Below are 72,089 nucleotides of genomic sequence, written 5' to 3' on the forward strand. Positions count from 1 at the left end.
TACTCTGATTTCTTACACCTTTCCTGACCTGCAAAATGGATGTATCAACAAAGACAACCTTCTCAAAGGCACTGTATACACTCCTCTGAACAATGACATCCGAGAAATCAACAACATATGCTTGGCTGACTTACCTACAGAATAGAGAGTCTACCTTTCAGCCGACTCAATTCAGGAGGACGACCACAAGGATTACGTGACTGTGGAATTACTCAATTCACTGACACCCTCTGGAATCCCTGATCATAACCTCAAATTGAAAGTAGGCGCACCAGTCATGCTGCTTAGAAACCTGCAATCAGGTCCTGACCGGACCGCACTCTCAAGAATGGCACCAGAATGGTGGTAATGCAAATGATGGACAGAGTCATTGAGTGTGAGATTGCAGTAGGCACAAACAGGGGTGAAACAATCTTCCTACCAAGAATACCTCACTATGACAGAGGTGAGCTTCCCTTCACCTTCATTAGACGACAGTTCCCTATCCGCTTAGCATTCTCTGTTACAATCAATAAGGGTCAGGGCCAAGAGAATGAACAAGTTGGCATCTACTTGCCTAAACCTGTGTTCGCTCATGGCCAACTCTACACAGCCTTCTCTAGAGGAAAGAGAGCCAGCGCTGTAAAAGTTTTCATTGTGGATAATGACAAGGGCATTACTGACAACATTGTTTATAGCGAACTCCTTTAGGATAATGGGCATAAATGGACACAGACAGACACAGAGATCTCCATATACGGGCATAAAAGGGACACACCCAGACACATACAGAGATGTCCATATATCACAGACACAGATAGCTCCATATATGGGCATAAATGCACACACAGATGGGCATAAATGGACACAGGCAAACAGATGGCCAAAACGGGTCCTATGACAACAGGTATAATGGGGTTTGATTTAAAGGGTGGAGCATTCATTCCCTATTTACATCGTTCCTGTGTAGGCCGGTCCCCGACTAGACCCTCGGCCACCCGAAGGGCTAGACCCTCGCGGCCGAGCTTCTAGTTATAGTAATACAAACAGTCTGCAGTGGGTGTATAATATAGACAACACCTCCAAGTTGTGTTTGTTATTCTGGGGAAACAAACATTACGATGTCACAAAGATATCTGGCTAATATGGAGACTCATTATGTCACCGGACATCAAACTGTAAACTGGACAACTGTTATAATGTCACCATTGGCACAATGGTAAATCATTATGGTATCATAGAGACACATCTGGCTATTGTTGCTGGCCAATTCTAGAGGCAACATTTCGTAATGAAACTGTGTTCAGTTTATAGAATAATGTGCTGTCATGCAAGGTTTTAAATCGTAGCCCATGTGTAAGCCTGACATATTTTTGATTGGCCCCAGGTGTTTGTGAATAAGTCTATGATGAGGACTTTGTATAGGCTAGGTTTCAAATTGGTAATGGCAAAAAGCTATTAACTGCCTTTCAAAATGTCAAAAATGTAATTTTACAAAAGCTTCAATAATTCCTACCCTTTATGTGAACAAAACACTTCCCAACATGTCACGGTTCTTACAGTATATACTGAGAGTGGCAGGCTATAATTATCACAGCATTTGAACTCCTGTTGGTAGCATCTGCCAGATGCAGTCTGACAAAGCAATAGGGCAGAGACAGAGCTGAGTTGTAGAGGAAAGTTATTCTCCACAGTAAAACTAATGATGATGCTTTCTCTTTTTGCCTTATAAAGGAGAAAAAAGGGAAGAGATATTGATTGCGTGACTCATTTCTAAAGGTCCTAAGTGAGGTCCCTCTACCCTTGACGACGAACCTAATGTTCTTCTGCATCTTCAGTGATTATTTCAAGCTACTTTCATGCCATTCATTATTCCATCCTAACTGAAAGGATTATAGAGCAGCGGCCTTCAAACATGAATTGAGCTGGTTTTATATTGATCTGACAGAAGACAGTAATCTATAGTCTCTCTTGGCCTCTCTGCCCAAAACCAAGGCCATGCTCCAACTCTCTGTACTTAGAGCAGCATTGGTTTTCAGTTTGTTACATTCTGTGACTCCAAGACCTGCAACATACCTTAAAAGGGGACAATTCTGTGACTGTGTTCAAAGTTGCCTACTATCAGTTGCCTACGAAATTATTCCACATTCTTCCAAATGTTTTTCAGACGAAACCATCAAACAGTCTTCTCTCTGTGAGCTCCTTTTGATATTTGACAGTTTTTAAGTAAGTATTGACTGTCATAGCTGCATATCACAGGGTTTCTCAGCACTCACTTTGTGCATGTAATGCTTGTTGGCTTCTTTCTGATGTCTGGCTGTTGCTTGCCGTACAGCTATTTGTTAATGTCGTTATTCTGTCCGATCCATGGTGTACACATTGTGTTAAAGGTTTGTTTGACAAGACGTCATGCCCCCTGTATTATGGAGTTCCTTTTAAATGTTGACTTAAGTCAGCCACCCTTACAGCCACACATCAAGCCATTTGCCTGATGTGTGGATATAGCCTACAGTATGTCTGTCATAATGTAGACTGAAAGAACGAGCCCAATCGATGGTCTTGAAGGGCGGAGCCAAACCCAGGCGCTGGATTCCAGCGCCTGGGTTTGGAGCACTCTGATTGGTTAGGAGATAACAAGGTCCTAAGACCAGCGTTCCTGCAAGGTTCTCCCAGGCTTTTTTTCTTTTGAAAAAAAAAAAAAGGCATGGGTTTCCGAGGCTAGTCATAATGCAACAAGAAAAGCCTGAGTTTGACTTGGTTGCACACAGATTTTTTTTTTTTAAATCTACAAGCTCACAATGCATCACGCACAGTCCACGGACACGCACACATACGTACAAATACCCAGTTTTCAGTAAATCCATCAGATGGCTAAACAGCATCTACACAGTGAAACAGGGTGCTAATTAAAATAGTCTACTGAGATGTGTAGGCCTACTGGGAATGCATGTATTATGTAATGACAAACAAAGTCACTGACTTTGACCAAAATAAAAGTTTTGTTGTCTGTGTTTGCGGTCTGTCTGACTCGCTGACAGCATGGGGAAGGGGGGGGGGGATTGTTTGCAGAGGCAGTTTTATTTTAAGATCAGCATCACTGGCTTCACTGACAGCTGGGTTGCAAGAGGTCAGCTTGTATTATCCGGATTCTCTCATGGTCCGATTAGACTGCCTGCTGACAGACATCTACCAATCCGCAGCCAAGAGCAATCCAGGCCGAACAAATTAACCCACTTAGACCCTATATTCTTTGTTGATGGAGTCCCCAGGGGCCTATACTGCCCTATAAAGCCAAAGTGCAGTAATATACGCAAAGAAACAAAACAGAAAAAAAGGCTTTCAGTTTCAGTTGGCCAGCCAAATGGGTTATTGATATATACTTTATACAGTGATTATAAAGTGATTTTGGCACCATATCTGTTCATGAGGTAATTGTTTATACCACATAATCATGAAGGCTGACATGACATTTGAGACAAATGAATAAGTCGATGTCTAAAAAAATACAGATACTGCACCTTGGTTTTGTCAGACAGTATAGGCCTATACTAGGCTCCCAATTATTTCCCTCTACAGCAAATCTCTTAAAATATTCGATCTCCAATCTCGGATGCTTTCGCCGAATGTTTGACCCTGAATAGGAATGCTAAGGTTCATGTGGTTAAAAGTAAAACCCACCGTGGCATACATACGTATATACTGAGCGTACAATTCATAGGTAGCATACATGGAATTAACATGACATTAATCCCTCGTGTCTTTAGACTACCGGAGAGAGAGACAGAGATCCATAAAGGGGGAGATATACACAGAGGATTAGCTAGAAAGGAGGGATGGAGGGATCTAATTCCTGCACGTGTCAGCCCATGACACTGCTTGAATGCAACACTGTCCTCAATGGTCCATTCAGTTTTAAAACCCACGTGACAGCCTTGTAACTGGCTCAACTTAGCATGTGTACATGTTATTCTATATGACTTGTGTGTCCAATGCACGGTGTGTGGCTGCTCTGGCTGATGTGGAACAGTAGCACAGATGTTCCAGGGATTACAACTATTTCTACACTACAGCATGGGGCGCTGCTGCGGACCATTCAGAAAAAAACAAAAAGGCACAAAAATAAAGACAGAACTCATATTTCACACTCAATTCTCTCATTGGTCTGTCTCTTATTTTAATCTTCTCTTAGGGGTGGGTCCATTTTTGCACTCTCAAGGGTATACTCTTTTTTAAACTTTTGATGCTGTTATTGTAGCGGTCCCGGCTGGCCATTAAAAGGGTGAAGTCTGACTGATGATTTTGTGGTGGTTCTTTATTAAATCAACGTAGAAACTGGCAAAGAAAACACAAAATACATAACATAAGTCATCAAATCTCAAATGGCACAATACATTTTCCCATAAAATCCATGGGCCTATATCACAAAATTAACTTACAGAATGCATAAACCATCTTATAGATAAATACATGAAAAGGTAAATACATGAAAAGGGTACAAACTATAGCAATAACCCTCAGACAATAAAAGCCAACAATAAGATCACTCAGATAACAATAAGACCATGTAAACAGTGCAACAAATCCAACAAACAGAGACATATACCTTGTTCCCCTTCCAGCTAGGTGCTAATTGTGGTAGACAGTGGCATGGTGTGTGGCTTCCATTCATTCCAAGTTTGTCATTTTAACCTTCCGTCCGTCACCCATCCTTCCAGGGTCCATTGGCGTCCGTCCTTAACCCATCCTTCCAGGGTCTATTAGTTTACAAACATTTTTTCAAAAGGCCCCCTGACCACAGCCCCACCCTGGCATCAGCACCAGGTGAACTTGATTACTCTAATTGCAGCTGATTTGCTCAGCAGGAAACTCTTCAAGTAAAAGCCTCACAGACCTGATGTTTTGGCAGGAAGTCCTTCAAAATAAAAGTATCAGGGACGCCACATTTATACTCCTGGAAACCCCCCTTCGGGTCCGTTACAGTTATGACTATAGACATGGTTGACACCAGGAAACCCCTTGAGATTAAAACATTTTCAAGGGAGACCTGCAGGTGGCACACCATTACAAGGTTATACAAATTATTACATGTAAAAATGTGTAATGTGTAAATTTAATCCCTTTATCCATATTTTATACTTTGGCTATTCAAATCCATAACAGTGCCGGCTCAAAGTGGCGCTGTGAGCTTGTACATTTTTTTTTATTATTTTGAAAGATATCGAAAATGTTTGAATTCTTTTAACACAAATCTTCTTTTCTGGGGTTCCCTGGCACAAAACCTTTTCAGATGGGGGTCCACGATCAAAAACTAAATAAAACAAGGAAGGAAAATAGAGGACGTTATAAATAGACAAGGGACAACAGATACACTAAATACAGTTTAGAAATAGCAATTGCACCAATCAGTTACACAGCTTTGAACTATCCCAGGGTGACAATCCTTAAACACACGAAAATAGCCGTTCTACAAGCTTGTAGATATGCTATTTTAGTTTTTTAATTGTGACGTTATTTTTTATTTAAATTGTTTTTATAATAATAAAGAAATTCGCCCATAAAGGTGTGCCCAAAATACTGACGCCTGTTTTAAATTGGTTTAGCTGTAGTGTTCTGGAGGTTATTCCATGATCAGGGTGCAAAACAGGACAACGGTGCTCTACCAAGTTCAGCAAATCCTGGGTAGGCTACCTGGTGGAGCAGAGCAGTCATCTAGTTAGTGGAGCAAGAATCATAACAGCTGTTGGTGAGTGATAAGAAATTAGTTTACATCTAATCAGGATTGGTGTCAAATGTCTATGTGGGACTAGACTTTGTACTTGCCTGTCGGGTACAATGAGTTACATTCTACTACTGACACTGTATCTGTTAGCTTTTGCATGAAATAATGAAGTGGGAAAAGCCATGGGTTTAGAAAAAGGAAAACAGTGACTTAATACTTCATTCACATTGTTTTATTGTCATAAACCTCTATCATATACATACAGTACAATATGCTCAAGACAGACCTTATGGCACATCCATTTTTGTTGTACATTTTGCAGTCATTGGTATTGCTGTGAGGCTACCTGTACAGTTGAGTAAAGTGACAGTTTCAGATCCATTGTTTAGATAGATATACTAGGTGGATAGTCCTCGATGGGCAAGATTTTAAGGTTGCTACAGCAAAAAACACATGCACTGTCAGTTATATATTCCACTGGGCTGGGGTGCATCAAACATCCATTTACACAGACCAATATTGGAGCAGGGAGCAGTGCGTATTTTTTCTTTTCTTTTTTTTACCCCCTCAGTTGTTCATATCTTGGAACACTCTACAACAGTGGCTACCATGATTCAGAGACGCTACAGAATGCACCTGGTTTGGTTCCAACTCAGCATCTCAGCATTAATATTCATGACAAATGATGGTCTTCAAGCTTGGCTTCAACCCTGCCTACAGAACTGCAACCACACCTAAAATAAGCTATACACACTACAATCCTCAGTGTTCATTTATACCTTTGTAACCAATGTAACCAGCGTAACCATGCAGTTAGACCTGCCTGGTCTAATTTAAGGACCTGGGTCTGCAATGATCACAACCCAATTGAAAACATATCAGACAACACCTGATGACTGAGATGGCCCCATTACTTAGTCCTAGAACATTGACCAATTCAATCTTCCCCATGTTGCTACAGAGAACAACCTCTGTAAGCAGGACTCAAGGACTTACGGCTTAGGGGAGAGGGGACCCCTAACCTCTAAAGGTTAGGTCCCATTGACAGTGTAACCACTAGGGGTACAAAACTACAACTACAACTATCAATTATTCTATCTAAACTTGTTTGATTAGTCGAATAATTGAGCAGCATTGTTTTTTTCTTTTCTTTTTTATATATCAACAAATTGATATATAAATGCTAAACTACATCAATTAGTCTGATTAACCACGTAAACTCTATTTTATACTTCCACTATTTGTAAGTGATGGAAGTCACACAGAAATAGTGAAAATAGCCGATGTACAACCTAACAAGGCATCGCAATGTGTTGTGAGCTTGTAGATCTGTTATATTATTTGTTATTGCATTTGATTACTTTTTATAATTGATTAAATCGGTTACTTCGTTAACTGTTCCACAACTAGTACTAACCATATTTGTACATTCCCAGAGTAAAATTAACACTGAGGATTTCACTGTGTACTGTAGGACTCTGTGGTTTCAGTGAACCACTCACTTAACCCAAACCCTGTACATCCGGCAGATCTCTAGAGAGGAACACTGGTCTCTAAAAGGATCTAATAGTCAACTTTCTACTGCAATACAACTCTACTGTCAATACTAAAAGGAGCACTGCTTAAAAGTCCTACGGTAATTCACATAATTATGTACAAACTCTGCCGTGTATAGTAGGCATGCAGAGACTTCATGAGTAAGTGTGCATTTCCCGTCTGAGACTGCAGAGCGTTGTCTGAGATATAAAAATAAAACAGTGATAAGACCACTAAACACTATGTGCCACCATTACAGTCACTCGCCGAAAATAGCAGATCTACAAGCTGACCACGCGTGGCGGCGCACAATGCAACGTGCTGTCAGCTTGTAGATCGGCTATTTTCAGCGCTCAACAACGGAGTATGATTAGGCTTAAAAGTGCCACTTTCCCTTTTATGTTTGTACCATATCATTATTACGCCATTCATTAAAAACCATAGTCAGAATTTCAGTCAGGCTTAAAAAAAGAAAACATGTTCGACCTGGCAATTAAAACAAATATATGAAAAACACAGTGAAAGCACAAACAAACACACAATGCCTGACGTGGTAATGTGATATTTAAACTCATCGGCTCGACCAGCTGAGCAGAGTGTAATGAGTGTGTGTGTGCGCAGGTGTCTTTGTGCGTGTACAAGTTATGTGTATGTGTAACGAAGGAAGTGAAGAACAAAAGATTGTCACTGTGCAACGTCAAGTAAAACTGCTGTATCCCCTGTGATATATACTGTAGGTCTTTCTGTTCAAGCTGTCCAAGCGTTATGTTTTTCCCCTTAATGTCCGATTTGACGACTGAGAATGCTGTGTGTCGTTAAGCCTAAATTATACTGTACTTGCCCGATGGTGTCGCTCTTCGGAAATTTTCAAGATTTTCAAGCTAACAACACAAAGCAAAACTTTGCTAGCTTGAAAAATCAAAGAAACAGCAACATAACAACCAAAATACTTCTCTGACCACAAGTCAGTGGTAAGAGAAGTAAACCCCAACAGCATACCTCTCCTCCCATACACAGAACAATCCTGAGTTTTTCGAGTGTAAAAAAACTCTCAGAGTTACAATTGTAACGTTGAGGATTTTACTGTGTAGGATGATCAAGGGTCGTCAGGTGGTGTGGAGCAGAGACGGGCCTGTGTTGTGACGTGTAGCAGACATGCAGCAGGTCATACGTCCGAAGGCCTTGATGACCTGACAACAGCTATGCGGGGTGGTCTTGATCCCTCGATCAGTGGTTCTCAAACCTTTTAATTTCAAGGACCACCAGTTTAGTAGGTATTAGACCCCCATAACTCGAAGAGTGCACAAATTTGTGCACAGATTTGTGCACTCTCAGAGTTACAGACCTGTAAGGGTCCATATGGTTCTTTACTATCAACAAGTTAGCTGGGGACCCCCTGGAACCCCCTCAAGGACACCTGGGGGTCCCCGGACCTCACTTTGAGAACCACTGCCCTAGATGACCTGACAGCAGCTGTGTGGGGTGGGCGTGCAGAGCAGGCCCTCCTTTGGGCTCCGGTGGATGTTGACGGACAAAGTCTTGTCGGACAGGGGAAGCTGCAGCACCCGGTTCTTCAGGTTCCTGTGGTTCTCCCTGGCCAGGTCCAGCTCTCCCAGCCTCAGCGTGCCCGAGCAGGGGCCTCCTTCAAGTAAGGGATCTCCCAAAAACGGGTCCCCACCCAGCGGAGGCTGTTGGCGATGGTGTTGTTGGTTCCCCCTGGGTGACGGGCCGCCCAGGAGCGAGACCTTGTCCAGGCTACCCGTGGAGCCGCCCATGCACATCCTCCACATGGGTCGGTCCTGGGGATCGTTGGGCCCCACGCTGCCTCCTCCTCCTCCTCCCCCACCTCCTCCTCCCCCCGTCAGGCTGTGGAACTGGGTGCTGAGACACAGGCTCATCAGCTTCAGGCTCTCCACCAGCCCGCTGGCCGCTTTGGCCGGGCCCTTCCCTTGGCCCGACCCCGGGCTGGTGCAGTTGGACGGGCTGCACTGCCCCGTCCCCCGCTTCTCTCCCTCCTTAGCCTGGCGTTTCACGTCACTCTCGCCCCTACCCCGGTGTGTCTGTCGTTGACAACGACCCTCTAGGTCGTCGTCGCTAGTCACTGGGGAGCCGGGTGTCACCGAGGTGACCGGCGACGGAGCGGTGGGCGAGGGCGAGGGCGAGGCTGGTGGCGGTGATGGTATCCTAGGGGTCAGGCTGAGGCTGAGGCTAGGTTTTGGCAGCCCGAGTCCACACAGCCCCTTAACCTCCTCCTCTTCCTCCTCGCGCTCCTCTTCATGGATCTGGTTGAGGACCGGGGCGCTCATGCGAGACGTCAGGCGATTGGAAGCGGACGACGCAGACGAGGAAGAGGAGGCCGGTTTGCAACGAAGCACCACCTGCATGGGCAGCGCAGACGGAGACAAACGCCCCTCTTCTTCCTCTCCCTCTTCCTCCTCGTCCTCCTCCACACTGAACAGACTGGGGCTGCGCGTCTTACAGGGCGCCGCGGGGGCCAGAGGGCCCAGCCTAAGAGGGTTGAGGTGGGGCTTGACCAGAGGCCTGACCCCCCTCTCCTGGTTCTGTCGGCCAGGCTTCTGGTTTTCCTGCAGCTGGTTGAGGTCCAGCAGGGCGGTTTTGGGGCGGAGGCCACTGTGGAGGCTCTCGGCGCTGCGCGCAGGAGACTGGGGGCCCCCTGGGTGGGAGATGCCGGGACCCCCCAGCCCGTCACTCACATCCTGGTGCACGTCGACTCTGGTGGGCCAGGATTGCCTGTGAAGGGGTAAAAAAACGACAACACAGGTTAGGGTAGGTTGGGGAAAATATTATATTAAGCACATAGATATAGTGGTGTTGCTTCTCTTCCACAAACCAATTTTGAGTTTATTTCTCTGCCAAATGAAAGTTTCTTTTCCCCTGCAGCTGCCTTTAAACCTGGCGGAGAAGACAGGTTTAAAGGCACTTATTTGTTTGCATCAGGAAAACGTTTTCATCAAGGAACCACAATAAAGCTCAGCTTTGCTAAATCAATACCTTTAACCTCTAGTCTTAGTGAAACTGACATGAGTTACAGCTGCATTTTCCGTCCACACGTTTTTTCCGTCCACGCCAAATTTATTTGCCGAAAATAGCCGATCTACAAGCTCAAAACGTTTTTTGCCGAATGTTTCCCCCACAAAAGGCATGCTGAGGTTCAAGTGGTTAATAACATGTTTTTATTGTTTGCTGATTTTCTTTTCTTTTTTTTCCTGTGTTGTAAATCACTTTGTGACATTGTTTTGAAATTATTTTTCACTGTAAACTAATGTGCTAATTTAATTTTGTGTTGTATGACAGTGTCACGCAAGAATAGCGAATATTTCCACTATTTTTGACAATTGTTTGAAATCTTTTGCCTTTCATCTGCACTGAGTTGGGCTCTGCCCAGCGCAAGTGATCTTCTTGGTGGATTTTGGCCACAGGACCACAGCGGGAGTTCGGAGGTAACCAGCCCACCACACACCAGCCTTCATCCATTAATGGTTACTCATTCATCAGTCACTTCACGTTCATATGATGACAGCCCCAGGCTATCTGTCTCTCATAAACGTGGTGTCACAAGGCCGGCCACGGACCACGGGAGGATGCGCTCCTTTATTTTGCAAAACAGCAGAGTGTGCGTGTCTCCACTCAGCTGCGCACTGCTTATTCTCGGGGGTTAAATTAAAACGAAAACGTATTCCATTCATGACGATGTGATTGGTGTCATTCATGTAGGCTGCTACCCACTTGACAAAGTTTGTACCGTTACGGAATACATGAAAGACTGCTGTTTCCACAGTAAGTAGTTGCATGTACGTGCGTGCGTGCGTGCGTGTAGTCGGACGCGGACATGACAGGCAGCGAGGCGGGGGAAACTCTTTCTTATTGGCTTTCTATACGTTGTTGGCGTTTCGAGAATATTTAAGGGCGTGGATTGCTTGATAAATCTCACATGGAAGTGGGCGTAAGCTGATTCCTGGGCTCAAATTTAAGCTGGTTTGTACGTCCAAAATTGATAAAGGTTTCCACCGACAGTGTTTTACACTGTATATACTGCACCTGAATTGGGCCTTGCTGGGGCTGGCTGATCTCATCTGGCTGTGTTGCTCTCTCTCCTGTCTCTCCCTCAGGATCCGTTCAGCCAACAGGAAGTAGGTGGCTGTGATGTGGTTGTACTTGTCTGACTCCAGGGCCCTGGACCGAGCAGAGGGAGAGGGGCGGAGAGAAAGAGAGAGTTAAGGCCAATACATGCTCCTTCTGACATCGGAAAAGAATTCCGGTTCGGACAGGCTTTCCAAACTATTTTGGAGAGTCGGGGGTGCAATCTGGGGGTGCACGGTTTCTGAGAAACCGTTCTGAGACCGTGCATCCGCGAAGCTCAGAATGACGTCAATTTGTAGTTATATCACCTTCCTTTGCGAAGAAAAGGAGCAGGTATTGCATTAAAGTGAAATTGAGAGAGAGCGACAGGGAGAAAGATTCATTTGTATTCACACCCGGGCGCATGCGCGCGCACACACACACACACACACACACACACACACACACACACACACACACACACACACACACACACACACACACAGCTGCTCGGCATCCAGAAAGTGATGCTGACTGCGAGTGAAAACGGGGTGACGGGGTTGGAAAACTAATCAGATTTGGCCACAGCAGAGGACTGATGACTGCCAGCAGGTTGCTAGTAGGCAGTTAAACTGATGACAACCTTCAGATGGACCTGGCACCAGCTGGACTAGTGCATGAATGCAAATATCCTAAAATCAAAAGAGGAAATAATGGTTACATTGCATGTATGCAGGATTCAATTGGGGGCGGTGGGGGGAAAATCCTTGCCTCTGCTTTTGATGCTTGCCCCCCCCCCCCCCCCACACACATGTTAAACACATATGCATTGTGTGTGTGTGTGTGTGTGTGTGTGTGTGTGTGTGTGTGTGTGTGTGTGTGTGTGTGTGTGTGTGTGTGTGTGTGTGTGTGTGTGTGTGTGTGTGTGTGTGTGTGTGTGTGTGTGTGTGTGTGTGTGCGTGTGTGCGTGTGTGCATGTGTGCGTCATACTCAGTTATAGTGTCTCGGTCTGCAATGCCGCCCAGCACCATGCGCTGGATGATGCCACCGTGCTCCTCTTCAGACAGGCTGCGGTGGGACACCAAGGGGGTGGACATCTTGGTGGCAGGGGACGGGTCAACACCCTGCAGCCAATCGTGTCCCTCGATCAGCTCCAGAGAAGCCCTCTTCTTGGGGTCCCTTTGCAGCATTTGCCCTATAAGACTGGAGAGTCACAGTGATTTAGTGGTCAGTTGATGTAAGAGGGACTCTCATTGGAAGTTATGCTGCCATATTGTTTGCTATACACATTCATAATCAATGAATAACATGTGCATGTGTGCATCAGGCTCCATGTTTGCAAAGTAGCTTTAAATATTTTAATTACTTGAGGTGTGCTTGATTTAATTCTACACTTAACACATATAAACAAACCCCACAAACTAGACCGAGATAGAATCATCTAAAGCAATTCACCACTATACATATTCAAAATTAATTCACGCTAATCCGCCCTGGACGGCTTCAAAACACCATGCAAACATCACAGTGTTAAAAATAGAGAGCGGATTCTAATGGATGCATTAGACACACTTAACAGCACTGCATCTCTGCTACAGCAGCTGACTGCAGTACAGAGTGAAGCAGGACAGGAGGGGGGGGGGGGGTGGCAGAGAGAGAGAGAGAGAGAGAGAGAGAGAGAGAGAGAGAGGTAGGGAGGGAGGGAGATGGAGAGAGGACAAGGAGGACAAAAGAAATGCACTCTCCACTGTTTCTCTCGTCTCCATCTCTTCACACATCTATAAACATGAAATATGCAGCACCTGCACTGAGTACTCTGTCCCTCTGTGTGTGTGTGTGTGTGTGTGTGTGTGTGTGTGTGTGTGTGTGTGTGTGTGTGAGTGTGTGTGTGTGTGTGTGTGTGTGTGTGTGTGTGTGTGTGTGTGTGTGTGTGTGTGTGTGTGTGTGTGTGTGTGTGTGTGTGTGTGTGTGTGTGCTTGTATTACTATACTTGTGCGGGCCAAATTTCCACACAAGTTTAGTAGATTTTAGAGAAATAGACAGTAGAATTTGAGAAATAGACAGTGAGGACAATTTTCCTGGTCCTCGCCAAGAGAAAAGCTTGTTTTTTAAGATTTGTAGAGTTAGGCTTACCATTAGGGAAGGATTCAGTTTGGGGTTATGATTAAGATTAGGCATTTAGAGGTTAGGGTTAGGGGTTATGATTAGAGTTGAGCCTGATTTGTACATAGTTGCGTGCTGGTGTAAATAGCAGATAGCAGTAAATAGTGTGCCACTGAAAATAGCAGTCTACAAGCTCACAACGACATTTTGAGCTTGTAGATTGGCTATTTTCGGGGCTTCTGTGCTTTAGGGTTATGGTTACAAACGGCATAAAAAGAAGGTCAAAATGTCATAAAATGTTGCGTGCGTGCGTGCGTGCGTGTGTGTTACTCACTCTCTACATTCAGGGGAGATGTGTGGGGGCACTGTGTATTTGCAGTCCATGATCATAGTGAGTGTCTCACTGTCATTGGTCTCCTGGAAGGGAGGCTGGCCACACACCAACATGAACAGGATCACACCCAGACTCCAGATGTCTGCACACAACCAGAGAGACAAACACGTGAAACAAAGATAGACAGAGAGAGAAAGAGATAGAGACAGGGACTCGAGCCACAGCTTTTTGAAAACATTGAACTTATAAACAAAAAAAGAACAGAAAAAAATAACTTTTTGATATGTAAAAATGTTAGAGTATATTAAACTTAAATAAATAAAAGTATTGAACAAGCAACCAAGTTAAAGAAAACACACAAACTGAACTTTCAACATTTTATTTAACCCCCTATTCAAAGATTTTCAAAAATATCTACAAGCTTGCAATGCATCGCAATGCACCGCGTTATGAGCTTGTAGAAAGAATTTTAAAGGTTAAAAATCATGCCCCATCAGCTGCATAGTTGCTGATACCGATATATAGAGAGAATATTAGAGCATGGGCTTATTTATCATTTCAACAAGATAAGATCAAATTACACAAGTAATGTCAATATGACTGGGATACCGGGTTGTAATTTAATGCATGAACCCTTTTCAATGCTTTTTTATTTGTAAATATGTGTATATAATAAAACATATATCCCCTATCGAATCTCTTAATTACACCAACATTGTTCATGTGAAGCAGTTTGATCATGCTTATTTATTGAAATGATAAAAATCGCTATTGTCATTTTGCGCTCTGGGTCTCCCGCCGGTGTAAGCGAGCCCCTCTGGCCAGGCTCATAGCTCGCTGGCCGGTGCATGACTGGGGACAGAAATCTATGTATGTGTGTATGTGTGTTCGTCTGTTGCAGTTCATTCCCTGTGCTGCTGAAATGCCTGCGTTTGGCTATGTTATCGATTTGTGTTCCGCCCGCCCAGAGCATGGGAACGAATTTGCAAGCATGCCATTGGCTGTCAATCGGTCCAGTCATCAATAGGTCGCGGGAAACTGCCCAGTGACGTCAATCTCAGGACGTCTGAATGTAGGACTGGTATCCCAGTCAAAAAACATGGTGTGCACATAATATGCAACACAACGACAAAGGTGACAGAAAAAGAAACAAACATAGACACAGCCAACAGAATCAGAGAGAGAGCAGTAGATAAGCAGAGTAAGCCTGGTGAGCTGGATATGTTGGTGAACCATGTACTGTAGTTGATAAAGGTGACCTTGATATTAAATATAAAAATCCATCCTCCCACATTCAAATGAAGCATGAATCATATTTGATTGGAGCCATTTCCGTAAATATACACTAGCCTAGGTCAGGATGCATCTGCCTGGGGCTTTTGCATTGCTGCCTGCTGCTGGCTCCGCACGCACGCATGCACGCGCGCGCGCGCACGCGCACGCGCACACACACACACACACACACACACACACACACACACACACACACACACACACACACACACACACACACACACAGAGAAAGTGGGTTAATGTGCTTGTCCTTCAGCAGCGTCACGCACATGCTAATTTTATAGAACAGTCGCCTCTGTCCGAATGGGCATTTCAAAGAGAAAATGTGTCCTAAAGACATTTGACCATGTGACCTTGTCAATGACATGGTCCACTGACACATATTCTGTGTGCATGTTAGACAATGGCAAATAGCATGTATCCAATAGGCTACATTAGCAGTAGCACTGAACCACCACTGCCAATCGCTATAGCAATTCACTTTAGGCTAATTCTAGGTCAAATGCCGTCCACTTGGCCACAAACTTTTAAAGAGGTTGAGTTAAACATTTTATGTTTTTTTGTAAATGAATGCCCTACTTTGTCATACTACAGTGTCACAAAAAAAATAGCAAAAATGGCAGATCTGCAGGCTCAAAACACGTGGATGCGTTTTGAGCCTGTAGATCTGCATTTTTTGTTCATTTTAAATTTGAATCCTGAAAAGTAAAAGTTTTGGACATATGAGGTTTCCACCCGACAGCAATGATATATCCTCTGCATTTAACCCATCCTAACTATTGAGAGCAGTGAGCAGCTGCCGGGGAAGCAGTTGTTAGGGATTCAGTGTTTTGATCAAGAACACTTTGACGCCATGCCGGGAGGATCTTGGAACAAACTGGGAGCAAACTGGTAGCATTTCCCTTTCTTCTCAGCCACTGCCCCCCCCCCCCCCCTAGATATGGGACTTTCACATGTATTGTTACATACCTTCACATCAGAGTATTTAGATTTTCATCCTGTAAGTAAACCAACAGGTTTATTGTAGGCGGTGGGTATTTATTCCAACGTAGCTGTGAAGGAGTCCTTTAAATTGCCTTCACAAGCCCCCACCACCACCATCATCTCCTATCGAATGTATCCTAGCAACCATGACCGTAGTCATTCATTACTACGTCAGAGGTCCAGTCACTTCCTTGATAACTTCATTTATAAGCCAGATGGTTCAGACATCTCTGAATAACATTGCTCTCTCTCGACATTTAATATTGCTGTTGTTAACTGCTGCACATGGCTGTTGAGCATAAACTACCCCTTTCACCGTCTCTTAGAGATAGGGCATTACTCACAGTTAATCAACACTCCTTCCTTTTGTCTGACCCATCTAACCGCAGGCCAAGATCTGCATTCACCATCTTTCACTGCCGGTAGGAACTAAATAACAAGTCTTCTCCTTGTACCGCACAGGAATGCGGCAGAAGCTCACAGAGGCCAAACTGGATTTGTTTACCACTCCTCTTTATCAACCAAGCGCATCTCACAGGGAGCTCTGAAAGGACAGGACGTGTTTCTGTAAAATCTAGCAGTATTTCGGGCATAGTGCTACCTGGCAACGAACTGGCACACCCCAACAGCTGACAGCCACCCAGGATTCGATCACACTCGGCCCGGTGACTCTGAGGCCTCTAAAGACTTCAGTGTTGTGCTGAACACCCGGCTGAGGTTCTGCTGATTCCATATGAATCTATTTTATTCTACTGAAAGCAACAATCGCACAATGTAACATCCAGGATGAATGGAAAGTCCTTACAATCTTCTCAACTGACTGAGCAATAGAGCAAAGAGTCAGACATGTGAACGTGCATACACTATTCCAGAGAATTATGGGTATTAAGCGTAGTAGTAAGTACTGTAGTCGATTTTTATGCTATCAGTTAGATTAACACTCAGGATATTGCCATGTAGTAGACACAAATGTACAGTATATATGCAATAATTTGTAATCTGGGTCAAGGGCTCAGGCTGGGCTTTTAAATGGACAGCTGACTTTAGATATTCAGTGCCGGCCAATGCTTGCAAGCTATTTGTAGCTCGCACGCACGCACGCGCACGCGCACGCGCACACACACACACACACACACACACACACACACACACACACACACACACACACACACACTCACACTCACACTCACACTCACACTCACACTCACTCTCTCTCACACACACACACACACACACACACACACACACACACACACACACACACACACACACACACACACACACACACACACACACACACACACCATTTGCAGCCATTGCTCAGCTCATCTGCTCTGCACACAAAAAAAACTGAGGTGGCAGATAAAGTAGAGAGAAAATAGCCACAGCTTATCCACTCAGTCAGAAAAAATGGAAAGCGCTTCTGCTGCTGTGCTCTTGCTCCTCTGCTCTCCTTTTATTTATTTATTTTTGCTGTAATGCAAAGGCCTCTGGCTAGGGAAGAATGATCTCTCTCCCCCGCTCTGAACGTCAGTACGATCTCCACGCTTCTGTTTGTTTTATTTCTTTTCTGTTGCATTTCAATATCTCAACTGTGGCTGAGCTAGGATCAGCACCGCTGTCAGAGGGAGAGAGAAGGAGCATAGGGTAGGGGGATTGAGGATCACACAGTGCAGAAGACAATCACTTAACTACATGAACCTAGCGTCCCTATTCTGGGGGGAATATTTGCCCGACAATAGCCGATCTACTAATAGATCGGCTATTTTGGGGGAAGAGATTTGGTGCGGGGGGGGGGGGGGGGGGGGGAGCACCAAATACAGAGCTGAACTGACCCTGGTCAACTATTACTAAGTATTACTAAGTATAGAGGGTTTAGAAAACCAACCTCACGCTGACATGCCATCAGCGTTTACTTTATTAATAACACAACATCTTACACACACACACTATAATATAATTTTAAAAACATCCCACACACAGGCCCTCGGGTGGCGCAGTAGTAAAGTAGCTGCCCACCACCACGGAGTCTGGGGGTTAGAAGATTAGAATCCACTGTGGTGCATCCGGCTTTGTCGAGCGTCTATACGAACACAATTGGCCCGTGTTCGGGGTAGGGAAGCCGAGGCAAGGACGGTGATAATTGATACCGCATGTAATCCTACGGGCTAGGCGGGAGGAGTAGGACGGAAGCTCTACGTCCTCCCGGTGGGGGCTCCTCACTGGCAGGTGAGGTGAGTCAGTATGATACCCTAACCCTAACAGCAGGAGTCAGTATGATACCCTAACCCTAACAGCAGTGACAACACACAGACATGTGTGCAGGGAGGAAATAGTTGGCATAATGACTAAATTGGGGAGAAAAAAGGGGTAAAAAGCAAAAGATCCCACCGACAAGCGCACAACACACGCACAAACCGAAACCGAAAGAAAGTTTCTCTCTTGTACCTGTACAGTATAGGGGATGTAAGTATTAAATCTTGCATCTTGATGTGGATAAAATGTGTGGTGTCCTACAAGCACATCTAAAGTGCTAAGGAGGTATTCTATTGCATGGATAAAATCTAGTTTATAAACACATTGGCATACTTGAGCCCTTGCAACATGTCCTTGCACCCTATCAGCTGGCTGATAGTGTGTCAAGTTGTCCGTCTCTCTGCCAAGATGTACAATGGATCATATCTGTTACATAGTCTGTGCGCAGGGCTATCAGAGGACGCTGCGTTCTGTTTTCATCTACTGGGAACACACACTGGACTATGGACTCAAAGTGACGTCAAAGAGTGTTGAAAACAGTCACAGGCACAGCATAGAGAGGAAACACACACACACACACACACACACACACACACAATAATATGTAGACAGAAATAACTACCACTGTTGAAAAATAACTTTAAAAAATCTCTACGTGCTGCTTATCCCTGAAATTCTCTCTCTCTCTCTCTCTCTCTCTCTCTCTCTCTCTCTCTCTCTCTCTCTTTCTCTCTCTCTCTCTCTCTCTCTCTCTCTCTCTCTCTCTCTCTCTCTCTCTCTCTCTCTCTCTCACACACGTTTGGTCTCTTTCACTCTGTCCTGTACACCGGTTCTCAAAGTGGGGTCCGGAGACCCCCAGGGGTCCTTGGGGGGGTACCAGGGGGTCCCAAGCAAAATTAGTTCATATAGCGTCACACAAATTTTAACTACTTTAACCATATTTCATACTTTGGCTATTGAAAAATAGCAGATATACAAGCTCATAGTGCGGCACCGATGTAGATCTGCAATTTTTTTTTGCAGATCTACAATATCAGATCTACCGCAGCCAAATACATATCATTTTGGGGGTCCTTGACATGAAAATGTTTGAGAACTACAGCTATACACTCTCTCTCTCCATCTCACACACACTCACCCACGGCGGGAGCGTCATACTCGTCCCCCAGCAGTATCTCGGGGGCAGAGTAAGCCAGGGAGCCGCAGGAGGTGTTGAGGGCTGTCCCTGGCTGGAACCTGTTGCTGAAGCCAAAGTCGGTGAGCTTGACGAGCCCTTGCTTCTCAAAGAACACCACATTCTCTGGCTTCAGGTCTCTGTGCACCACGTGCAGCCGGTGACAGTAGGAGATGGCGTGGACGATCTGGGCAAAGTAACACTTAGCCTCCTGGGGGGAAGAATGATGGGGCACACCGAGAATTAGGGGAGTGATGTAACTCTCTCAGGCTCAAACTAGTATGTGCATACATACAATATACACTACTCTAATTTAATATTCAATTCTAATTCAAATCCAATTCATAAGATTATTGTGCTAAATTTAAGGTCCTATTTTGGGTATGTTATTTCCAAACTCTTTCAAAACAGCTGACCTACTGTACAAGCTGAGTTTGTCAGCTATTTCTGTTTTTCTTCTTTCTATGGCTATGGCTATTTGGGGGTCCTTGGCCTGGAAAGGTTTGGGAACCTCTACACACTACTCCCAGTTACCACACTCACCTCTTCAGCAAGGCCTCCCTCGTGCTTCATGATGCAGTCGTACATGTCTCCTCCATCGGCCAGCTCCAGGATGAGGTAGAGTTTGTTGGCCGTGTCGATGACCTCATAGAGGCGCACCACGTTAGGGTGCTGCACCAGCTTCATGCAGCGCACCTCCTGAAACAGGTGACCACGTGCCACCGGGTCCAACTTGGTCTTATCTATTACCTTCACCGCCACCTGTACGTGCATAGTGTCATGTCAGTCATGCTGTAATCCATACCTTTCTCTTCAACACAAATTGTCAAACAAAAAGAACACCCGTTTTCTATAAAGAGCGACGTAGTAAAGCATTGTATTTCAAAAGTACTCAAAACTTCAGTATCTCTGCATTTTATTCCCTTCTAATGGGTAAATTCAACCCACCGTTCACATAATATAACAAATGTAATACGATAATAGCTAATGAATGAACTAAGAACAACTATTGTAACTAACCCTGGGGCCAGGGCAGCCATTACGAATTATGGACAGGGGGACAAGACTTTCCAAACCGGGCCCCTCATTCTAACCATTCCTGCACTAACACCACACACCCACCCTTAATTGTATTGAGGTGTCACTGTAATGGCTATTAGCCTTGTAGTGACTAGTAACACAGAGGGATTCTCTAAGAATCATTTTCAAATCCAGTGTAGACTAAGACCTTTTTTACACACATATACTCAATATGATTATAAAGCACAAAAGGTCAAGCCAGTTATTTCAAAACACAGAGAAGAAATGCCTTTGAAATTAGACTGTGACAGATATATTCCTCTTTTTAACTTAAAACAAAACAAGGATGACTGTACAGTGATTAGAGAAAAGTAAAATCACCGATTGAAGAAGTTTCTGCAAGACATTAAATCATAAGTGCACTAATACATTTACTCTTCATTTATCGAATTCAATCTTTTCCCCCAAATAATGTTTTCTTGTTTTCTCTCAATTTAGCCATTATGCCATTTCACAGTTTTTCCCCTCACATGTAGTCCCTGTCACTGCCAACCACTACAGATGGTCATGTGGGAGGGTATCGACAACCATGTGCCTATTCCAATCCACATTGAGAAATTTCACAGGGAGGACGTGACGCATGTGGAGGAACACGCTATTCCTTTCAGTTCCACAACCCACTGAACAGGCACCCTGACCAACCTGTAGGAGTCGTTAATGTAGCAGCAGCGATCACACTCCCAGCTATTTACAGCCAAGAGATTTGGTGTAGAGTGAAAAAAGGAGGGGGCCTAGTATAGACTCCTGCGAGACTCCTGTCAATGAAGTATATAGAGTTTAAGTAGTTATGTGATCATGCTAATGTTACTTAAAGCAGGGTTTTCCATGCCAAGGACCCAAAAATAGCCATAGCCTCTGGCTACAGCCCCCCTATTGTGAAACGGCTTAAAATAAAAAAATATCTTATGAACTGAAATAATTTTTCTTCATATTCTAATTTTATTTTTTAAATTTCCTCTCCTTTCCGCTCCCTGGCAGCCCCCACTTAGAAAACCCTGTGAGCTATCTAATGTTTTATTTGCTACTCTGACCTTTGCCACATTCAGCTTCGCCTGGAGCATCATCACACAATTTATTTGGCTAAACAATTGGCAATTACCTCTCTGCGCTACTTTCATTTTCTTGTTCTCTCTGTAGCTTGGATTTTCTTTTTGGAGCCCTTGATTTTTGGTGATATATTTTACTTATCTAATCAGGCTACTTTGCTTTACAAAAGCGGAATATGTGTGTGTGTTCTTAACATCTGACTGGCCAAGTGCTTTGGACTGCATCATTTTCACAATAACAGCAGGGTGTGGGGTATCAGATGACAAATTGAAATGTGTTTTAATTAACGCATTTCACTTAAACCCTATATATACTTCGTTCACCGGGGTGCCGCAGGGGTCTGTACTTCTTTCTTTCTTCCCTCTACATCAAATGTCTTTGCCAAAAATAGACGATCTAGCTTGTAGATCTGCTATTTTTGCAGAATGTTCGCCTATTTTCGACAAATATTCGCCTACTATATCATGCCCAGAATAGGGACACTAGGGTTCATGTGGTTAAGGGTCAACCACAGAGACCACAGGCCACCTGTTGACCTTGGGCCCAGGCCATCTGCATCCTTTGACCCCCACTGAACAGTAGGGGCTGGGGCTTACACACACGTACAAGTACATTTAAACAAACATTTAGAGCAGGTGTACCTTTTCCCCGGTGAAGACATGCCTGGCGAGTTTTACCACGGCAAAGTGTCCACGGCCCAGCGTCTTGTCCAAGTCATACAGTCCAGCTATTTTCCCGTCATGTCCACGTTTGAACCCTGCCATGGCTGCGGACCGGAAGGAGCCTGGCGTCTGTGTACTCGCGGCTGGTCAGTTTTCCATGCTTCCACAAATGTCAGCGAATAAGACTTGGCTGGATGGAGGGGGGATCAGATAATGCACCAACGTGAGGCTTCCAGCCCGTGTGAATGTGAGGGCCCTCTAAGGATATGATGGTAACAGGACACACTGGATTTCTGTCTTCTGTGGGAGAAAAGGGGAAAACAGGGAGTGAGAAGGACTCACATGTTCTGATAAACAGGGTCCCCACACATTTTTAGCAATGAATTTCCAAAACTTTTCCAAAACTTTTCCAGAATATTTAGCCTATTTTCCAGGCCTATATAACAATCATTCGGCGCAATAATGTGTCTCTTACTCCTATGTAGAATGCCCAAAGATAGGCAGTGTAGCAAAAATAAAGTTTGAGGCATACATTAGGCTGCCGTCACACAGCCCGTTCGGCGAAAAACTACTTATGTTACATATTTCGTGTAATATTATTCATGTTTATGAAAATGTTTTGTTTTACCAAAATCAATAGCCAAAAACAATGCATAGCCAAATATTTTTCCAGGACCCTTGATAAATTCCAGGACCTTTGATGATGTTTGATCAATTTCAAACCTTTTCCAGTACTGGATTTTTTTTTTTTTTATTTCAAAATATTTCCAGGAATTTCATGACCGTGGGGACCCTGGATAAAAGAAAGTAGAAAATAAATTCACAAGGAACTGACAATTACTGAGAGTGAATCCTGAATAGTTTGTAACTAATTACAAGTACTCTCTGTAATTTAGCAGCTTTCTTTAGTAGTCTACATTCTAAGAAGTCAGTATTTCTACCTTCACTTATGTCTTAATATTGTATTGTATTCAACTACTTTTGGAAAGGCACGAATTACAGATTAGCCTGCTGTTATGGTACAATCAAGAAGATTTTCCATTTAAGTTTTCTTTGAACTTCTTTTCCTGCATGAGCCAATCTTTGAGAAAGCTTTCTAATAAAGAAAAGATGAAAAATCCCTCTCCACTGAACCAGAGGGGTTGGTTTAGTAGGGTGTATTCATATTGAACTGGAGAGGGTTTGGTTAAGTAGGGTTGGGTGTATTCATATAGAACTTTCATGGTGACCATGTAAGTTACTGGTGTACAGAGTAGTCTTCATATTAAAGTCAAGGTACACTAGATCTACTTGAGTAGAATATTTTAGTACTTTTCATCCATAGTACATACTGGTTAGTAACAATGTTTTTTTTTTTTTAATATTTAACAAGTTGGCAAGCAATTCAAACAAGACAACATTGCAATTCATCAGTGTATTGTAAGCAACATTCCCACAGGGACTGAAATTTACAAAGCAAGCATGAAAAACTATGAATACAAATCCATATATAATGAGGTGCTCTGCTAATAACATCCATCATGTGCAGACCGGTTCAACGTAAGCTAGGTGTGTACCGATGTACAACTCTGTACGTTATGTAACGCAGGGAGGTGTGGCATTGATCCTTTTCCAGGAATCCACCACGCCAAGAGCATGGAACAACACAGACACAAGATGACACGCCGAGCACATTCCTGACAGGTGACCCTCTGGCTGGGTGTGTTCTGTTCAGTTGGATTCACAGTCAGGAACCATAGATACACAGGCAGACAAACACAGTAGACAGGGAGGGAACACGCCCATCAACGTGACTGCGTGGCAAACCAATGCAAAGATGTCCCGAAGATGTGTCGTACGAGCAGTTATATAAAATTCATGCAGAAAGTATCAAAGCATGAAACCCGCTGTGGGCTTGTGTGTGCGTGCCTGTGTGCGTGTGCGTGTGCGTGTGCGTGTGCGTGTGTGTGTGTGTGTGTGTGTGTGTGTGTGTGTGTGTGTGTGTGTTTGCGTGTGTGTTCCACTGCCAAAGGACTAAGACTGTGAGAAACGAATGACTCATATTGCTTATAATAGGAGAATGACATTTCCATGTCTCTGTCTTTCATATTAAACCTCTCTCTCTCTCTCTCTCACCCACCCCTCCCCCCCACACACACAGGCGTGCGCACACACACACACACACACACACACACACACACACACACACACACACACACACACACACACACACACACACACACACACACACACACACACACACACGCACAGATAACACCCTCAGCTCCAAGTACTGACACCTTGCAGATTTCTGATGTGTCAAATAACTAAAGATATCATAGAAGAAACACACACTTTTCGGTACACACACACAGTAAACACAGGTTTTTATTACTAAACTTAAGAGGACCGTCCATTGAATTCCACTAACTCATTCCCTTAAACCCTCGGCCTAACCTCAAAGCTCATAGCTACATGACTAGGCTTAACCCTCAAAGGGAAATCTCTAAACCACTTGAACCCTAGCGTCTCTATTCTAGGGCAAACATTCGGTGCTTGTAGGTAGGCTATTTTCGGCAAAGAGATTTGATGTAAAGGGGGAAAATGAGGGCATCAAGTATAGACCCTTGAGGGATCCCGTCAACTAAGTAGGGTTATAGTAATGGTTATGGCAAGTATTGTATCTTTAGCAGCAATGGAGAATTTGAAAGAAGGCAGAAGGCATCAGTTTCACTTGTCTATGTACATAGTGCAAGTAACAGCTTGATTGAATGCAGTTTTTGATTTATTTATTTTTCTTAACAGACTCTGTGTCTGCCGAAGTTATGCTGTAAAATTACTACACACTAATGTCACTGAACTGCGAACTGCAGCATTTATTTATAATAACTTATTTAACCTAACTTCCTGTTGTTGTTTTTTGCCACTACCTCTGCGACTGTGACACCATCCTTGTTCACTGTGTTCATGACAAAATGCAGCCAGACTATTGCCGTGAGTATTTATTTCCTGGGATGGTTTGACGCCTTAACCAGATGGCCAGTGTGCCATAGGGCATCTACCTGCTTGAGGGCACTACAAAAGTTGGGGTTGGGCGAAGGGGTTGTATATAGGGATTGAAGTTGGTTACCTTATGCCAACTCTAACATTAACCTTATTTCTAACCCTGACCCCGAGGCCTGGCAAAATGTCCTCAATTACTTTCCAGGATCTTCCTCGTGTATCAGTATTTGTAAGTACATTTTGTTCCTCACAAAGACGAGAAACACAGGGGCACACATTCATGTATAACCACCTGGATTCAACCCCGGGTCTCCCTTAATGGCAAACCACCCATCCAAAGGGGAGTGAGAGCCCTGACCAAAGAATATATTAGAGGCTTCTGGGCCGCAGGCAGGGCTTGAGGGCTTCTCTTCTACATGTGTGCAGTTAAGTGAGTTATACTTGGTTTGATGTTGTATAGTGAATTGTCGATCTGCTATTTTCGGGGAGTGAAACCTGTGCGCAACAAATCTGGCTTTATGGTACACATACACAGCTATTGTACTGTATACTCATCAGCCGTCCAGGCCAAGTAAGCTGAGATTGTGTGGTCAGGTCAGGTGAGGTCAGGTCTGTGGAACTGGGAGCAGGGTAATAACATTAAAATATCACTGAATAAATGACCAGATACATCTCAGCATGATGCCAAATCCAGTCACCTTTAGATCTGAACCATGGGCAACTGATTACAACAGTGAGTCTGTGTGTGTGTGTGTGTGTGTGTGTGTGTGTGTGTGTGTGTGTGTGTGTGTGTGTGTGTGTGTGTGTGTGTGTGTGTGTGTGTGTGTGTGTGTGTGTGTGTGTGTGTGTGTGTGTGTGTGTGTGTGTGTGTGTGTCTCGTCCTGGTCTATTTCATGCTTTTTCAAGCTCAGTGTGATCCCAGTGCACAAACAAAAACTGTATACAGTTTGAAAATCTAAGTACGAAAGCCAGCCAGCCTTGAGAGTCTTGTGAAGTGGTTACATTCCAAACATACCATGCATGCACTTAGGTCGGTTGTATAACTGTACTTGGAGCCGGTGTTCTATTAGGTTTACAACATGATAGAATAGATACAGTATGTACATACACATATGCATACACACTCTTGTTCTCTCTCTCTCTCTCTCTCTCTCTCTCTCTCACTCTCTCACTCTCTCACACACACACACACACACACACACACACACACACACACACACACACACACACACACACACACCTTGGTTTTGCAAACTTATAGGGACATTGCATTGACATATTACATTTGTAACATATACCATAACCCTAAACCTGTCCCTAACATTATCAAACTTCAGTCAAATCGAATTAGGAACACCCAATTTGACATCCTGCTGACCCCCCAGTCAACTGGTCTCATGTCATGTCCAACATCTGACACACACACACACACACACACACACACACACACACACACACACACACACACACACACACACACACACACACTCAAGGCCTGCTCACATACTGCATGCATTGATCTCAATGCATACAGCACACATAATCAATTAATTAACTAATTTGCAACCTCATTTTGTTTTACTTTTCATTGGGGCACTTCAAATTCACCTGATATTTAACATATGGCACAAAAACACACTCCATACTGAGTAGCCTATAGTGTAACTGGCCTTTTTTTATATAGCAAAATACATTTGAATTGAATATGGTGTATGTATAGAGAGGACGGACAGCCCACTGTCGCACAGCCTGCCTTCTATACATCCAGAATAACCTGCCAGCATAGAACTATCTACGCCAACACTAAAAATAAAACATGGGCAGCATAATAAAATGCGCCTTGGAGGATGCGGATCGTTCATGGAGATTCGTCCAGTAGCTAATAAACCAAACCGAGAGGAAGCAGCTAACTTAAAGCGTATTACAAAATGCCTGCAGTGAATATAAGGCGTGATAGTATCATAGCCTACTTACCATAGTGAAGCGCTTTATGAATCAGCGGTGAGAGCGTCAAAACGTCCTATCGCATAATGTTATTGAAGACCGCTTCACTATCCAGAGGCGCGCAGGTCCACTATAGACTCTGCTGTGGGTTGTGTTTGATTGAAATATGTTACAGTTGATGCATAGGTTGTGGTGAATAACAGCAAACTGACATGCGATTATTATCCCACACTGCGTCCGTTTGTAAATCTGTCAAATTGCCAACTCTCCCTCTTCGCTGTCTGCCTGGTCCCTTCACTGCGCATAGTTGCATCGCTCCCATTCATCCCTGACGTCACAACTACGTACTCAAGAAAGCATGTTTACCATCATGGATGGCCTATAATAATAACACAAAAATTGGGCCTATTCAAGTTCTTATCGCAGGGACTCTGCATACATGAAGGACATTCTCTCAGGTAGTTTGATATTAAAAAGCACGGAGGGCGTTAAAGGAATAGAACATATAATTAAGCAAACCAAAAACGTCCAAAGATGTTTCAGTTATTTTCAAATTAAACTCCTCTTCAGACTGCCATTAGATTAAATACCCAATTAAAAATGTATAGTTTACGCATTCAGTGTGGACTGCTGTGGTGCGAGTGTTCAGGTAACTCGCAGGAGGACTAATTAGTGAAATCACATTGGAATGAAAGCTGGCCCCTGCCGGCTGTTATGTAACGTTTTGTAAGCACTTATACCTGCTATATCTGGAGTGGAAGCAGAAGCTGCTTGGCCAAGATAAACTCCCCCACCGGCACATACGTGGTTGATTCTCAACCCTTTAATCCCCTGTTGCTGTTTTTTTTATTTTAGGCTATCAACTGGGAGTTTCCTTTTCCTAATTGCACCCCCCTGCTGTTCCAGGTCTAGAAACGAGAATTTAACACAGCTCAATCTGGGATCTCATTCCGTAAAATGAAGAAAATATTCTATTGGGATTAAACACTGCTTAAAATTGTCTATTAAATGTCAATGTTTAGCCACTTTTTATTTTCTAATGTATTGAGATGCTGTGCTCAATGTCTAATTATGTCAGTCCACAGTGAAATGTTTATTATTTAAATAATTATTATTCTAGGATATTAAGTCAGTCTCGGCCTGTATTCACTTAGTTTAACACTAGTGTTACTTTCATACTTGGTTTTGGCCTACAAGGTCAGATTATACAATTACCTTCTGCTGCCATCTAGTGGATGTAAAATAAATCATCCGACTCATATGGTAGCTTAACATGCCAAAAGTAGGCTGTAAATTGCAAAACAAAGCAACCAAAAGCCCTGTGTGGAATCTATCCATTCTCAGGTCAAGTTGCCAAACACTGAAAACTCAAGAGCAGTCATCTCACATTACTTGACATAAAATGCTTAATGGGAGGCCATCAGAGTTCACCCCATTTCTATTCAAAAGTGTTTTACAGGGATACAAGTACATTACTGATTTTCTCCCATAAAATACCAGCTGAAAAATGAACACATACTTCCATAGAACAGTACCCCAAGTAAGTAAAGCAGACCCAAAAATGTTTCTATTATTGTAAGAGACCTCACACCAGGCCTGAATGTTGCTAAGTTCACTACAAGGTATCTGAAAGCAGCTAAACCAGAACACATTTTCAGACATTTGCTGTCCTTTCGTCACAACACTGTCACTCAAGTCTACATCATGCTTAATCCTTTTAAGCACCACATACATGTTCATTAACATTTAGGTCATTCATTTTTGTAAATTAAGTGATATTTTTTTTACATTAAACAAAAAAGGATTTACTAAAAATGTAAAGCGCTTTAGTCTGGTAGTAATCACTGAGTGTTTGTTCAGTAACTGGGGTCTCTGTCTCTAACAGAAAATACATTTTCAGATCGGTTGCCAAATCATGATTGTGTAACCATTTATCAGCTTCCATTTTATAGTATTCCATTTTCAATTTTGTCTGCGCATTCCTGTCTCACTCCCAATTTGACTAGTTTATCCTGTATCCATACTCCCTCCTGATTGGATACAATTGGAATACCGACCTGAAAATACATTGTTTATCAAAGCGTTGGAGACAAGGAGACCCGTTACTGAGCAAACACTCTATAGCAATGATTACCATCAGTATTATAGAGCCATTTAACACTTATTGTTATCAAGAATAATCACTTACCCTACTTTTAACTAATCAGGTAAAATTATATTTACAAAAGAGACAGCATAATGAACAAAGTCAACATTGTTTATTTTGAAACAAGACCAAAACAAGAGAAGATCACTTTTTTGCAGCAGCCTCCTTCTGCAGTTTCTTCACTTCAGTCCTGATGATCTTGTTCCTCTGCAGAGTGAACACAGAAAGACATGGTTTAGATCAAAATTAAATAAGAAACTTTATTATCTAACAAGTAGAATTTTGCCTTTTATCTTCAGAATGGTGGATCTCAAAATACAAGAAAGAAAGAAATACAAGACAAAGATTTTTTTGCTAGTACACACTGCCTTGGTTTTTCTCTTAAACTTACCATCCTCTTGGCCTTCATTACTTTGAAGCGGTCGAAGTCGCTCATTTTGGACCTCTGCAAAGACAAGGACAAGTCAAAGTTACAGATCAGCAGCAAAGAAATACACTGAAAAGCCTTTTATACTGAGAAAAACACCAAAAATAACACATTTCAGCTACAAGCAATCCATATCAATACCCTACAATAATACCCAGCATTAACCACAGTAGCAAAATACTGAACTATGGAAAACAGTCCGGACATTATCCACAGTGGAGGAATTTAATCTATCGTTTGTCATCGTTGCCCTGTTGGTTTTCTGGAGCTTCTTTTTTTCCTATGGCCAAAGTAAAATCTTATATCGGTAACATTTTTTGTCACCAAGATCATTTTGGCCTAGTTTTGCTTTTGGACAGTTCAGTAACATAGCAATTTATGAGGAGAGAGAGCATGTTGTACAACTGTCCACTTCCCAAGCTTCTGATATAGTTAATTATAATTAGATTTTTTTGTGTTCCAATCATGTTCAATTTGTCTGACCCAGGTGACCTCATGTCACAACCCGTTTTATTTCTCGAGTCCACCTCCCCATTCCAGCTTTATGTGCCTGAGATTATACATCACGGTAACAGGGTTTGCATGATGTGAATACAAAATCCCAGCCTCAAATGTGTTTTTATTAAACGGTTGCCAACGATTAACATGAAACATGCACAATTGGTTGGTTATTGTGATTAAACAGAAATGGTATGCTTTCCAATGGGGAGTTCCAATTTAAAACATGTTATAAATATAACCGTTTGAAGTGCATCACCTCTCCAGATACTGCATGCACACAAGTTTAATGGCAACCTGCTGGTCCTTGTCTGTCCAATTTGGCAGTCAAAAAAAAAAAAAAAAAAAATCACACTTCCAGTCCCACATGGCTCTTACAATTTTATGTTGTCGTTTTAGTTGCTTCTGTACATCTCTGTGCACGTGTTTCTGTTTTTATTAATCCAATTCAAATCCAATTGTCTCAGGAATTAATAAAGATGTATTGTGCTGTTGGGAATCTCCAGGTGAAAAATCTTGTCAACCTTGTCTATGTGACTGTAGTGTGCACACCTCATGTCAATGAGCAAACAGAATAAAAAAAAAAAACATGTGTAATGTGAGCGCAAGTTGTGCGGTCTTCTCTTGGCATTACCTTCTGTCTGGCCTCGATTTTCTTTGCCCAGCTGCTTTCGGCCCACTTCTCATTGACTCCTGCCTTCTCCCAGGCTTTCCTCACAAACTTCTGACGGGCACTGTGTGGAAACAAGACATAAGCCACTGGTAATAACAGCAGGAATAAATAATGCATTTTACAGTCACTCACAAATTACCTGTAGTAAAATTATTTCATGAAATCAGAATCAAGTTTTACAATCAAACTGTGGTAGTTATTCCAGTAATTGCTTCAATAATTTCCTTTCCATAAGATTGACGTTCGACGCCAATGCTCAACCTATCAGGCAGTATATTTGGTCCAAGATAAATGATCAAACACAATAGCTTTATATTGTCAGTTTGTAGGAAGGTGGATGCACTGTCATCTCTCTGCTAGCTATAGCTGTGCAGAATTTTACTGCACATACAGAACTGATGGTAGAGAAAGCAAACAGAGTGATATGCAGATAACAGACTAATGCCGTTTTCTATCCTGCCATAGTCAATTGCATTCATGCAGCATATGTCTTTAGCATTTTTTTATTAAGTTATGGTCACACATGTGCAAATTAAATATTACGATCCAGCTCACTTCCAGTCTAAGCAAGCGAAGGGACGGAGCGTCTGCTGACCATGCCCTTAAGAGATCCATGTTCATTTTTTTCTATGGCCAAAAAGCAAAATCTTATATTGGTAACCTTTTTTGTCACCAAGATCATTTTGGCCTAGTTTTGCTTTGGGACAGTACAGTAACATAGCAATTTATGAGGAGAGAGAGCATGTTGTACAACTGTCCACTACCAAAGTTTCTGATAGAGCTAATTATAATTTTAAGTATTTTTATATCTGGCTGTGTATGTTTTTATCAAGTGTTTTGATTATATTATTTGTCTGCCCCAGGTGAGCTCATGTCACCTCCCGTTTTATTTCTAGGGTCCACCTAACGATTCCACCTTTATGCTACCTGAGACAGGGCGCGGAGCTTAAAACTTGTTGTGTACCTGCATGCTGTAAGTAGCCATTTATGTGTTTTGTAATGATAGCCTGTTCTTTATGCACCAATATTGAGTTACGTTCTTTTGTAGCTCAAACAAGAGTTTCACTTTTTGCAAGCAAGGAGCTTCCAATCTCTTAATCTCTAATCTTTGATTGTGTATAAATGTAGGATTTTGAGTTTGTTTGAGTCTCCCTCCAATGTCTAACAATGCGTAAATATTTACACTAAGCGCATACTACAAGACTTCGGCCCTGAATTTCCTGCCCAAGACAAAGAAAAAGCAGGAAAATGGACGGACCATAGGGTCCATTTGAGGGTCTTTGAGCTATCTCAGATGCCCTAAAAATGTCCAGCTCCAAATCTGAAATGCTCTTATAGTGTGAGATACTTGTTAAGACTAGTGAGATGAGCAATAGCAAACCAGAGCTAGAGCAAAGGGACGAAGCTTCTGGTGGCGAAGCATATTTGCATCATTTGGTGAACTTCAACACAGATTTCACCCCAGCAGAAGTTGGCCACTACCAAGCATTCGCGCATGTGTTACCATACCCTTAAGACATCTAGAATGACAATGATATCAAATTAACGCAATTACATTCCACCCCCCTAATTTCTTATATACCTCACACTGGTGCTTCAGCAAGCATAAATAGCCACAATAATGCTCATGACTTGATACAATGTTATGCTCAGATTACTGGTCATCATGTCACCAGTGCAGTCACTTACCTGTGTGGTACTTTGATCACGTAGTCAGTGAGCTGCATGCGCTTGAAAGGCATGGCTTGCCTTCTCACACCTGTGCAGGGGCCATCTACCAGAGCCTATAAAGAGCAGAGTTTTGTATAAATGTTTGCAGTAAAAAGTGTTAATTTATCTATTACACAAAGAGTGCACAAATGTAGCCAAATGGACCATCAGGTAAAGGACCGTCAGATGTATTTGGGTTCATTTGTACAAAGAGACGATTTTACAGTTTACTTGCCAAAGTTATCATTCCGTTACATAGAAAGTATCCTTCAACCCATTTAGACATGAGGCCGATTCTAAAAACGCCTTCTAAATCCTGACCCATGTTTTCTGAAAAACTTGCATGTACAAAAAAAATGTAGCTATGTACTGTACTTAGCAACAACAACTACAAAAGTGTAAGAGTTCCCTGTCTAAATGGGTTAATGTGGCTTTCAGTGGACAAAGGTCTCACCCTGTTTTGGTCAATGACATCTACGATGGCCACCAACTTGCCGGCATGTGACCCGAAGGAGATGTAGCAGACACGGCCGACCTCGACGAAACGCTTGAACACCTGGGGGATAAAAATACAGAGACTTGGGTTTCATCAAGAAGAACAGTTTTCCAACTTATCATTTGTGGAGCTCGGCAAGACGGCTAAATGTTAAATATGTTTTCAAAAGGTTTTCCAGTGTAAATTACCTGATACAGCAAATGCATGCATTTACACTACGCTGCTTATAGCAATGGTTATCTAAGTTGGGTCCAGGGACCCCCAGGGGTCCTTGGGGATTCCAGGGGGTCCCCAGCCAAAGTAGTTAACGTAACATCACAATCATTAGAACCACTTTATCCATTTATACTTAATATTAAAAAATAGCAGATCTTCAAGATCTGTAGTAACACGCTACGTTTTTTAAAAATATGGAAAATGTTTGGACACTCATTTTATTTTTAAACATAACTCTTCTTTTCTGGGGGTCCCTGGCACAAAACATTTTCAGATGGGGGTCCGCGTCCAAATATATATCCATTTGGCACGAAAAAGAACTACTGGATTACAACAATGCATTGAAACAGTTATAAAGTGCTTTACATTGAAGAAAAATCCAAGATAAGATATTACCACATATTCAATGTGCAATTTTGAAATAACAGCATTGAAATTATCTCAACTTCTACCTTGCCTTGATACGAGACTGTCATACATCATTATGACCGTCTTGATCCAAGGCTAAACATCTACCATGTATATAAACAGGGTTAGAACCTAGCATAGCCTATGCTAACGAATAACGTTAGCCATTTAGACGAACTACGGGGACGGATCTTGCTCCCAGTAAAAAAAAACAAGCAAACGGTGCATCTTAAGTGTTTTATTCACCGAGTAACGTTGACATTTTTTTAATATCAGTCAAATAGAAACATTAAGACTGTGACGCGTCTGTCGGCCCTGGTGGGACCACGTTGTAGCGCGAGCGACATCCGACATTTCCCAGCTATGTGTTCACTTTATTATGTATTTCTGTGTATGTATAACCTTCAAGAACTTCACAAATGCATGTAGAAAATATACAAGTAACAAAAGTGCGTGTCCTTATCGTTTGCGGATGACAATTGCGGGGAATAACAGAAATAAAGTGGTTTTGTAAAAGCTAACACTTCGTGGCGAACTCACCATGATGGCTGTCCGCGAGCAGAAAGGATGTTACCACTTCCGCCCGACGCACTTACGCTTTCCGCCCCGGCCAACGCGCAGGCGCAGTTGGTTGTCATCAGCGTTGCCAGATCTTGATGAGAGAAATAAGCAACTAGGTTTATGAAAAGAAGCCCAAAACAGTAACACATGAGATGAGCGTCGGATATTTGAAAATAGCAGATCAAATCAATCAAAGCCAGGCCAGGTCACAAAATACTTTTAGATGGGGGTACGACCGTACGACGTGACGTGGACAAATACTGGCTTGACATCATGAAAATGTTTGAGAACCACTGGGTTAAACAACATTTAGGAAACAAGCCCAAATAAGAAACTACACTTTGGGCCCTTTTGCCAGTGCCTTGCCCATTATCCCTAAACTTCTTTGCCATTTTTTACTATTTTTAAAAACATTTCCAAATAGTTCAAGTAGCCAATCTACAAGTTCACAACGTGTCGATGTAGATCGGCTAGTTGAAATATTTGAAAAGGTTTTTAAAAATAGTAAAAAAAAATAATAATGTTTTAATGGCAAAGAAATGTAGGTATAATGGGTAAGGTACCGGTGAAAATAGGGCCCCATAGAAACAAGCCCCCAAATAAGCAACTACACTTCGGAAACAAGCCCAACAAAACCGCACGGTCCCGCAAACCAATATTTATAAGCGACTTTACAGAAAAACAAGCCCAAAGTCGCTTATAATAAGCGGACATGGCAACGCTGGTAGCTATGATTCCAGTAAGTTAGTGTTATTTGTAATTTTCCCATCTCTTTTGTTTTGTACATAATAGTGTTTGTATTTGTTGATGACATTTATTATTGTGTTCATTTTTGTACGATATGTCGATTAATATCGACATACCGTATTAATTGACATAGCTAAAACGGTAACTTTTGTTACGATCTGTTACCCTTTTAGCTTTAATGTCTTACTGTACGTGCTGTTTACATTTCTGACTAATAAATATTCAATCAATAAAATAATATCATTTGTGGAATTATTTATTTATTTAATTAGTTATTAATTCCCAACTGTTGAACATGAGGTTCAAATTACAATGTTAGGCGTGTTGAATTAAGTGGCATGACAAATATTAGAAATATAAATGGTTTATGGTTCATTGAACAGAAATAGTACTTGAAGTTGTCGTATTTAATAGAGGTGATTATTCTTCTGTCTTTGTGTGAGAGAATGTTAACTACTGCCATCCTGTGTTCAAAATGTGGAACTGAATTTTGGTTTACTTTATGCAGGGCAGGGGTCTTCAACGTTTTTCAGGCCAAGGACCCCTTAGCAAAGAGAGATGAAGCAGGGACCCCCCACTACTTGTATAAAACTGTGTTGCAGATTAAACTTTTCCATAGATTCCATAGATGCCTTCATAGACTTGTTTGACATAAGATCTTTTCTATTAATTAATATGCTATTAATGTGTATTTTCAGACAGTTAACCCTCAAAATACTGAGATGTTTGAAATCTGGGATGGTAGAAACGTTTCTTATGTTTGGTATTAGAGGAAAGTAGCTACCTCTGGCTCTATGCTTAAAATAATAATACATTCTTCTGACAGGCACTATTATTAGCTCTTCGAGAATAATTAAACTGGAAACAGCTGTAATATTTGTATTTGGATCTAGCCCAGCATTGTGTGTAGAATAGATGAAATCTTCCTTGCATTATATCTAAATTGACATGACAAAATGTGGTTCTATTACATTTTTACCACGTTACAATATGATTAACATAAGACAAAAAAACAACAACAACAACAACAACAATAACAACGACAACAACAACAACAAAACTCAAAACACCAATATTACAAATGTACTGTAGTTGGTTATGTTTTGATCTTTATTTATACAGGTGAGTCCCATTGAGATACAAGCTATCCCACTGCTGTTAGGCTGTCATTGGGGTGGGTCGGAGGAAGAGATGCTTTGTCTGAGTGCACATGCAGCGAAAGTCTTTTCCCATTCTGGCCTCCATTCCGTAAATGTATTTATTGACACAGGTTAGGATTGTCATGTCATCCCCTCTGAAAACAAAAGACAAAACATGGGGGTGAATACATTTCAATGTGATCTCTAAAGGTGTGAGGGGGGGGGGGGGTCCGGGGAGACTGAACGTAGCATAAACCTCCTGCCTTCCGTGTCTACATGAACTATTGCTTGGCCGATGGCTCAAGGCTCCAAGAATTAGACAACTGTCAAAGAATAGGAACATCAAAATAAGACTAGCAAGAAAAGAACACAGCCAAAAGGCTAAAAGATCAGCAACCTAGTAGGCAACTACTTTTACAGACTACACCCTTCCATGAAGGGCCCCAACAGCTCTCTTCCTCTGTCCACTAGCCTGCCCAAACTGAACTAGCAGGTGGGTCATACCAAGAACACTCAGACCATTTCCATTTTAAATAACCGGTGCCACTTCACTCACACATTTAGGCCTACAATTAGAAAAGCTACATCATAAAAAAGGAACGAACACCCCTCTCCACTACAGTACTTGGCACCTCCCAATCAACAGGATTGCCAGTGCTGCAGAGACAGGACTAACAATTAATTGAACAAACTTGTTTAAAATCATTGCAATGACCATGTTCAGGAATTCATGTTTACCAATATGAAACATACAACCCTCTCAAACAGTCACTTCCAAGATGGCCAGCGATGATTAATTAGAAGCAACTGTGTAACCAGATGAGTGTGTGCATTGTCCATGTTAGTCTCTATAGGGAATGGCCTGCCCCCTGACTGACATGATCATAAAACCATAGCTCAGTGAGACCGTCTGGTAATCAGAAAGTCACCGGTTTGCCTCCTGACCCCGGTCCAAAGTGTCCCTGAGCAAGACGAAGTTTGTCTCCACGAAATGTAGGCTATTGCTGCTTTGTGATTTTACTGTTATTTTACCACCGTAAATATGAATTACCAATACACACCACTAGATGGAAGCAGTAGAATGTAATTTTCATTGTCATCATAATCGTCAAAGAGTGACTAGGCCAGCAACTTGTTATGTTGCAGATGGTTCTCTGCATTCTTTGTGTGCATTGTCCACTGAATTTGACTTAACGTTTTGTTAAAGCATTGTAGTATATGAATTAGCCTTGGATCAAGACTATAATAGATGTATTTTATCAAGTCTGACTTTTGCTGTTGTATCTCGATAAAATACATCTATGATAGTCTTGATCCAAGGCTATATAGGAATATGATACAAGGCTAAGGAGTGATGCGGTAGGAAATGTTAAAAGCTATGCCTTCTGTAAATTCATACGTAGGCAGTAGCACCATCGGGTCATCTATCATCTTCACTTCTGACAGAGCCAGCAGTTTCTCTGTTGAACAAAGACAGGAAGCATGCCGTCTTCCATTTCCTGTAGGTATCAGTTCCTGTCCTTAGAGCCAAACGTGGGAAAATACATAACTCTATGGGGAAAATAAGAGTGCAACAGGAAGTGCAGATAAACCAGACTTGTCTTTGGGTGATTACTGTTGAAAACTGCACCTCCCAAAGTAAAGAACAGAAGGTTTGTAACTGTCATCAAAGTTCAAAGAGAGATACTATCTTTTGGTACAAATTAAACAATTTTTATGTTTAATATCTACAGTGCATATGTGAATATATTATCCTAGCTTTGCTTGTAATGTCGCTTGTGCGCTTGTGTTCTTTCATTACCAAGATGATTATACTGCAAAGAACAACAAACACTTCCCCACGTTTACCTCTAGACAATCAAAATAATATATTTTCTCCCATGTAGGAATGTCCAAAATGTATTTTCTTTGGCCTTTGAGAAGTGAGAAATACATTTTTGCATTTTTGTAACTCAATGCAGAGCTTGTCGATCAGCTTTTTTTGCAGAATGTATGCTACAGAATAGGGACGCTAGGGTTCTTGTGGTTAACCGCTTAAGCCCTATATACTTTGTTGTACTGACGAACAAATAGCAAAAATAGTAGATCTACAAGCTCACAGTACGTAGGCCTATTGCCATACGATGACATGCCCCAAAATGGGGACGCCAGGTTGAAAGTGGTTTTAAGGGTTCGAACCATTATACCATATATCATCGGTTCTCAAAGTGGGGTTCGGGGACCCCCAGGGGTCCTTGGTGAGGTTCCATGGGGTCCTCAACCAAATGTGTTGATACAGCATCACAATCATTTTTATCCACTTTATCCATGTATAGGCTATGTTGGCTATTCAAAAATAGCAGATCTCCAAGCTTGTATGATAGCTTGTACATCTGCTATTTAAAAAAAAAAAAGAAAAGAAAAAAAAAGGAATTGGGTAACATTTTGAATAATTTATCTTTCTTGCCTTATGGCGGGGTCCCTGGTACGCGGCCAATAGCATATACATTTGGGGGTCCTTGACATGAAAAAGATTTGAGAACCACTACCCTATATAAACAGGACCAAACAGAAGGTCACGCAGCGGGAAGGCTTAACGTCTGGTGACTGATGAGAAATGCGATTTATTTTGAGTTGCTGCGTCACAGAAGCTTTTGTCTGGCTTTCCTGTGCCCTGCTCTCCAATAGCATGTTTGTTTTCAGGCCTATATTTGCGTGTCCTGCTGTTAACAGTGGGGAAATCCTGTTCGACCCCCTCAGCCCATTGCCCCGACAACACTGGCACTTAGTGACGTGCAGAACTCAGAATGTTTTTTTCTTTCTTTTTTCTTTAACCCTTACGTAATTCACACAGCTCTAATCTTTGTTTGAACAGTCCATCCAGGGTGTCTTATTGCAGAAACGTATATAGCCTGGAAATGGATGCTTTGTTATAATTCTCAAAACAACCACATTCTTTGATATTCTTTGATATCATCACATCATGCATGTCAATAGAGATGCACCTCACTCACACACACACACACACACACACACACACACACACACACACACACACACACACACACACACACACACACACACACACACACACACACACACACACACACACACACACACACACACACACACACACACACACACACACACACACACACACACACACACACACACACACACACACACACACACACACACACACACACACACACACACACACACACACACACACACACACACTCACAGTACAAACAGGCACAGATGGTTGCAGTTAGTTCTGAATATTAAATGGAAGTTGATGTTGGCAGTTGCCTATGGAAAATATGAGTAATGCTGATTCGACAAATTATCTCTGTTCTAATGTGGTCCTTGTTTGACTGATTAGTCGATCACTGTGACTGGAAAGCATGTTCTGTTAAGTGTTTCTGGCGGTTCAGGTGGTCAGTTCTCCGGCACAGATCTCATTGCTATAGTCAAATGAGGGCCTGCTCATAATGGAGGTAAGATCACTGATAGTCCAACATTCACTGGCTCTCTTGTGTCAGTTCATTCGTATCAGAACATGCAAGGAAATTGTTTCATGTTACGTTTGTAACGAACGCATGACAACTGAGAAAATACCTTTTACATACTTCAGACCATTGCTATTCACTTTTGATCATCATTAATGAAAGTAGCATACGACTATTGGTAACTCACATGCGCCCTATTTAACAGTATATTGTATATTCTACATTCATAGATAGTATGACAATACAACTTTTTTTATTGCACTACACTACTGACTGACTGCGGTGCAGATAGTGCTGAAAGGTGTTTGACATTTAATATGACAACTGGGATCAGATGATGCTTCTATCGATCATTGACTATTCACACAACAGCCATTTTGCCAATATTGAACTTTTTACTCCTCAATTATTTGACAGCATTGCGATGCCAATACTTTTGTACATACCTAACACCATGCCAAACATCAAAAACCTGTCACCAAGTACACAATTATTATGAATTCCCTCCCAGTTATCCCATAAAAGGCCTTGCCTTTTGCCAGGCCACAGTTGTAAATAAGAATTTGTTCAAAATCTCACCTGTCTGGTTAAATAAAGGTTAAATAAAGTGTTGACAGACCAGTTAGTGCATCAATCACAGCTTGAAACCTACGTATGTTGCATGAAAGGCCATGGGGTCACCAAAGTTATTTCCCGGGATTACGAATGGGCTCAGCAAGTTTAATGGAAATTTGGATTTAGATTTTTAGAGTGGAAGTTTTTGCCTAAGGGTGGTGCTAGAGGGAAGGGTCACCAAATTCAGTAGGGTTAATCCCCCGGGGAGCACAATGGTGCACAGCAATGCAATGGTAATCCAGGCAGTAGTTTTTGAGAGATCTAGTTTGGGACCAAAATGTTGGATGAACTGACCGGCTTTGCCATCCTTAGAGCCCCACTGCTACAGCAGGCCTAAGATACTGATACTGTGCTCAGGGCCCTTTTGGTACATCAGGTACAGGAAGCATCTATGAGCTCATCAATTTAACCACTTTCAACCGGGCGTCCACATTTTGGACATATCATTATAACTGACCTACAAGTTCTCATCAGGTTGTGCCAGTATCTCTACATTGTGGTATTGCTACTTTTCCTTAAGTTTATCTGAGTACTTCTTCCACCACTGCCAGCCCTGAATGGATGATTCGGCAAGCCCCGATAAATACTCCTGGCCTGTGACCAAGAGAAGAGGATAACGCAGTGTTCCTGTCATTGTCTGTGAATGAGGCCAGACCTGTCCCACTACTCAGAATGCACCATGCACTTCAGTGGTGGAAAGTAACTAAATACATTCACTCAAGTACTGTACTTTTTAAGGTAAGTAAAATTTCAAGGTACTTATACTTTATTTGAGCATTACATTTTTTGATACTTAATACTTTCAAAAATAGCAGATCTACAAGCTCACAACGCGTCATCACATATTGCAGATCTACTATTTTTTAATAGCCAAAGTATCAAATAGGCCTTAAATGGTTAGTAATTAATAATTACAGCACAATAACATGATATATGTGATTCTGAAATAGGACATTCTGCATAATGAGTACTTTACTTTTGGTACTAACAAGGACCATTTTTTTAAGCTCGTAGATCGGCTATTGTTGTATTTGAATCCTGAAGAGTAACGGGTTTGACCCAACAGCAATGATAACCAGGTAAAATACTAATTGAGATTCTCTTTTCCAAGGGTAATCTGGCAAGTAAGCAGCATGAAACACAGTTACAACAATAAACATAAACAATACAAAACAATACGAATGCCACACACACTGCAACAAGTGAACGCAATATCCAGTTAAGTGTGTGTGTGCGTGCGTGTGTGCGTGCGTGCGTGCGTGCGTGCGTGCGTGCGTGCGTGCGTGCGTGTGTGTGTGTGCGTGCGTGCGTGCGTGCGTGCGTGCGTGCGTGCGTGCGTGCGTGTGTGTGCGCGCGCGCGCGGGCGCGTGCTGTGTGATGAATTGCGTTCATGTGCCCACTCATAGCCTTTCACTTGGGCACTAACAGAGTCTGTGCTGTGTAATATTTGTCTTCCAAGGACTTGATTGGTTAGCTATTCTATTACTTTTTGTCCCCTTTGCAATGCAAATCAATAGGATTAATCAGTACTAAACTAGACAATAGATGCAGTCAAGGCTACCAGTTGAGAAATGTTTTTGCTTTGTTGCGTGTGGTACACTAAAACCTACAGTACATGAAATAATTCATAGAGTGTTGCTACTAGAGAGTACCGACCAAAGCCAGGCTTATATAACTAGCCATATATACAAGCCAAATGGGCTCCAGTCTTACTGAAGCTGTCATTTGCTGAAGCTGTAAAACAATGGGAGTGAAGGGTGAGAGATAGCAGACCACACTCGCCTGCCGTGGTAATAACACTGTTGGTTGGCTATATTTAGGTCCTCGCTTCGCACTGTGTGTGTGTGTGTGTGTGTGTGTGTGTGTGTGTGTGTGTGTGTGTGTGTGTGTGTGTGTGTGTGTGTGTGTGTGTGTGTGTGTGTGTGTGTGTGTGTGTGTGTGTGTGTGTGTGTGTGTGTGTGTGTGTGTGTGACATGTGTACTGTACTGTATATACTTGTGTGTGAATACACCACTGGGTCCTACAACAAGCGCAGATCCTTACAAAGCTGTGACAGCTTATAATTTACACACAGTAGATAACAATGGCAATGCAATAACCCTGACATTTTGTAATGTGTGCAATTGTGTTTGTGTCACATCCCCCTTTCTCTGCAGATATTACACAAGTACAGTACAGAGATACAGTCACAATTAACGTTAAAGTTGACCTTTTTGCAAAAGGACATTCTGGCCTTTCCTTGCCTTTTGAGTCCAAAGCACGCCTCCCATTAAACAAGCTTGAGAGCTCAGCAGGGAGATATTACTTCCCATAAAGACAGCTAAGGTCTAAGAAAATCATGAGGACCTTTCCCTGGACACATTTTACTAGGGTTTGAAGCCAGCTGATGCATTTATAGAGAGCACAAAACTCAATCCACTTGGTTTCTCTTCACTTTATCTTTTCCTATCCTGAAAAATCCTTGTAGGCCTTGAACTTTCATTGGATTGGAACACTGAGCAGCTGGAAACCTTAAAAGATGCAGAAAGATCCCAACAGCTCTTACTCCAAGACTGAGCTGAATCGTGGTCTCTTGTTGATGACAGATAGACGATATATGTACAGTAACCCAGACCTCACCTCCGACTGCTCACCCTTTGTCCTGATAGGTTCAGTCCTTTCCCTGTGTCTCAGCACAGGATGTTTTCACTCCCCTGATTGGGGTACGGCATTCATTGCCCTGTTTCTATTGGCTGGCAGCCAGCGTTTTGAAGAAAATGCAGTGAGATAAGCCAACCAGAGAGGCTGTGACAACCCCCAGGACGATCAACACCGCTGTTTACCTAACCTTGTCCTCCACTGTTGCTCAACGTGTGTGTGTGTGTGTGTGTGTGTGTGTGTGTGTGTGTGTGTGTGTGTGTGTGTGTGTGTGTGTGTGTGTGTGTGTGTGTGTGTGTGTGTGTGTGTGTGTGTGTGTGTGTGTGTGTGTGTGTGTGTGTGTGTGTGTGTGTGTGTGTGTGTGTGTGTGTGATTACACGCAAGTGTGGGCACGTGCCCTATACTGTATGTATGATGATGTGTCTGTGCAGTGTGGTATTTAGGCTGAGTGTACAATATGTACAGTAGGCCTATAGCATTTCGTTGCTGTCGGGCAGAAACTTTGTATCTCCATATTTCAACTTTTAGTTTTTTCCTGAATTAATGCCCTTCTTGATTGTACAAGAGTGTCGATCTACAAGCTCACAACGCGTTGTGAGATAGATCTTTCTGTCTGTGGGTTTTGTTTGTCTGTCGGTTTTGTAAATATTGAACGATGAAAAGTATAGAGATATGTGACTAAATAATAATAATAACTAGCCTACATTGGATCCATTGGAACACAGGTTCTGTCTTTCCCTCAATCTCCCAAACTCTTTGCTCCGCCTTCTCCTCTTGTGTCTGCACACTCTGGACAGATGTGTCAGAGTTTGGATGACTGCCAGTTTCAGATATGAAGCTTGGAGTTTAGGCATGGTCCCCTGGAAAAGTACACACATGTGCACTGCACACGCACACGCACACGCACACGCACACGCACACGCACTACAACACGAATACACACCCACACACGTGCACACAAATAGGCCTACCCATAATGTACACACACATATGCGCACACACACACAAATGCACAATGTGGGTGCACGCAAATATTACACAGGGCCCACTGCACTCCCTCTTTTCGACCCCCCCCCCCCTTCTGGACCTTGTTCCTGTCATTCTCAGAAAAAAAATTAGGTTTGACTTTTAAAAAGGGAACGTTCCGTACCTTGTCAGCGGGGCCTGGTGGCGGCGGTCGAATTATGTCCAGCAGGAACACGCTCGTTTGTTACATCACACACTCCACAGGTTAGCTTCTGTTTGAACTTTCTCTGTCGGAGCGAATGGAAATGCATGCTGTGATCAATCTAAAGAGCTATGTGGAGCGATTAAGTTACTGCGGGTCACGTAATGAACACAGACAGTTTTTGCACTGCATGTCCTTTGTACTATAACTCAGCTTCACTGATGAATGAACTTTATGAGTTAGCAGCACCTGCGAGGAATAATACTGTGTCAACCTACTGGGTCAGGTTGTCTGCTGTTCCATGGAGATGTGTGAGGGTCCACCATGAGACCCTCAGCCTCAGTGTTCATATAAGACCCTCAGTATTCATTTAACTCAGGGACCTTTTATTCAGCCCCAGGGGATTTTCTTGTGGGGTTCCCAATCCAAACCTTTCCATGGCAAAGACCCCCAAATAGCCATAGCCATATAGCCTCTGGCTGTGGCCCCCCTATTGAGAAAGGTCATGCAACAAAAGCCTCGCATTGTGACTTGAATTGGCTATTTTTGCTATTTTCTATTTTTTTTGGCAATAATGACATGCCCAAAATAGGTATGAAAGCGTTTATTTATTTATGTATTTTCTTTCCCCATTTTCCTCTCCTCTCCAATTATTCCCCCTGCATGGCGGCCTCCCTGGGGCCATGGCCCCCATTTTAAAATACAAGCTCGTAGCTTGTAGTCTTGTAGATGGGCCATGTTTAAGTATAACATAGGGCTTAATTGGTTAATGTATGTTTTGCAATAATAATCTAAATATATACAAAGTAACATTTTCAAATAATTGTAGCCTACTCAAGTACAGTACTTGACTAAATATAGGCTACTTAGATACTTTCCACAACTGGAAGTAAGTAGGTGTTAGATGATATGGGCTACAGATTGTCATTAAACAACATGCACTAACACAGGCTTGGTGATGGGTTGGACTGGGGCACACACCTTCACGTTGTGCATGGTGAACGAGAAGCCCTCTCAGGATGTGACTGGCTTGGCCCCAGTGGATGTGCACATGGTGTCACTGTTTTACATGGAAGCCCCCTTACTTTGCCACACTACTTAGAGAAGACAAAGTAAATTATACCCCCAAATCAATGTAGCCAAGTGTGTATACAGTGACTTTTGTATTATTTTAAATGTGATTATCTTGGTACTTTTCATGTATACAACATGTATTGTTCAATGTATGCATCGTATGGTACTAAACGTGACGTCTCTAATGTGTTATACAGTGTCTAGAAGCCCTGGGCAGGACACTTGCATGAAATCAAATCAATCGACCGACCAGTGCAGTCAGTGTATAGTGGATTGCTGCACTGTGCTTGTTTGAACCATGAACCACAAGGTGGAAGGTGGTCAGTCTCAAGATGAAGTGCTTCTATAGGCTCCTGCGGGGTTGATGCCTTGGCAGTGGGGAGGGTAGTGATGGGGGGATCTTCTTAATAACATTACGTGCTAACATACTACAGTTCTGTGAATTTCTATTAGAAGTAACCCTCATCCCGCATACAAACGTGTATGCTTTGGTAACCTTACGTATTCCTTTACTGTTATTCTTTCTGAAAAATGATAAAGGATTACAAAAAAGGAAAATCATGAAACACTGAGCAGTAACACAAATGAGCATTCACACACACACACACACACACACACACACACACACACACACACACACACACACACACACACACACACACACACACACACACACACACACACACACACACACACACACACACACACACACACACACACACACACACGCACACACACACGCACACACACACGCACACGCACACGCACACACACACACACACACACACACTCACACACTCACACACACAGTCACACGAACATGCACTACATTCACACAAACTCATGTAAACTGGGCAATACATCATAGTGAATAACATAGAACCAGGAAACTTGAGACCAGTTAAAGATGTTATCAAAGTTATTACGAAAAGTCCACAGCCTCTACTCTCAACCCAAAGTGATAAATGGCTGTGTGTGTATAAAAGAGGAAGGGCGGAGAAAAAGAGTGAGATTTTATATCTGAAAAGGCTTTTGGCTCGTTGGCGATATGGTTGAACTTTGTGCTGCAGGCCCCACAAATCACTCTCACTGTAAGCCTGGCATGCAGTCATATTTTAGAGGCAAAGTTCTTGGCTGATGCAAGTACTGTACGGTGTACTCCCTGGCCCTAAATGATTAACCACCTCATTAAAGTTCTGTTTTCTCTCTCTCAGTTATAATATTCTGGGCAACTGTTTAGTTTCTGTCTCTTTTTCCCCTCTCCTTCACTCGGCCAGACTTTTGAGTGTCTTTGTATTGTTTAATGGACGCTGAGTTCTGCCTTGACCTAAACAAATGCGGTTTGGATTCTGTGAGTGTTGCTATTAATACCCAGTCAGTCTTTTGGCAAGAGATAGCTGATACTTAAAGAGAAAGAGAGACAGGAGATGGAATGGAACAGCCTGCCTGTGTGGAGCACAGGGAGAGATCTCAGGATAAACTGGAGTACGAGTGACTAGTTTTAATCTAGTCCTCTACCAAACCACAGGCCAATAGTTTGACAATAAAGCCTTATCCAGTTGTGATAGCAATCTTACATTCCCTGTCTAGGAATGTGTCCACTTTTACGGCTCTGAAAGGGGGGAGTCATTTTATCACCTTATAAATCTCATTTTCACTCGTCACACATTGTTTGTTGTTGCATTTTTGATCATTGCTTATCATTCGAGCATATCAATCAAGATTCATCTGTACTGTTCATAATGAAAATCCAACTGCTGGGAGCGTGCAGGTCTCTGAGGTACAACACAAACATTCCAAGTGATTAAGCCTGGGCAAAATTAAATACCTCAAATGATTATTGCACAAGTCTTTCTTTCTTTCTTTTTTTCTTTTGGGTGGACTGCAGGTGCAGGAAAAACATTCCATTATCATGCTATTGCTATTGAAAAGGGAGTCGTGTTCCTTGCTTTCTCAGTATTCTATTCCTGTAACCTTGCAGACTGCATGAGCCAGATGGAAGGGTGGCGTCTCACAATTCTGTGTTCCAACCCAAACAGCTGCCTGGCCGCGACCAGGGGCCTTCTCACTAAGACAAAACACAGGCCTGCTATGTGCGATACAGTTACAAATGATTTCTCTATTTGATTGGAGTGTCATGTCCTCACACTGCCATATCTCTGTTTCCTGGGGAGGGGGGGGGGGGGGTATGGGCGTCGGGAGTGAAGTGGGGTCTGGACAGTGACTCGAGTCTGCTGACAGTATTGACCCAACCCTCACCCCAAGTGGTCCCATCTCCTCGTGTCTCCTCCCTGTCTTCCTTGTGGGTGTTTCAAGCAATGCTCTGCTAGAACAGTGGTTCCTAAATGGTGTGCCTTGCGATTTTGTGACAATGTTATGAATTATTTTTGCATATGCAATACTTTGCAAGCACTCATTTCCAGAAGTAAATGATATACCCTATTTATTATTTATAATAATAATTAAAAAAAAACCTATAGGCTATCTAAATATTGAATCAAGCAACTTAAAAACTGTCTCAGGTGCACACAGAAGTCAGAGTAGACATTAAAATGACCCCAGAATTGTTTTAAAGTGAAAAAAAAACATTTAACTTTATATTTATACATACATCTTCAATATGTAAAATAAACCCTGATGCTGAGCCAGTGGAGAACCTCCACTGGAGGTCCTGGATGCTAGATGGTGAAAGACAGTAGACAGGTGGTTACAAATTGACAAATTCATTGGTCCATATGAATGAGTGATAGAGGGAGAGGCCATTGCCCAAGAGTTCAAAACTTTTATCCCTATCCGGGTGGATCAGATTTGGATTTTGGGTAGTTCAAAACAAATAAAACAGCTTCGGGATCACTTTAGTCAATCTGTGATCATAGTAAACATTGTCTCAATAACAAATATATATTTACAAATATATAACACCCAATATCCAAATCTGATCCGCTCGGATATAGGGATTAACAGTTTGGAACTCTTTGGCCTGTTGATTGAAAGTGATGTCATCATGCATATAGGGGCATGGCCGGTGTCAGCTGGGAGAAGTGGCCTACTGGCCTCCTTTGTTGAACGCTAAAATCTTATAAAATCTACAAGCTCACAACTTGTAGCGCTGCACACGTTGTGAGCTGGTAGGTTGGCTATTTTCATCTGAAGCAGGTGCCGCTTTGACTTTGGAGGCCTGCAGTTGCTCTGACGTGACGTCAGGCAAAATGAAAAGGATGTTCTGTCATTAGAACAAAAGCTGCTCTACTCTGTGGATTAATTTACAAGTCCAACTTTGATCTCCTGCCTGACTCTTTAAGAAGATTTTAAAGGGACGCAAGGGGCAAGGAACACTACACACCTCTTAATAGTCTGAGAATGTACATGTTAACACAAATACAAATGTATTGTGGACATGGAAGTCCTGTGACCCAAATCTCTGTATCCCAACACCATGTAGGCTATAGGATATGTAATGTGGACACCCCATTACATCCACATTCCATACCTTGTCAAAAGGCCAGACAAAAACAAGATGAATTGATTGCTAAATTAGGTTCTGAGATTAACAAATAGCTAAAGGTTTGATCACACTTCATCAACCAAAACAATCGTCACCACATAGCTTTGAACTAATAGCAATCCAAGAAGTGCACAGTATGTCATAGATAGCTTTGCAGTGCTCTAAATCCTACTTACAAATACAGTACAGTCTAGTCATTTCTCCGTCTTTCTTTTTACCACTTATGTTGTTGAGATTTCACACATGTTCACTTAGGTATAGCGTTAGGGGATAAAGGAAATTGAGAAATGGAAAAAGAAAAATTGGGAAAACTTTTGCCTATAATGACATGCCCAAAATAGGGATGCCAGGTTGAAAGGGGTTAACTAAATCTGCACTTATCCCCTTGTTGTTGGTTTGAAAATCTGTTATTAGTCGGCAAGTGACACTATTGGCCTACAGAGTATGAATTAGGCTTTAGGTTCTGAAGTGGACAGTGATCATAATCTCATGACTCCAAACAATATTGTGTGAGAGTTCAGTCAGTATAGGCTATAATCTATACTTGCCTACAGTGTGGCCTGTACATGTATGTTGATGTTAACGATGATATTGCTCCAAATTAATTTGTTGGGTGATTATTGGGGTGTATTTCACCTATGCATTTGCCATGTAGTCCGATGTGTGAGGCCTGCTCCTGAAGATGAGTGATTCCCTGGTGGCATGTTGAGCTCCAGATGCGATTATCAGCAGCCAGGGGTTATTTTTGACCCCAGCAGACCCATGACAATCCAAGAGCTGGACATAGAGAATTTGTTCGGATGACATGTCCAACTGCTGTGTGTTAGGCAAACAGAGTCAGAGACACTATTATATGGTAGAAGTTTAATACATCAGCTCATGGGAGAAGTACATTAAACATTAAGGCTGGTGGTACAGTAGTTCTCGGGGGAAAGCAGGGAGAGAGCCTAGTTATTTACAAAGATAAGAGGGGAACTGCTTGTGTCACAGGACCAAGTTGTACTCTAAACAATACATACCCGGCCTGTGCCATGTCATCTTGACTCTATGATATTCAGATGGTCAGAACATATCATAAAGCAAAAGGTAAAACAACTTAATAACAATATATGGTATAATTTGACCACAATTCTTCCTCAGAAGCCATCTCAGGTGTTTTTGCGCAAGGAGCACTGCAATGCTGGGTCTTCCCAAGACACACTCAGGAGGATCCTGACACTTATTTGAAGATGGTGGTGGTTGGTTGTGCTTTAATACATGATATCATGGGGATAAGTACATTAGACACACAGGTCGGTGGTTAAGTAGTCCTGTGTCATATACAGGGATCAAAGCATAGTTATACTCAAGATAAGAAAGAAGCGGCTTGTGTCCAAGGACCAAGTTGTACCCAAAACAATAGATACCAGGGCTGAGCCACGGCATCTTGACTCTTATAATTTGCAAAATGTCACAACATACTGTATCATAAGGCAAAGGTGAACAACATTATAACAATATAAGATGTAATTCTGACACAATTCTTCCTCAATGTCTAGTAGCAACAATGATCATGTCCGCAGTGCTTCGATCATACCTAAAGCCACACAGGATATGGGTAAGATGTTTTTTACATGGGTTGCTATAGGCAAAGTACACTGTACCTCTGCTGTTCCCACATTCTGCTTTGTCACCTATACAGTACACTTATAACTTGAAATGATGTATCCCTCCAATCTTATGCATTATGTCTTCTGATTGATCAATTGGTATATTCTTTAGGTAAGGAGGAGGTACCCCCCATGTTTTAGCATTTCTGATTCCATCAAGGCCTAGGCTCTTGTTGTTCTTGAGGCTCTTGATGGCTTTGTGTACCTGTGAGAAACTTGGGGGAAGAAGTCCAAAAAGTTGACTGGGGGCAGGCTTGGGAGGTCAATGACTATGTCCATTTGAACTGCATTTGAGGTGTTCAACTCATCTGTCCAGGATCTGCTGTCTGTCCTTGTAGAAGGTGGCACTCGTTATATTCTTCCTCTGTGGGGCATACTACTAATCATGGTGATTTTTGCTGGTTTTCTTGGTCCACCAGTCATTCTCCATGACACTGAGGTTGTGATGGGTTTCAACCCTGATAATGTTGAAGCAAGCCTTCAGTGAGGTGGATTGAGGCTTTGAAACATGCTGCTGCCTCCACACTCAAGCCCTTAGACTCTGTTTACCACTCAGCTCTGAGGTTCATTTCTGGTGACAGCTACAGTACAACACTCATCACTGTACCCTGTATGATAAGGTTAGTTGGTCCTCTCTGACTGAGAGACATAATAATCATTGGTATCTGTTTATTTACAAAGCCGTGGTTGAAAAAATACCATCATACAATACATCTATGTTACATTACAAATTTCAACTCGCTCCAGTGAATGGCTGTTTCTTCAGGTACCTCTTGTTAGATCTGACCTAGGAACGACTGCTTTTAATATTAGCGCACCAGGTTCTTGGAACCTATTGCAACATCAACATCGACGTTAAACTGATACCCTTGTAACTGGCCATTCTAGGAATGTATTTACTGATTATTGTTGTCGATCTCATGTTGATCCTTTTAATTGATTTTATGTTATTCTGTGTAGTTTATTTTAGCTTCTTTCATTTGAACTCTTTGAGGGCGTATTTGAAGGTTAAGTTTGGCTCTGATCAATTGATGGTCTGTCCAACAGTCGGATCCACGGACGGCCCTGGTGATTCGCACCTCCTTCCCATCAGCTTGGCGGACAATGGTGGATTCCAGGGGATGCCAGCAATTTTTAGAGCGGGTTTGTTGCCAGGAGGTCTTGAAATTGTTCTTTAGCTGGAACAAAGGTGTTTGTAGTGACCATTTGGAGCAGAGTGCAAGGGGAGTAACACAATGAATATCATCCATGTAACATAACAGTACATGAACAGTACACACTTTGTGCCCCAGAATGACATGGACAAACGCACACACGCAAGCACAGAAAACCAGGGTGACCCACTGCAATGTGACTAGACGCTCAGTTGTGTTTACTCCATATAAGGCTGTGTGAGGTTTTGTAGGGTCACAGTATACTGGGTTTTGAAGCCAAAGATTTGTGGGCATTTTAACCATTTTCAACACATCAAAACACACCCAAACACTTCTGTGTTTTGATGCCACTTTTTAGCTCACAATTCATTTTCATGCAGGCCTGCTGCAAAATATGTTTACTACTGACTGAGACGATTTACCCTGTGGTGACAGTGGTGGTGGCGTGTGTGTCCTATATATATATATATATATATATATATATATATATTTATATATATATATATATAGAGAGAGAGAGAGAGAGAGAGAGAGAGAGAGAGAGAGAGAGAGAGAGAGAGAGAGAGAACTGGGTGAAGTACAGCAAGATTTGTGAGCTGTTGTGACAGGAAAAGGACGACCAATGCTGTCAATCATCTGTGTATTCTGCACTGTGCTGAGTGCTCATCTCAGTACACATATCTACTGTACATCCAAACAGAGCACATAACTTTAAATTGTAAAAAAAAACTTTAGTTACTGTATACAGTACCTGTATTCTGTTTGTAAATTCCTTTTACGTAGGTGCAAATGTATATTTGATTACAATGTTACACAGCTGTTTATACATTTCTTTATTCTAGTATATCTTTAAATGCACACTATATATGTTTTTACACTTGCTTTGATGATGTAAACCTGTGTTTCCCATGCCAATAAAGCCCCTTTGAGAGAGAGAGAGAGAGAGAGAGAGAGAGAGAGAGAGAGAGAGAGAGAGAGAGAGAGAGAGAGAGAGAGAGAGACATGTTCCACATCTTAACTATTTCCCAACTATAGGGTCAGTGGAATTTTTATGTAACAGCCATGCTTCTCCAGTGTTTTGAAAACACTGTGCGTGTAGCCTGCTGCATGTGTTTGTATGGATAACCCATTTCAGAGGGGGGCATCAATCTGTCTGTGTTGTGGATTGCATAACTCTGAAAACCTATGAAAACAAACAAAAGTATCTGTGGAACTGGAGTTCTGGAGCTCACGGGGCAAGAGAGCCTTCTTTGACATTTCCTGACCTGAAAAGATCTTACATTCCCAATAGCAGTTCCACCCATAATTCAGTAGCCTAGATATAATGCGGACGGAGCTACTGTTCTTTAGTGATCTCAGCTCTAGAGAGGACTGTGTACTCATGTGAACTTTTATCAGATATAGCGTGTGTGCGTGTGTACGCGCACATACAGTACACATGTGCGTGTGTGTGTGTGTGTGTGTGTGTGTGTGTGTGTGTGTGTGTGTGTGTGTGTGTGTGTGTGTGTGTGTAGGCCTATACTTATATTATGTAGCTTACTGGTGTGATCGTTTTCTCCTCCATACATCAATTGCATTGCCTAATACCCTCAAATTATAGCATAAACTTCAAGAAATGTTAAAGGAGCAATAGGCACATTTGACATTTCTGCCACACTGCACTCAATTGCACCAAATGTAAACACTGCTGTAGCGTCTCCTGAAATGATTATTACATTATTTTTTCCCAACATTTTTGTGTATTCTTTTGTGGATAGGCAACCGACTTATTAAAGTTTTTTTTTAGCATTACTTTGTATAAAACTGTTGCCTATAGGGCATAGCAGTGGCGGCCATTTTCTGGTTCCACTCCAAAATCAATGCATTTTTCCCATTGACATTTCCAAAAATATTTATATCAATTAATTTAAGCCTAGAATCAAGCCATCCAGGGTCCTGGTGAATCATGACCATAAAACAAAATGTTCTGTGATTTAATTTAATTTTATATTTAATTATATGATATACTATATTTAATAAATACCCTTTGTTTTGCCGTTTTCAAAAAGTTTTTTTTTCACAGAATCAAACGTTTTATGGTCATGATTCACCAGGACCCTGGATGGCTTGATTCTAGGCTTAAAATAATTGATATAAATATTTTTGGAAATGTCAATGGGAAAAATGCATAGACTATTTTGAAGTGGAACCAGAAAATGGCCGCCACTGCTATGCCCTATAATTCCTTTAAAAGATAACTTCAGCATCCGATTATTACCTGAGTGGAATAAATATATATTTGAAAATGACAGGATAGCGAGTCAAATGTCAGAAATTACTAGCAATCAGTTCTATTTGGGGCTTAGGCTAATAGGACAACAACAAACCTATAGTTGTAAGCGTTAGAGCATGTTGATCTTTGCTATTTTACTTGTCTAGTATGTTAAAACTGATGAATGTAGCCTACTTATGGATTCTATGTTTCTGTATAGTCTCTGCCCCCCCCCCCCCCCCTCTGCCCCCCCCCCCCCCTGCCCCCCCCCCCCCCCTCAACACATGGCACTCAGTTCACACACACGGTTTTGTCAATGAAATAATCAATCAGTCAAGCCTATTTAATACCGACTTAATAATACCGAAATATCAGTATTAAGTCTTGTATTACTAAAGGCTACTAAATGATAGTTAGGAACCAAGTAATGGTTGTGGGCCTTACAAATGGAACCAAAGTTAAACCTTTTACCATTTGTACACTCTAGGAGTTATGGGGGTCCGTGTCCTCAATTGCATACCAAGCTAGGGGTTCTTGAAATGAAAACGTTTGAGAACCACTGCTTTAGGTAAGTATTAGCATTTGGGCTTGCACTTAAAGGGTTAAAGTGGGGTTCCCTGCGAAGACGACGCTAACGGGCGGGGCGGAGGGGAGTTTTCCTCTGGTGAGTGTGCGCGTGTCGGGTGTACGCGTGTGCGTGTGTGTGTGTCAGCGTTGCCAGGTTTTGCGAGAGAAACAAGCAACCAGGTCTATGAAAACAAGACCAAAAGAAGAAAATGAGCGCTTTAAACGGACCGCATTGCATTGGCTATTTGAAAATAGCCGATCTGAAAGCTCAAAAGAAAGTCTTGAAATAAAATGTGGAATATTTTGAAACATTCTAACACAATAGGCTACATATTATTTAATTTGGCGGTCCGTCCATCCATGACATGCACATATTTGAGAACCACTGGTATAAATAATAATCTAAAATGTTGTAAGCAAGCCTAATACGCAAGTACACTTAAGAAACAAGCACAAAAAACGCAAACCGCAACAACTACCAATAATTACAAGCAAGTTTAAAGAAAAACAAGCCCAAAGTCGCTTATAATAAGTGGACATGGCAACCCTAGTGTGTATGTGTGCGTGTGCGCGCGCGCGCGAGTCAGTCAGCTGGCGAAAGTGGATGAGTGAGGTGTGTGCGACGCGCGCGTGTGTGTGTGTTTATGGCGTGGACACACCGCTCAGGGACGACGTGAGGACAACAGACACACCGAGAGTTTTCACACAGTTTTTCTCAGGTCTTGTCAGTCGTGTTTTCTTTCAGCGTCGGTGCCTCCTGTCCTCCTGCTGCCGCTGTCTGTCCGCGACGCACGGGTGAGTCTTTCTCTTTTCCCCCTCAACGTTTTTTTTGTGCACTTTTATTTTTTAGAAAGTGGCATGACCGATAGCGGTTAAAACTTAGGAAAACGCGCGTCTTGTAATTTGATTTAAGTGAAAATGTCCCGATTTACTGCTGCCAGTCCAGACCTGGAATGACACGAAGGCGAGTAGCCTCGTTTGGAACATCACTCTCCACGATAGCTCCGAGATGTGGTCCCGCTGTCTCGGGTCCCGGCAGAGGTAGAATCCGTTCAAATGCAGTGAAGATCACCTTTTTCGCAACATCGTATCGTAAAAGTAAAGGTAGTCTGAGACGCCTATAGATGTTTTCAATTTCCCCGGAAAGTAAAATTTAAACTACGAGGTTGACAAACCCGATTAAAACGCTTATTTAGCCAGCCTGTGCCATGTCTTCCCATTCAACCCGGGTACACCGTCCGGAAGAACCCCCCGACGGCAGGTGTCAGTACTGCTCCCGGTTCGGCTACAATGGGAAAACAAGGCACAGGCTGACTAAATAAGCGATTTAAACGGGTTTTCAATCCCGTCGGTTACATTTTACTTTCCGGCGAAATGTCAAACATCTGTAGGCGTTTCGGACTACCTTTACTTTCGAATACAATGTTGCGAAAAGTTGATCTTCACTGCATTTGGACGGACTCTACCTCTGCTGGCTATGCCTGGACCCGAGACAGCGGGACCTCATCTCAGAGCTATCCTGGAGAGTGAGGTTCCAAACGGGGCTACTCGATGGGGTGCGGACTCGAAGGGTCCCATATAGACTTTACACTCTCTGTTATCAGTGTTAAGTAGCCTACATCTTCACCACACTAGCCATTTTTTTAAACTAGTTGCGAGCTTGTAATGTTACTAGCTCCAGACCCACTCTACTACAGCTGTCTGCATTTGTACTGTACTGTAATGGGCTAGACTAGAGCACTGTTTCCCAAACACTGGGTCGGGACCCATTTGTGGGTCGCGGACACATTTTCATGGGTCGCGAGTAAATATTCCTTAATTTTTGGTTTTCTACATTTTCTTTTTTATTTGTTATTTGTTTTTAAGCAAAAAAAATCAAAACTCTTTATGAATTAAAACAAAAATCTATTATTTTTCTAAATAATGAAATAAAAAAATTAAAATCTAAGAAATTCCATTAATTAGAAAACGAATGTTTAAGAAGTAGTGAAATTAGCCGATCTATAAGCTCACAACGCGCACAAAGTGAATGTGTTGTGAGCTTGTAGATCTGCTATTTTCACTAGTATTAGTCCCGGGGAGACATCAAATCTTTCTTTTGGGTCTCGAGCTAAAAAGTTTGGGAACCACTGGGCTAGAGTAGACCTCTAGTTGGAGAGACACATCACATGGCTGCAGCCTGCATCCCTACTGTATTTAGGCAGGGCAGAGGACCCCCCCATCCTTCTCCGTGTTGATTGCAAGTCATAAAAGTCCATTAGCAGCCAGTTACATAATGTGTATTCTAATCTCTGCACCCTGGTACATTTCTACATTTCCTTCCTACCTCCTGTCTAGGAGGAAGATACAGGTCTGGTTAGGATCGAGGCATCATAGGTCCGTTTGTTTGGTAGGCGAGTAGGCTAGAATGTCGAGTTATACTGTTCTGTGTATATGATAAATTAGGATATGGTTATCATGATATCTTTCTCTGCATTTGATTAGGAGACCTTCACCAAGCATTGTTTCTCCCTGACTGCACCTTTTATTTTTGGTCTCTCTCCATGTGTCAGCTGACATAATTTAGCCAGAGACAGGCCCGGCTGTGAGAGAAAGAGCTGTTCGTCTACATGGCAGGCTATACTGTACAAAAAGGGAAGGAGGTAGGGTTGCTTGGGGGTGTTGTAGTATACACCCACTCGCACATGTAAAACCACACACTGGTGACTTTATTAAGTTGTTCCCTGCCCTATCATATTCCCTGGATCTCTCCCCATATGACCAGTAAAGCTGAATTGCTTTCATTCTCGTCAGGCGGAAACACAAATGTCAAGCGTGGCTTTACTTTCAACTCGGCAGCAAGAGCCGAGAGGAGGGAGAGACAAGTGGGGAGTGGAAGAATAGAGACAAATAGAGTAGGGAAAGAGACTGATATTTCTATACAACATCTGATATCTCTTATGTAATCCAGTCCACACAATGGAGAGATGCTTGCTGAAAAAGAACGTCCAGCGAGACCAATTAGTTCACTAGTGAGATGGATTATTTAGACTGAGACGGAGAGTGCTGGGAAAGTGAAAGATGTTGGGACAGAGAATTAACCACAATAACCCTATATACTTAGTTGATCAATGTTCCCCAGGGCTCTATATAGCGAATAGAACAGGGGGCCACTTCTCCATTGAATGGACACGGCCACCATGTTCTATTCAGTCGCCCTATTACTTTGAATCGTGTGCATGTTCTATATACTAGGTAGTATACCTCCTCTACACCAAATCTCTTCTGCGAAAATAGCCTATCTACAATCTCACAATGCGCTGCATTGTGAGCTTGCAGTCAGATTGGCTACTTTTGTAAAATGTTCACACCCAGAATGGGAACGTTAGGGTTCAAGTTGTTCAACACAGACCCTCAAATATTCCTTAGTATAGGACAGACAGAGAGTCTTTGTTTTTACCTCTGGGGGCACCAACTCCTTTTTTGTGTAGAAACAAGAACTTGGTGTGGCTCCTCCCATGTCTTAGTCCACTTCCTCCCGGGTGCTTCTGTGTTTCTTCCTACTAACAACAACACCCCCACATGTTTAGGGCAGTGGTGCTGACAGATTCAGCTGTTAGCAGAATCTGTCTTGAGAGATTAGGGAGAGTGATACAAGCAGCAAAGAGAGACAGAGAGAGACTAGAGAGAGTCAGACAGTTGAGTCAGACAAGCAAAGAGACATGAGAGTGTAATGGTGGTAATTGCCACCCGACCCTGCCCACCATCTGCTTTCCTTCACTCTCATCCCTCTGTTCTTAATCAGAGGTACAGTAACCCCTTTCTAGCTCTCACCTGCACAACACCGAATCCATATAGGATGGATGGACCTGTGCCACATGCTGAGAGGAAGATGGAGAGAGACTGGAGAGGAGGGGCAGGCACATACTAAACTCTCTGTTGCAGTTTTGCAATCTCTCTCTCTCTCTCTGTGTGTCTCTCTTGGTTCTGTTATTTATGTCATTGGGGCGTATACTAGATTCAAACTACAGAGCCCTTGTTGATGTGTGTGTACAGTATGTGTGTAGTTGCACAAAACACAAGAAAGTGTCTTAGATAGATAGATTGATAGATGCATACCTTTATTGATCCCGCAGGGGAATTTCAGTCGCCCAGAGGCAGCAGAGCAGTTAAGAGTTACAGGTACAGAGAAGGAAAGTACTGTCGCATACAGCAATACTTGGCAAGTAAAACAATAAGAAGCACTGTCCGTCAATACAGAAAAACTGTATACAATACAGTATACAACTATCCTGCACTATGCAGAAAAACTACGACACACAAGGTTATAGTGTCCTTGTCGTATCCTAGGCCTTCCTACACACACACAATAGTTTAGTTTCGGTTTTCACAATAGTTTAGTTTAGTTTCGGTCGCACCGCTCCGGACGGCAACTCGGTCGCCTTAGCTCCCTCGGTGGCCCATCGCGGGGCTCCACCTCGCCTGAGACTGCGCGCCTCCGTCATGGTCCGAAACCAAAACAACCAAAACCAAAACCGAAACTAAACTATTTAAGTCATCTCCGTCGGTAGGTCAGTAGCTCCTGATTACGCCCAATGAATGGTCTGATAAATCGTGGGGTAGCTAGTAGGTCGCCTACTTCGCCCATTCAATGGTCTGATAGAACGTGATAATCTCCCATTCTATGCATTGATAGCATCCGAATCAGGTGATCCTACTATAAATGGGACCCGAGGGATTGATGCGCCAACTGGAAGGCAGTCGGATCAGCGGATCTCCCAAAAATATAGATAAAACTGCAAATTCCCATATGGGTTACCTTGATGTCATCAATATGGTGTCATAGTTCTGACATCATAGACTGACCTAGACTCCATATTTGAGCATGCCTGACCGGGAACTCTATATGGGCATAAAAGGTACACAGACAGACAGATACTGAGATCTCCATATGGGCATATAAGGGAAACAGACAGATACAACGGGTACTCTGACTACGGGTATTGCATAATTGGGTGGGGCATGTATTTCCAACCATCGTTCCCAACTTGAATTGTTCTCGAGCAGGCCGGTGCACGGTTTAGTCAAGTAGAGTGAGGAGTGCTTGCTTGTGTTTGAAATAAACAGACACTAGAATAGAATGGCTGCCATACATCTATCCACCTGCTTTTCACTGTGTTCCACTTCCTGTCTTTTGATCCAATGAAATCCAATGAAACTGGTCAGATGACTAATGATATCCAATGAAATCCGACAGGAAGTGGAAAACACAGCCAAGAAACAGGTGGATAGAGATATGCTGATTTAATAAACATTTGGAGTGGTCTCTTAAGTTCTTCGACAGCTCTGTGTGTGTGTGTGTGTGTGTGTGTGTGTGTGTGTGTGTGTGTGTGTGTGTGTGTGTGTGTGTGTGTGTGTGTGTGTGTGTGTGTGTGCCGCTGACATCATGTTTATGACAGACATGGGCATATATGGAATAACAGACAGATTTCCATTATACACGCTACCACTTATATTGGTGCTCTGGCAGAAACAAGACGCAGAGTTCTGTGAAGCTGAAGGGTTGGGTTGGCCAATCAGGGAAGCCGATGTTTAAGGCCAGTCTGCACCAATGCAACTACTTGCAACCATTATCCCCAATGTCAGTTGCAAGGAGTTGCATGGTGTGGACTGACCTTTAAAACGGTTTTGTTGCAAGGAGTTGCGACTTGTTGCATTGGTGTTGACTGGCCTTTACACCCGCCCGCAGACACAGAGATTCGGTGTGTCCTCCACAGACTGATACAGACATGTGGTTTTCCAGTTCTGGACAACCTCCGGTCTGACCGAATTCCCACTCTGCACTGCACAGTGCACATCCCCGGGTCCTTGGCGACACACACACACTAAGTTTGAAGTCGATTCAGATGGTGCCCAAATTATGCCCGGGACAGTCACACACAGACACACAGAGCATCTCTAATAATCAAATCAATTTAAGGGGCGGGCAGAGTTTGGGATATTATCGTTTTCTCTTGCAGCTATGTTCTAGCGGACCACCTGTCCAATTCCGCCACATTTGGTCTAAAATCGATCAAACCTGTAGCCTTTGGACCGTGTACTTTTCATTGTTCATTATACATTTGGATTAGTTGTTTGGCCCATATTTTGCCTCGGTAGCACACCACTCTATCTATGTAAAATCCTCAATGTTCATGTGTCCAAGTAATTGTCTGTGACGTATGCGGAAGTGCCTTTTACATCTGTGTAGGCTATAGGTCTGTGGTGGTGATACATCACACACTTCACTTATGGGTTTATCGACCCATGTTGTGATCAGCTGTTTCACTGTGTGCTCTTCAATGACACATGCGTCTACTCTGGGCACACTGTCTCCGGCTTCAGACAGCAGCCATAAATTTCACTTTGAAAAGTTAATCTGTGTAACTTGTAAATATTGTTTACTCTGTCGCTACCAGTGAATTAATTTTCTTCTCCAAAGTCATGCGACAGAACTGCTGGTATTTCACAACGTGGATTGCTTGCCACTGCAGGTTTCAGGGCATATTTTCCTCCCAGACAGCAGAGGCACACATTCCGAGTTATATATTACATTTTGTTTTCTGCCTCAAAGCTAAATGAAGCGTAGTACAATCCTCATGTGTTCATATATAGAGCACTGCAGTCTGATGTCACTGCCACTAGAGGGCGCTGTTTCACGGGTTCGTTGCTTTATTTTTTGTGTTGAAATCCCCATTTGGGAATCTTAGATCATGTCATATAAGAGCTGTGTTCCAAACATAAACACACCACCCTGGCGTTTTTGTCAGGGGGGTGGCTCTGCATCGTTTATGATATTCATATTTGATACAGCCTGTTTCTGGCGAAAATGGAATGAATTCTGCCTTAAAAGTCTTAAGAACTACTACTTCCGGGTTTGATATCACTGTCCCTACAGCAGCCGCGTTCATGGGAAATGTAGTCTTTGGGTTGTTTGACTCGTTTCTAGTGTTTATATTGTGTTACTCTTTGGGTAAATGTGTACATTTACACCTTCAGTTGATGCTTTATATCCATATGAGTAAAATCGCCGGGGTGGCGTGTTTATTTTTGGAACACAGTTCTTATATGAAGCGATCTAAGATTCCCCGATGAGGATATCAACACAAAAAGTAAAGCCACGAACCTGCGAAAAGCGCCCTCTACTGGTAGTGACGTCAGGACTTCGGTGCTCTATAGACGGGTTTCCTGTTAGTAAACATGAGAGGAATATGACCGCGCAGAGGAGGGGGAAGCCTATGGGTGCGTTTGGAAATTACGCACCGGAGCACACTCGCCTATTAGTTTGTATTGGCCAGTGCGCTCACTGCCGCTCAGGGCTGTATTTTCGAACGCGCCTTTCACCCGGGCATGCGCAGATTGCGCATTCTGCTCTGTGATGACGTCGCGTGGAAATCCGTCTATAGGCTATCCATTTTTCACTCAACACTGTGACTGTTACTATTAAACCCTGTTTTTCTGCCTATAAACCGAACATGTAGCCAACATGTGATGTGTGACTGCCTGGCATTGAAATGTTAATTTAAATTTGCGTGTGTTTGTGTGTGTGTACAAGGCACTTGAGCTTTGGAACGCCATATACCGCGACAGTTATGAAAAGGGAAAGGACTTAATTTTGTCATTGTAATAATAGTATGTAGCCTATGAAGTCTATGAAGTTTAACAGCGTTGAACCAAAGTCCTGTACACTCTTTAAAACAAATTAAAAAAATACTAAGAGTAAAACTATAAACAGGGGGACAAACACATAGAGGGTGCAACACATAGACACATTGCATTACGGAAACAGCATCTGGATCATCGAAAGCCAAGGAGTACAAGAAAAACGTGATTTAAGCACAGGCCTGGTTTGAGATGCTCTAATATGGGGTGGAAGATCGTTTCACAGTTTGGGCGCAACAGTGGAAAATGATCTATCCCACCTGGCCTTCAGCCTTGTTTGTGGGACCAGAAGAAGTGATTGGTCAGTAGACCTCAAGACCCTTGTGGGGCTTTTTGGAGGTACAAACTCTGATATGTACATGTGCATTTAAAGAAACAAACATTCAAATCTTAAACTGAATCCTGTAACGAACAGGGAGCCAGTGGAGGGAGGCAAGAATCGAAGAGATGTGATCATACTTCCGTGCCCCTGTTAAGAGGCGAGCAGCAGCGTTTTGGACTAACTGTAGGCATGACAGGCAAACTTGGCTAATGCCAACATAAAGGCCATTACTGTAATAGAGTCGGGTTGAGATAAGCATGGATAAGATGTTCAAAATCAAAAAGGGTTAAAGCAGACTTGACTTTGGATGAAAGCCTCAGCTGGTAGAAACTAGATTTAACCATGGAGTTTGTCAAGCTTAAGATCACTGTCCAATTTCAATTGACATCAAGGTTGGTGACTACCGGTTTAAAAAAATGACTGCAGGGAGCCCAGATCCAGGGAAGAGGTGTCACAGGCAGTGCTGGGTCTGAACACCATGACCTCGGTTTTAATATGTACAATATATCTATATATTTCTGTATATGCTTACAGTATGTACAGTATAGAGTATATACTAGTATAGGATATGTTTCCTCAAATGAGGTTATCAGACATGTAATGGAGGCAAAATATTTTGTTATGATTAAAAAGTTGGATTTTATTGTAATATTTAATGACAAGCATAGATGGGTTATCATTCATTCATAGCACCATATGCTAGCTATGGTTTTATCTTGCAGGTTTCAAAGCAAAATTTTGTATTCTATTCTGGACATCACTTCGTGGATGCACCTGGGACGTATCATCAGTGTTGTAGCCTGGGGTCGACAGGTGTTTCGGGTCTCGCAACATACGCCCTCGCCCAGGTGACGCAGCCGGGGTTGATCAAGCCCTGACTTACGTCCCAGTAGCTACTCACGGTCAGTCCTCTTAAGGAAAGACGGGGCCCCTCAGTCCGCTTCTCCGGAACTACTATGCCGGGACCGGGGGAGGCTCTGGCTCGTGGCGGGACTAGGTTCTGTGGATGGCCTCCTGTCCGGGCCCCTCCTTCGTCTCACCAGGTCCAGGACCTGAGCGTTGCACCAGACGCCCCCCGCTCCAAACATTTCTCTCCGGCATGATAGTGTCTTGGACCGTGGTGGTACTGCACCGGTAAAGAGTTTACTTGGATTCAGAAATAAAGGAAACGGGGTGCTGAATAGAGTTTTTCAGATACCGATCGGAAAAGCTGCTGATACTGCCTAAAATGCTGGTATCTGTATCGGCGAGTATCCCAGTCTATGCCATTCCGATACCACGTCATTTATTACAAGATGAGATTTCATTTACAGTAATATTTTGAATTGACGTTGCGCTTCAGTTTTATATTCTTACTGTACTATTTACATTATAATTCTACTAACAAATGTACACTCTCAGAGTTACAGATCTGTAAGGGTCAATTTGGAACCCCTTCAAGGAAGCCCGAGAGTCCCTGGACCTCACTTTCTCCACTGTCCTAGATTTTTACTTAAGCCCAAAAAAGTTTTTAAGAGCCACTGTAGTAGATGATGCAACACAGTTCACTGGAAAAAGATAGAGAGAATGTCTTTCTGTATTTTCTCTCTCTCTGCCTGCAGGTGTTGCATGGTCATGTGTTATTAGCTTGGAAAGGCTTTAGTTAGCCTTAAGCCTGGGGCTTTGTTTGGGAACTGACTTACCGTGTGTGTGTGTGTGTCTTATACAATGGTTGTGTTTACATTGGATTTGGCGTGTGTGTGTGTGTGTGTGTGTGTGTGTGCGTGCGCGCGCGCGTGCGCATGTGTGAGCATTACTTGCACCTTTACTCAGTGCTTTGTTTTTCCTCTTTCAGGGAGAGGATGTTTCAGGATTTTGAGGAACATTGAATAGACACTCCCCCCAGCAAATAATATGGATTATGTTTTAAAATATGCACATACACTGACATACAGTATATCCCCAAAATAATTTATGAAACTCTATTTCCAGGATTCAATATGTATTTTGAAATGTGTTTATACATTTGTATTCAATATTTTGAACCATGGATGTAAAATAAAATATAATAAAAAAATATATATATAATATAAGTCTAAACACATACATGTACACAGTCGTCCCAAATACACACACAGAATGGAAAGCGGTTAGCCGCTCCGTACATTCATTCGGTCACCGTGTATCATCTTGTATAAATGTGGCCAACCCACTGTAAAATCTTACTTCATACCAGGAATAATAACGTTAATTGACATGGATTGTACCATGGATAATACTGGCCCAGTGCGGAACTTCTAGATTTAAACACCTGGAAGTCATTTTGTTATTGTGGTGACGTTGTCATGATTTGGTCTAATTATGTTATATTGTATTATGTAATTATATCATAATAATTGATATGGTATGATATACGATTATGTTTAGCAGTATGGGTTGTGTGTGCAGGGCTGTGGTGAGCAGATCCGGTTGATGTGAGTCTCCACAGAGGGAACGTTGAACAGACACCATGGCCTTGGCTGGATGCCCTGACTACTTCCTCCTTCACCCAAACTACCAGGTATTATTACACACACTGTCCCTCTAAACATGGTGTGTGTGCATGCTTGCAGAAGTGTATGCATTTATGCTTGTGGACGTGCAAGTGTGTGTTTGAGTAGCCTAATTGCACCACACCAGACTGACAGCTACCATGACAGCCTCTGGCATGCATACTGTAGACATTGTAACCATAGCGATGCCCAGCTGATGTGAGTGTGTGTTAACATGGCTGCTATGCCTCTGAGACAGTATTTACTAGACCCGTTCACTGGTTGAGTCTTCTCCAGAGTCCAGAGTGAACTCCACTACGTTTGGACTATTATTGGCCTTAGCCAGGTGAAAAATGGCGCCTCTGTCACAACAGACCCAGTTCCATAGTCCAACTCGTGGAGAATGAGGCCTTTGTTTTTCAGACCAGCTCTCTCTCTCTATGTCTGACTCACCGGGACCTAAAGAATTTGGCTGGACAGTGTTGTCGTTCACGGAGGTCTATAAATAGAGCAGGAAACAAACAATGAAAACAACAACAGACCTGAGAGCGTGGGATTGTCGCCTCATGACACGCTCATGCAGTGACGGGGGACGGGGGGCTTGAGGTCTTGACGCAGACCTAGCTGCATTATTTCTCTTAGAAGGGGTATAAGAATGCAGCGCCTGCCCCCAAGATGGCTGAGCCCCCGATGGGCTGACATTAAGTTGGATTGGTTCAGGTTAGATTCCAGGAAAGGGGCTTTGCACCAGTAAGACTGCAGTGAATGGCAAATTGACTCCTCCCTCCAAGTGGCCAGTGGAGTTTGAGAGAGAACTTTGATAGTTAGCGCAAGGGAGCGAACTGGCTTACTGCATTGCTGTGGGTGTTATATAAAGCTGTCCAGTTGACATGACCCAGCATGAAACGCACGCACGCACGCACGCACGCACGCACGCACGCACGCACGCACGCACGCACGCACGCACGCACGCACGCACGCACGCACGCACGCACGCACGCACGCACACACACACACACACACACACACACACACACACACACACACACACACACACACACACACACACACACACACACACACACCATGGTGTCTCTTTCTGGGCAGTGACTGTAGGTTTAGTGTGTATAGATAAGGAGCAAATGAGACGTCTTTTCTGCATACTTACATAACTCTATACATAACACTGGGCATGTTTGGGAATCTGGGCTGTGCTCCAGGCCTGTCTCAGAACTGTGTGTGTGTGTGTGTGCGTGCGTGTGCTTGTGCTTGTGTGTGCTTGTGAGAGTGTGACCATGAGTGTTTGTGTTGTACATGTGTGTGTGTGTGTGTGTGTGTGTGTGTGTGTGTGTGTGTGTGTGTGTGTGTGTGTGTGTGTGTGTGTGTGTGTGTGTGTGTGTGTGTGTGTGTGTGTGTGTGTGTGTGTGTGTGACTGCGCGTGTATGTGTGTGTTCATGCATGTGTGTGCATTTATGCGTGCGTGTATTTGAGTGAAAGCACTGGATCTGAGCCACAGATGTCTCAGAGCATGGAGCCAGCAACAGTCCAGAGCTGTTCTCTGAGAGATAGTACTAATATAGTATAGTATGTAGAAGTATATTGTTTGTGTTTGTTTGTGTTCACATCTGTGTGTAAGGACCGCTCATTAACCACAGGCCAGAGACAGCATTCAGCTATTTTCGCTAAGTTTGACAATAGGATAGGATAATAGGAATAAAGTTCTTCTGCATCGAACTTCATTAATAGACAGTAAAATCCTGAGTGTTAATTACACTCTTGAGTGTACAGATGTATTACGGGTGCATTTGATTACATTTATACACTTCTCTTGGTTAGAAACGTATACATTTTGCTGAGTTAACCACTTTGAACCTGGTGTCCCTATTTTTGGCAGTTAATTTCAGGGGACATTTTTCAAAAATAGCAGATCTATAAGCTCACAACATGTCGCAATGCGATTTGCTGTGAGGTAGTAGATTGGCTATTTATGTGTGACACAGTCTTAATGAAGCATAAAAGATGGCTTTAAGTTTTAATAGTTTAATTTTTATCACACCCAACTCGGAATGTGGGCTCCTCCTCACACTTTATGCCCCTGGAGGTCAGAGGTCAGCGGCTAGCCTGTCACCATGGAGATGACCACTCTCAGCCTTGTGCTTTCGAGGAACTGAAAAGTCTTTGATGCTGTGAAAAAAAGAGAAAGTGTGTTGACATGCCTCCACGTAGATGTTCTGGGCTAAACTTAGTGCTCAGGGAGTCGGTGTGTACACCATATCCTTATTATGGGATGTTTACTTTAAGGGCATGTGTCATGTAACCAACTGATAAGATAAAATAATGAATTTGTACCGACTCAGAGTTAAAGCTGCGAGCTGAAACGTATTTCAATGAATATTGAATATTTCAAAAATATTTATTTTGGGGGGCTTTTTCTGAGACTTTAGTTAATAGGTATACAATGTAAAGAGACAGGAAACAGACAGAGTAGGGAAGTGAAATGCAGCAAATGGTCCGGCCGGCCAGATAATTGATCCGGGGACTCGCTGTCTGGCACTAGAGCCCATGTAGGCTAGTGCGCCCTCATCATTTGGCTATCGGGTCGCCCCATTAAACGTTATTTAACCAGTCTGTATGGTAGAGTATCATATATTAAAATTGGCTTCGCCCAAATATGGAGTGTGTTGTCTAACCTCAATGTGCCATCATGGCATCAGGCGCAAACACATCACTCAGCTCCATATATGGGCACAAAAGGGGCATGCCCATATATGGGCATATACTGATGACATCAGGGAACTCCATATACTGGCATAAAATGGACAAGGACTGACAGATAAATAGATCTCCACATATGGACATAAAAGGGACAAGGACTGATGGATACAGAGATCTCCTTATATGGGCATATACTGATGACATCAGGGATCTCCATATCCTACTATAATTCTAGTAACCTCTGTCTGTAGTGGTGAGTAGGTGAGTACGTGAGTACGTGAAGCTACCCGGTTCTCCTCACTGGCTGGACCAATTGCTCTGATTTTGCACACAGCCATTGACCATTACCATCTGAACGCAACTGTGAAGCCCGTTTTTCGATTTCATCAAATCTAGGCTTCTTATTAGCGTTTATGTGTCAAACAATGTCGCCTCCCGGGTTGCCAGATCATGTGCGCATATCCCCCCACGGATGCCTCGACCGGGTATGGTCTAGTAGGAATAAACGGGACAAGGACTGACAGATGCAGACATCTCCATATATGAGCATATACTGATGACATCAGGGATCTCCATACATCCTACTATAATTCTAGTAACCTCTGTCTGTAGTGGTGAGTACGTGAGTGAAGATACCCGGTTCTCCTCACTGGCTGGACCAATTGCTCTGATTTTGCACACAGCCATTGACCATTACCATCTGAACGCAACTGTGAAGCCTGTTTTTCAATGTCATCAAATCTCAGCTTCTTATTAGCGTTTTTGTGTCAAACACTGTCGCCATGGTTACGGGGCTGCCCAGCTATGGGACGAACTGCCTCCCGGGTTGCCAGCTCATGTGCGCATATCCCCCCACGGATGCGTCGACCGGGTATGGTCTAGTGGGAATAAACGGGACAAGGACTGACAGATACAGAGATCTCCATATATGGTCATATATTGGAGGTGGTATACCCACACTCTCATTAAGTCTTATTACAGGGGTCTTCAACAGGGGGTCCGTGACCCCTAAGGGGGTCCTCAGAGTTGAAACTATATGAAACTATATGGAATCTATGAAGAAGTTGTGGGGGTCCATCTCTCTCTCAGCTAATGAAACACATTGAAGACCCCTGCATTAAGAGATTTAGATCGTGGTCTCAGGTAGGACACTTGTCGTATAATTATTCTGTATCAATTAGTGATAGTTGAGGCAAGACAGACACTTAACATTATATAGTAGAAGTTAAAACATTAAGGGTGGTGGTACAGTAGTTCTCGGGGGAGAAGCAGGGAGAGAGCCTAGTTGTATACAAAGATAAGAGGGGTACTTGCTTGTGTCACGGGACCAAGCTGTACCCTAACCCTAGCAGGGATTCCTTCTTGGGAGACGCGGGGTAAAACATTCTGGTTAGGACATGAAACTTATGGATTGCAGCTTTAAATTAGCACTCCGGATATTACTGTGTAGAGTATGCAGAGGCCTTAAAGACAGTTTACAATACTTAACCACTTTCAACATAATCTTCTTTTTTTTGTTATTCTTTTATGACAAATATATATGGTTTTCTATTGTAGTCCTCTCATTCCGTTCAGCTGAAACCTACAGATTCCACTCTTCTCCTTCAGTCCACATGCTCCCTACAGCCAAGTTGCCCTTCCTTGGAAAGCCTTTGGCTGCTTCTTCTCAGAGCTATAAATCTTCCTCGGCTGTGTGTGTGCGTGTTTGTGTGCACGCATATGTAGACACACGCACGGCGGGACTTCTGGCCGCGAGCAATTCCTGGAAGCCGTGCTTCCGCGTTCTTCTTTTTCCAAGAAAAGTGTGGATTGAGAATTTGTTTTGCTTTTTTTTTATATACCTTTCTCTCTCTCTCTCTCCACTGCAGTGCTCTTGTCCTCAGGCTGCTTTGAATTAGACAAATGTCTGAGGCACTTGGTTTACTCAATGTGTGCGACGTGCGTGTGTGCAAGTACAGTATGTGTATGGTTTTGCGTGTTAGTGCTCATGTGATCACACACGCACACACACACAATGTATGTGTTTTCAAGTGTATGCTAAAAAAAAAAGCTACTTTTTATGCATGCTTGCATCAGTCCTTCGTGCAGGAATGATGGATCTGCTTTAAGACATGCAGGTGGTACACTGTCTGTCAAAAGGTCATGGGGTCGAAATTTCTCGCAAACTCCAATGTGTGTCAGCAGGTCAGAATACCACACGGAACTGACCTTCAGAGTTGATGTTCCTGGAAAGCAGACCTGCCTACTTCATGTGAAAGGAACATTCCTATTATCTTAAAGGACAACTTCACCAATTTTCATGTAATTCTACTCAGTTTGTGTCTCAGAGGAGGGCTGTGGACACTTCAGAAACCCGCCTACCAGTGACTTCAGTGTAGGCAGGTTTTATTTTTTCAAACAAGTTTTCAATGTATTATTATTATTTTTTTCATTATCGCGAGAACAATGGCTTCCATTATAGCATGCTAACTTTCCAGGAATAGAAAGCCTGCAGTTTCTATTACCGTAGCTTGGATTCCCCATCGATGATGTCACTGGTAGGCGGGTTTCTGAACTGTCCACAGCCCTCCTTTGAGACACAGACAGAGTAGACAAACAATTGTACCATATTATGAGTATTGGTGAGGACTATTTATATAAAGATAGGTAAAACAATTGGTGAAGTTGTCCTTAAGAAAATGAACCTTCTAACTATATAAATGGCGACCGACTTCCGCACCCTCGGTGTCGACACCCCACAGCTCTGTTATCGAATAAACAACGCACCGCCAGACCACATGTCGCCAACTGACTCGCCACGGCGGCCGCGCTGAATTTACGCCTTGCGTAGGGGACATCTCACTGCTCACTACACCTTTTCCACCGCGCAACATAATTAATTCTACTCACCAAATGTCGGACAAAACGGAAGGGGAGGCAGCTTCGTACCGTTTACCGTGCGCACGACCTCATCACCACAACAGCAGCCAGCCGCTGCGGGTTTTTTTCCCTTTTTTTCCAAACTTTTTTTTTGGTCACCATTTTCTCCAGGCACCATTTCTGGTGTAACGTGCGGCAGCATGCGCTGGGTTGCCAGGTTTGCACAGCCAGCGCCAGAAACAAGCAACCACCGTCATGAAAAAAAAAAAAAAACCCAAATGGTCCGCAATGTTCCAGGGGTGTCCCCGCGCGTTGGGGACCCCCTGTGGACCCCCTGAAACATAACAAATATTATTTCTTCAAATTTTTTCCTTTTTCAAAAACACTTTTCCACAGTTTTACTCCGGCGATTTGGGTCCCCCAATATACACACGGCCACGCTGGGCTCCGTGCGCGGCTGGGGTTGAGGGGGGCGTAGCCCCCCGAAACTCTAGTTCATACATATATGTTGTTAACCACTTAAGGCTTGAAGGCGTAGTTCACCCAAAAAAATACTTATTTTCAAAACAATTTTTTTGCTATTACTCCTTCACATTCTGTCCAAGAATCACGCAAATCGGTACACAGTATCTCTATAGTCATGTGATCAAGATGGAAGTGTCCGATATTTCATATTCCATCCTAATTGGCCAACATTGGCTTCCAAAGTTTGATCATGAACTCAACGTGCGATTTCTGTGAAATTTTGCACACACATTCCCATTAGAACGAGTAAGAAATGCCACCCTTTCACATTGGCCTGTTATAGCGCCACCAGCAGGTCTAATTTAGCTAAACACATTTGTGGAACAAAATGCCTCAAATCATGAATGCAGTGTCCGATTGCCATGCAAGGCCTAAGAAGAAATGGCACCCTTTTCACATTGCCTTATTATAGCGCCACCAGGAGGCCACAATAATCTACCTGACCTGGCGGAGACCTGTGCTCCGAAGAGCACTTTTTCTAGTTTTCTATCAATTACACACCCCATGAAGCCTTGAATTCATAGAGATTGTTTTGTTCTTGTCGCATTCCTAAGCCAATCATTTGATGACCGTTGGAAAGATGCTAATGTCTCCGGTAGGAGACTCCGCCGGTCATCAAATTATTGACTTAGGAATGCGACATAAACAAAAAAATCTCCATGAATTCAAGGCTTCATGGGGTGTGTAATTGATAGAAAATAAATCATTTTTGGGGTGATTTTTTTTTGGGTGAACTGGCGTGAATGTGGGTTAAGTCTCAAGCCCTATGTACTTCGTCGTATGAGCCTAGTCTAACAAGCTCACGACGTGTCGCATCGCGATGCCTTGTGAGCTTGTAGATCTGCTATTTTTGTTATTGGAAAATGTTCGACTTTAATGACATGCCCAAATTAGGGATGCCAGGTCGAACGTAGCTAAGCCTACCACACAGTCTCAGCAGGGGTTTGAATTTCTTTGCATTTGACAGGAAACTGTGGACAGGACTTCCTCTCACAGACCAGAGGAGCTGATTGTTCCACGCTTTCAGCACTCAGCCAGGCGCAACTCTCCACATCACCATGGTAACCTCTCCTCTCCTCTCCTGTTTCTTTTTCTGTTTTGCTGCTCCATGTCCGGTCTGCATCTTTTTTTTTTTTTAAACAATATATTTATTTGGCATTTTCAGGTATATAA

At 42.8% G+C, this 72,089-nt stretch overlaps 3 protein-coding genes across 6 annotated transcripts in view; 1 reads left to right on the forward strand and 2 right to left on the reverse strand.

Moving 5' to 3' along the window:
* Positions 1-5,554: 5,554 nt before the first annotated feature.
* LOC311062457 (SNF-related serine/threonine-protein kinase-like) lies at positions 5,555-27,455 on the reverse strand. Of its 2 annotated transcripts, XR_014602501.1 has the most exons (9): positions 27,204-27,455; positions 22,227-22,547; positions 20,002-20,220; positions 19,423-19,669; positions 13,752-13,893; positions 12,305-12,517; positions 11,294-11,428; positions 7,596-9,985; positions 5,555-7,522 (listed from the first exon to the last, which is right to left on the reverse strand). XR_014602501.1 is itself a non-coding variant. In XM_084081513.1 (8 exons), exons 2-8 carry the CDS (start codon positions 22,347-22,349, stop codon positions 8,689-8,691), a joined length of 2,376 nt encoding a protein of 791 aa, XP_083937639.1. In that variant the 5' UTR covers positions 22,350-22,547; positions 27,204-27,455; the 3' UTR covers positions 5,556-8,688. The 2 variants fall into 2 exon arrangements, 1 of the variants encoding a protein (XP_083937639.1); XM_084081513.1 differs by having other exon boundaries at positions 5,556-9,985.
* A 1,961-nt stretch (positions 27,456-29,416) lies between these two features.
* Positions 29,417-34,340, reverse strand: rpl14 (ribosomal protein L14). Its single transcript, XM_084080081.1, has 6 exons — positions 34,288-34,340; positions 33,082-33,183; positions 32,607-32,701; positions 30,879-30,978; positions 29,711-29,764; positions 29,417-29,526 (listed from the first exon to the last, which is right to left on the reverse strand). Exons 1-6 carry the CDS (start codon positions 34,288-34,290, stop codon positions 29,464-29,466), a joined length of 417 nt encoding a protein of 138 aa, XP_083936207.1. The 5' UTR covers positions 34,291-34,340; the 3' UTR covers positions 29,417-29,463.
* A 20,548-nt stretch (positions 34,341-54,888) lies between these two features.
* The window catches only part of LOC311062349 (growth factor receptor-bound protein 10-like), a 63,760-nt gene continuing 46,559 nt past the window's right edge, over positions 54,889-72,089 (forward strand). For 2 of the 3 annotated variants that reach the window (XM_084081323.1, XM_084081324.1), the window contains exons 1-3: positions 54,889-55,100; positions 64,735-64,846; positions 71,884-71,977. In XM_084081323.1, the coding sequence (XP_083937449.1) occupies positions 64,796-64,846; positions 71,884-71,977 (145 nt within the window). In that variant the 5' untranslated portion in view covers positions 54,889-55,100; positions 64,735-64,795. Of the gene's footprint in view, positions 55,101-64,734; positions 64,847-71,883; positions 71,978-72,089 lie in introns of those variants that run through there. The other variant, XM_084081325.1, reaches the window with a different exon arrangement.

This window comes from Gymnoscopelus microlampas (genome assembly GCF_963454915.1).
Source record: "Gymnoscopelus microlampas genome assembly, chromosome: 15".
NCBI classification, from domain to species: domain Eukaryota; kingdom Metazoa; phylum Chordata; class Actinopteri; order Myctophiformes; family Myctophidae; genus Gymnoscopelus; species Gymnoscopelus microlampas.

Bases quoted from the DNA above. Each gene is read 5' to 3' on its own strand.
- LOC311062457 (XM_084081513.1), bottom strand. From the start codon at position 22,349: ATGGCAGGGTTCAAACGTGGACATGACGGGAAAATAGCTGGACTGTAT. The intron at 19,670-20,001 runs GTGAGTGTGGTA...TCTTCCCCCCAG, and splicing joins AGGGAGGCCTTGCTGAAGAG to GAGGCTAAGTGTTACTTTGC. The intron at 13,894-19,422 runs GTGAGTGTGTGT...GGTTGTGTGCAG, and splicing joins GTATGACGCTCCCGCCGTGG to ACATCTGGAGTCTGGGTGTG.
- rpl14 (XM_084080081.1), bottom strand. The intron at 32,702-33,081 runs GTGAGACCTTTG...TGCTCTTTATAG, and splicing joins ATGTCATTGACCAAAACAGG to GCTCTGGTAGATGGCCCCTG. The intron at 29,765-30,878 runs GTAATGCCAAGA...TTGTCTTTGCAG, and splicing joins AAATCGAGGCCAGACAGAAG to AGGTCCAAAATGAGCGACTT.